The sequence below is a fragment of the Arachis hypogaea genome, chromosome 9 (genome assembly GCF_003086295.3).
Source record: "Arachis hypogaea cultivar Tifrunner chromosome 9, arahy.Tifrunner.gnm2.J5K5, whole genome shotgun sequence".
NCBI classification, from domain to species: Eukaryota; Viridiplantae; Streptophyta; class Magnoliopsida; order Fabales; family Fabaceae; genus Arachis; species Arachis hypogaea.
In genome coordinates, this window is record NC_092044.1 from 47,297,991 (window position 1) to 47,370,079 (window position 72,089).

Sequence of the window (72,089 nt, forward strand, 5' to 3'; positions counted from 1 at the left end):
CTTTGGATGCCATAAATGGTTATGGAAAAACAAAAAGCAATGCTTTTACCACACCAAACTTAAAAGGTTTGCTCGTCCTTGAGCAAAAGAAGAAAGAAGAGAGTAGAAGAAGAAGAAATGAAGGAGATGGAGATGGCTTTGTGGTTCGGCCAAAGGGTGAGAAGTAGTGTTTAGGTTGTGTGAAAATGTAGGAGTGAAGATGGGTTTATATAGGAGTGGATAGAGGGGTAGGTTCGGTTATGGAGGGGTGGGTTTGGGAGGGAAAGTGGTTTGAATTTGAATGGTGAGGTAGGTGGGGTTTTATGAAGGATGGATGTGAGTGGTGAAGAGAAAGATGGGATTTGATAGGTGAGGGGTTTTTGGGGAAGAGTGGTTGAGGTGATTGGTGAATGGGTGAAGAAGAAGAGAGAGGGTGGTGGGGTAGGTGGGGATCCTGTGGGGTCCACAGATCCTGAGGTGTCAAGGAAAATTCATCCCTACACCAAGTGGCGAGCAAAAATGCCCTCGGCTGTTAACTGACTGGTCGTAGGTTCGAATCCTACTTGGGGAGGTTTGGTTCATTCCGAATTCTTGAATTCGAAATGAAAGGGTTGGGTTCGCTTTGACCGTTAAAAGTAGGTAACCCGTTCCCCCTGTCTTTTGTTTGTCTCTATTGCATTCTATATCATCGTGTCCCGTTCGGTTCTGCGATATTTGAGAATCGCCGTCAATACCTCGGTGTAGGTTCGGGATACTCCCTTGTTCCACGGTCCGGGGCTATTTAAACTAACCAATTCAGAATTCTCCGATGTACTAGTATTAGCAATAGCAAGTGCATCTTTGATGCAGTCATCAATTCTCCCAAGAATCCCCTTTCTGGCGTTAAATGCCCAGAATGGTGCCAGACTGGGCGTTAAACGCCCATTTGCTACCCTTACTGGCGTTTAAACGCCAACAAGGTCTTCCTCCAGGGTGTGCTGTTTTTCTTTCTATTTTTCATTCTGTTTTTGCTTTTTCAATTGATTTTGTGACTTCTCATGATCATCAACCTACAGAAAACATAAAATAACAAAGGAAAATAGATAAAATATAACATTGGGTTGCCTCCCAACAAGCGCTTCTTTAATGTCAGTAGCTTGACAGTGGGCTCTCATGGAGCCTCACATATGCTCAGAGCAATGTTGGAACCTCCCAACACCAAAGTTAGAGTTTGAATGTGGGGGTTCAACACCAAACTTAGAAGTTGGTTGTGGCCTCCCAACACCAAACTTAGAGTTTGACTGTGGGGGCTCTGTTTGGCTCTGTTTTGAGAGAAGCTCTTCATGCTTCCTCTCCATGGTTACAGAGGGATATCCTTGAGCCTTAAACACAAGGGATTCTTCATTCACTTGAATGATCAATTCTCCTCTGTCCACATCAACCACAGCCTTTGCTGTGGCTAGGAAGGGTCTGCCAAGGATGATGGATTCATCCATGTACTTCCTAGTCTCTAGGACTATGAAGTCAGCAGGGATGTAATGGTCTTCAACTTGTACCAGAACATCCTCTACAAGTCCATAAGCTTGTTTTCTTGAATTGTCTGCCATCTCTAGTGAGATTTTTGCAGCTTGCACCTCAAAGATCCCTAGCTTCTCCATTACAGAGAGAGGCATGAGGTTTATGCTTGACCCTAGGTCACACAGAGCCTTCTTAAAGGTCATGGTGCCTATGACACAAGGTATTGAGAACTTCCCAGGATCTTGTCTCTTTTGAGGTAATTTCTGCCTAGACAAGTCATCCAGTTCCTTAGTGAGCAAAGGGGGTTCATCCTCCCAAGTCTCATTACCAAATAACTTGTCATTTAGCTTCATGATTGCTCCAAGGTATTTAGCAACTTGCTCTTCAGTGACATACTCATCCTCTTCAGAGGAAGAATACTCATCAGAGCTCATGAATGGCAGAAGTAAATCCAATGGAATCCTTATGGTCTCAGTGTGAGCCTTAGATTCCCATTGTTCCTCATTAGGGAACTCATTGGAGGCCAGTGAACGTCCATTGAGGTCTTCCTCAGTGGTGTTCACTGCCTCTCCCTCCTCTCCAAATTCGGCCATGTTGATGGCCTTGCACTCTCCTTTTGGATTTTCTTCTGTATTGCTTGGAAGAGTACTAGGGGGGAGTTCAGTAATTTTCTTGCTCAGCTGTCCCACTTGTGCCTCCAAATTCCTAATGGAGGAACTTGTTTCAGTCATGAAACTTTGAGTGGTTTTGATTAGATCAGAGACCATGGTTGCTAAGTCAGAGTGGCTCTGCTTAGAATTCTCTGTCTGTTGCTGAGAAGATGATGGAAAAGGCTTGCTATTGCTAAACCTGTTTCTTCCACCATTATTGTTGTTGAAACCTTGTTAAGGTCTCTGTTGATCCTCCCATGAGAGATTTGGGTGATTTCTCCATGAAGAATTATAGGTGTTTCCATAGGGTTCTCCCATGTAATTCTCCTCTTCCATTGAAGGGTTCTCAGGATCATAAGCTTCTTCTTCAGATGAAGCATCCTTAGTACTACCTGGTGCAGCTTGTATTCCAGACAGACTTTGAGAAATCATATTGACTTGCTGAGTCAATATTTTGTTCTGAGCCAATATGGCATTCAGAGTATCAATCTCAAGAACTACTTTCTTCTGATTCGTCCCATTGTTCTCAGGATTTCTTTCAGAAGTGTACATGAATTGGTTATTTGCAACCATTTCAATCAGCTCTTGAGCTTCTGCAGGCATCTTCTTCAGATGAAGAGAGACTCCAACAGAACTATCCAATGACATCTTGGATAGTTCAGACAGACCATCATAGAAGATACCTATGATGCTCCATTTAGAAAGCATGTCAGAGGGACACTTTCTGATTAATTGTTTGTATCTTTCCCAAGCTTCATAGAGGGATTCTCCATCCTTCTGTCTGAAGGTTTGGACTTCCACTCTAAGCTTACTCAATTTTTGAGGTGGAAAGAACTTTGCCAAGAAGGCATTAACTAGCTTTTCCCAAGAGTTCAGGCTTTCTTTAGGTTGTGAATCCAACTATATTCTAGCTCTGTCTCTTACAGCAAAAGGGAATAGCATAAGTCTGTAGACCTCAGGGTCAACCCCATTAGTCTTGACAGTGTCACAGATTTGCAAGAACTCAGCTAAAAACTAATGAGGATCTTCCAATGGAAGTCCATGAAACTTGCAATTCTATTGCATTAGAGAAACTAATTGAGGCTTAAGCTCATAGTTGTTTGCTCCAATGGCAGGGATAGAGATGCTTCTCCTATAGAAGTCGGGAGTAGGTGCAGTAAAGTCACCCAGCACCTTCTTTGCATTGTTGGCATTGTTGTTGTTTTCGGCTGCCATGGGTTCTTCTTCTTTGAAGATTTCTGTTAGGTCCTCTACAGAGAGTTGTGCCTTAGCTTCTCTTAGTTTTCGCTTCAAGGTCCTTTCAGGTTCAGGGTCAGCCTCAACAAGAATGCTTTTGTCTTTGCTCCTGCTCATATGAAAGAGAAGAGAACAAGAAAATATGGAATCCTCTATGTCACAGTATAGAGATTCCTTGAGGTGTCAAAGGAAAAGAAAAATAGAAGGAAGAGGTAGAAAATTCGAACTTATCAATGAAAGATGGAGTTTGAATTATGCATTGAGGATGAGTGTTAGTCCATAAATAGAAGGTTGTGAGAAGAGGGGAAAAAATTTTCGAAAATAAATGAAAAACATTTTGAAAAATACTAATTGATTTTCGAAAACCAAGGGTGGAAAAGAAATCAAGTGATTTTTGAAAAAGATTTTGAAATTAGAAAGTAAAAAGATATGATTGAAAACTATTTTGAAAAAGATGTGATTAAGAAGATATAATTGAAAAGTTATGGTTTTAAAAAGATGTGATTGAGAAGACATGATTTGAAAAACAATTTAAAAAAGATTTGATTTTGAAAATAAATGACTTGGCTAACAAGAAAAGATATGATTCAAACATTAAACCTTTCTCAACAGAAAAGGCAACATACATGAATTGTTGAATCAAATCATTAATTGATAGCAAGTATTTTTGAAAATGGAAAGAAATTGATTTTGAAAACATATGATTGAAAAGATATGATTTAAAAAAAGATTTGATTTTGAAAAATTTTGAAAACTTGAAAAAAATTTGAATTGAAAACAGAATCTTCCCTCTTGTGCCATCCCATTCTGGGCGTTTAACGCCCAAAGCACTACCCTTTTGGGCGTTAAACGCCCAGCCAGGCACCCTGGCTGGCGTTTAAACACCAGTTTTCCTTCCTCACTGGGCGTTTTGAGCATCCAGCTTTTTCTGTGTAATTCCTCTGCTGTATGTTCTGAATCTTCAATTCTCTGTATTATTGGCTTGAAAAGACACAAGTTAAAAATTTTTTGGATTTTTAACAATGAGGACTAATCAAAATGCAACTAAAATCAAATAAGCAATGCATGCAGGACACCAAACTTAGAAGTTTGTATAGTACTGACACTAACAAAATACTCAAGACAAGAGAATTTAAAGATCAAAACAGGGAAATCATCAAGAACAACTTGAAGATTAATGAAGACACATGCATGAATTCGAAAAATGCAAGAAGAATAGAAACATGCAATTGACACCAAACTTAAAATGAGACACTAGATTCAAACACGAAACATAAAAATATTTTTGATTTTTATGATTTTGTAATTTTTTTGTGGTTTTTTTTGAAAATTAAGTGGAAAAGAAAATAAAGATATCAAAATTCTTAATGAGAATTCCAGGAATCATGCAATGTTAGTCTAAAGCTTCAGTCTAAAGAAATTAGACATGGCTAAACAAGCTTCAGCAGGACATTGCATTCAAGAGCTAAATTGATGAAATCAATCAGCTTTGGTGATGATAAGAACATCACCTTGAAACACTAGAATTCATTCTTAAGAACTCTGAAGAAAAATACCTAATCTAAGCAACAAGATGAACCGTCAGTTGTCCAAACTCGAACAATCCCCGGCAACGGCGCAAAAAACTTGGTGCACGAAATTGTGATCATCAATGGCGCCATCAACATGGTACGCACAATTGTAATCTCAACTCTTTATCACAACTTCGCACAACTAACCAGCAAGTGTACTAGGTCGTCCAAGTAATAAACCTTACTCGATCCCACAGAGATTGTTGGTATGAAGCAAGCTATGGTTATCTTGTAACTCTTAGTCAGGCAAACTCAAATGGTTATGGATGATGAATAAAACATAAAGATAAAGATAGAGATACTTAGTAATTCATTGGTGAGAATTTCAGATAAGCGTATGGAGATGCTTTGTCCCTTCTATCTCTCTGCTTTCCTACTGTCTTCATCCAATCCATCTTACTCCTTTCCATGGCAAGCTGTATGTAGGGTTTCACCGTTGTCAGTGGCTACCTCCCATCCTCTCAGTAAAAATGTTCAACGCACCCTGTCACGGCATGGCTATTCAGCTGTCGGTTCTCGATTATGTCGGAATAGAATCCAGTGATTCTTTTGCGTCTGTCACTAACGCCCCACAATCGCGAGTTTGAAGCTCGTCACAGTCATTCAATCATTGAATCCTACTCAGAATACCACAGACAAGGTTTAGACCTTCCGGATTCTCTTGAATGCCGCCATCAATTCTAGCTTATACCACGAAGATTCCGATTAAGGGATCCAAGAGATAAACATTCAAGCCTTGTTTGCTTGTAGAACAGAAGTGGTTGTCAGGCACTCGTTCATAAGTGAGAATGATGATGAGTGTCACATAATCATCACATTCATCATGTTCTTGGATGCAAATGAATATCTTAGAACAAGAATAGGCTGAATTGAATAGAAGAACAATAGTAATTGCATTAATACTCGAGGTACAGCAGAGCTCCACACCTTAATCTATGGTGTGTAGAAACTCCACTGTTGAAAATACATAAGAACAAGGTCTAGGCATGGCCGAGAGGCCAGCCCCCAAACGTGATCAAAAGATCTAAAATGATCCAAAGATGAAAATACAATAGTAAAAGGTCCTATTTGTAGAGAACTAGTAGCCTAGGGTTTACAGAGATGAGTAAATTACATAAAAATCCACTTCCGGGCCCACTTGGTGTGTGCTTGGGCTGAGAATTGAAGCATTTTCGTGTAGAGACTCTTCTTGGAGTTAAACGCTAGCTTTTGTGCCAGTTTGGGCGTTTAACTCCCATTCTTGTGCCAGTTCCGGCGTTTAACGCCGGGTAGTTTTGAGCTGATTTGGAACGCCGGTTTGGGCCATCAAATCTCGGGCAAAGTATGGACTAATATATATTTCTGGAAAGCCCAGGATGTCTACTTTCCAACGCCGTTGAGATCGCGCCAATTGGGCTTCTGTAGCTCCAGAAAATCTACTTCGAGTGCAGGGAGGTCAGAATCTAACAGCATCTGCAGTCCTTTTCAGCCTCTGAATCAGATTTTTGCTCAAGTCCCTCAATTTCAGCCAAAAAATACCTGAAATCACAGAAAAACACACAAACTCATAGTAAAGTCCAGAAAAGTGAATTTTAACTAAAAACTAATAAAAATATACTAATAACTAACTAAAACATACTAAAAACATACTAAAAACAATGCCAAAAAGCGTATAAATTATCCGCTCATCAACAACCTAAGGCCAGTTTCTTGAGGTTGGTTGGAGTTTATTTAGTGCTCCTTCATCCCTACGAGTAATAGATCTGAGGTTACAGTGGACCGAGCAATGATGATTCATTGCATCATGCTCGGTAATGAGGTGGAGGTACACTGTGTGATCCCTCAAGAGCTGTACCGCATAGCCAAGAAGGTCTCCACCTCTGGGAGATTGGCCTTTCCTCACCTCTTCTTTCACCCGTGTGCTGAGGCCCGAGTCCGCATTGATGGCGATACCCCTATTGACATTGACCGATGCTGTGCGAAATTTGAACTTGCACAACTTCACCGGCAAGTGCGCCGGGTCGTCCAAGTAATACCTCAGGTGAGTGAGGGTCGATCCCACGAGGATTGTTGGATTTAGTAAGTAATAGTTATCTTGAAGAACTTAGTCAGGAAAATAGAAAAGAGTTGTTGTTTGCTGAATTTGCAAAAAATAATAATAAGTAAAGCAGTAAAGAAAACAACAATGAGAGAACAGTTAAGGTCTCAGAGATGTTTATCTTTCTGGATTAAAATGTCTTACCAACTATTTTACAATAAATGATTCACTCTATGGGAAATTGTAAGTGATTAAAACCCTCCGTTCAGTGAATTAATCTCCCCTACTCCTACTCAAAATGCCACAGACAAGGTCGAATCTTCCAGATCCGAGGGTGAAGTTCAGAAAACTAGTTTAACACCACAGAAACCTCAATTACCCATAACTAACCAGATTATATGCCACATATTCCAATTAGCCCAGATAACTTTTTGGTCTACGAGATGTATTCTCAAGCTGTAGTTCATTACTATTCTATCAAAGACTCGTAAGAACTCATGTAGAAAAGAGGGTCATACTTCCGTTCCACAACCAGATTCATTTAGATGAAAAATGAAAATACATCATAGAATAGAATCAAAGATATATTAAAATAGAAAAAGTATGATATTAATCCATGGAGATAAGCAGAGCTCCTAACCTTAACCAGGAGGTTTAGTTACTCATACTTTATAGAGAAAACAAAAATAATGTTTAGTGATCGAATGATTCCTCTTTAATCCTAAGTGATCTCCTCTTTAAATAGGAGATGCTAACCCTAAAAGATGTTAATTTAAATTTAAAAGTTACAAAGGTAAGACTAGGTAAACTAAGGATCGCTAAAATCCACTTTGGTGTTTGCTTCAGTCAAGGCTTGGCATCCAACTTGGGAAGTGGGCATTGAATGCCCACTAAGGATCGAATGATTCCAACTTGGCGTTCAACTTGGGAGGTTGGTCCTTCTTGGGCATTGAACTCCAGATGTGGACGTTCAACGCTAGTGTTGGTAATCCTTCTGGAAGAGAAGTATAGACTATTATATATTGCTAAATACTTCTGGAAGTTAACTTTCCAACACCATTGTGATCGCATCAATTGGACCTTTGTAGCTCAAAATATACTTGTTGGAGTCCATTGAGGTTAGGATTGACAACATCTGCTATCCTTTCTTCGTCTCTGAGCAAGACTTTGCCAATTTCGCCCAAAAATCCCCAAAAATTATAGAAAAAACACAAAAACTGAAGGTAGCATCCAAAAGATGAATTTTTCACTAAAACATACTAAAAATTAATAAAAGATAACTAAAAACAACTAGAAAATGAGGTGAAAATGGTATAAGATATTCACTTATCACAACACCAAACTTAAACTGTTGCTTGTCCTCAAGCAACCAAAAACAAGATAGGACTAACAAGAAGAGAAAAATACATTAGGTTTTAGAGTTGTCAACGAAGCCCAGTTCCAATTATTGAATGGGGCTATTAACACTTTATTTCTGAATAGCTTTGGCATCTCACTTTCCTTTGAAGCTCAGAAATATTGGCATCCCTTGGAACTAGAATCCGGATGATATTATTGATTCTCTTCTTTTGGTTTTTCTTGATTCTTGAACACAGCTTTTTCTTTTGGTGCTTTGCACCTTTGAGCCTAGCCATGACTCTAAACGTTTTGTTTTCAAGTATTACCACATGATACATAAACGTCACAAGCACTTAACTCGGGGAACCCTTTGGATTCGAATTTAGCTTTGCTTAAATTCTTAGAGAGTGGTGCTCAGAGTTCTTAAGCGTACTCTTTATTGCATTAGATCATAACTTTAAATGCTTAGTCTTAAGGTTTTCTTGACACCTTCACACCACAATCATATAGTTAGGGTTAGCAACTCATTTGAGCTTTTTAGGCCAATTTTGACCCTTCTAACCATTGATGCTCAAAGCCTTAGATCTTTTTCTTGATTTTATTTTTCATTTTCTTTTTATTTTTATTTTTTTTTGTTTGGATATTTCTTTTGCTTCAAGAATCAATCTTTTTTATTTTTCAGAGAATCAATAATACTTCTCTAAATTCACGGTTCTTCAAGAGCCAATATGCTTAACGTCAATATCAAATATGCACAGTTAATTCATACATTCAGAAAATAAAGATAAGGCCACCACATCAAAGCAATTGGAATAACTCATGCTATAACTCGAAACCTTGTGTAATTCACTGCTTCTCTTTTCAATAAATTTTTCTTTTAAGCTTGATAAGGGATACATAAGACATCTTAAACCGACACAAAGAAAAGAAAATAATGCTAAAAAGAGCAGAATACTGAATGTGATCATGCACTAGAAAAGAAAATAGACAATAAGATAAAGTACAATGAAAAAAGAAATAAAATAAGCAAAGAGATAATGAAACTAGACCACCACAGTAATGGCGGCTGTTGCTCCCTCCGAGGAATCCTTTGGAGCATTTGGCTCCTCAATGTCTCATCCCTGTCTCAGCTGTTCCTCCCTCATGATCCTATGATCCTCCCTTATCTAATAGAGGATGACATAATGATCTTGATGCTCTATCTTCAACTGATCCATAGATGAAGTTAGCTCTCCTAGAGATGTAGTCAATTGGTCCTAATAGTCTTGGGAAGGAAAGTAAATTTCTTGAGGCATCTCTGGGATCTCAGGTGGAGGTGGCTGAATAGGCTCATACTGTGGTCCGTGTGTAGGCTCCCTGACATGCTCCATCATCTTTTTTGTGATAGGTTTATCCATCTCAATGAGGGTATCTCCTCCTATGCAAATTCCAGTTAAATTTCATAGGCAATAAATAAGGTGAGGGAACACTAGCTTTGCTTTGGTGGAGGCCTTCTCAGCTACCTTGTAGATCTCTTGAGGAATCACCTCGTGCACCTCCACCTCATTCCCGAGCATGATAGAATGAATCATCACTAGCCTCTCTATTGTAACCTCAAATCGGTTACTTGTGGGGATGATAGAGCGTTGGATAAGCTCCAACCATCCTCTTACCACAGGCTTCAGGTCAAGCCTACTCAGTTGGTAGGCTTTTCCTTGTTCATCCCTCCTCCATTGAGCACCATCCACATATATATCTGCAAGCACTTACTCCAGCCTTTGGTCAGAGTTGACCCTTCATGTGTAAGAGTGTGGGTCACCTTGCATCCTTGACAATTGTAGTACCAATCTCACACTTTTGGGGCTAAAATGTACGATTTTCTCTCTAACCATGGTGCACTAGTTTTTAGGTACCGAGTTCATACTAGTGTCATGCTTCTTGGTGACCCAGGCATTGGCAAAGAACTTTTGCACCATTAATGTTCCAACTGCTGAAATGGGATTGGCCAGAATTTCCCAATCTATTCTCCAAATTTTTTGTTGGATCTCTGGATACTCATCTTCCTTGGGCCTCAAGGGGACCTCGAGAATCACCTTTTTATACCTTACCACATCATAGAGATTTTCCAATTTATGGTTCCATGGAGATTAGGACTAGAAAGCAAAAGTGGAGCTTTCTAACACCAAACTTCGTCCTCGAGCAAATAGTAACAAAAGAAAAGGAAAATAGTGGAAGAATAAAGAAAAAGATAGAAGGGAGAGAGTAAAGAGGCTTCGACCTTGTGGGGATGAAGATGGAAAAAGGGAAGTGTATGAAGGCTTTGGTGAAAGAGGGGAAGAGTATGGAATTTGTGTGTTTGAAGGATGGAATGAGGGGTATTTATAGTGGGTGGAGGGGTTATGGTTCGGTCATATGGGACGGAAAGACGTGGATCGGGGAAGTTTGAATTTGAAGTGGGTGGGGTTGATGGGAAAAGGAATTGATGGGATTTGAGATTTTGTATTGATGAGTGTGTATTAGGAAGAGGAAAAGTAGGGTGTGAAAATCAAGGATGAAAAAGTAGGAGAGAAAAAGAAATCAGTGAATGAAAGGTGGGGTAGGTGGAGATTCTGTGGGACCTACAAACTTATGAAACTTCAAATTCGAATAGTCCTGCCCCCCTGGACGTTCAACGCTAGGTTTGGGCGTTCAACGCCAGAGATGGACACCTTTTTTTTTGAGTTGGTGGGGTGTTCAATGCCAGGTTTTGGCATTTAACGCCCAATGGGGACCAAAAAAATGGTCCAGAGCTGCTCCTTAATGGGTGTTGAACTCCCAGCTCTCCTTCCCTTTCTGGCACTGTGTGCCAGTCCTGGCGTTCATCGCAAGTAAGGGGTACCTCTAAGGTGTTCTATTTTCACTCCTAAGCATTTCTGCTAATCTTCTAAGTGCTACAAATGATCACAAATGATAAAAGGCAAGGGAAAACTATAGAAATCAATAGAAAATAATATAATATGAAAGCAAACTAAAATGACCAAAAAGAAGGAAAATAGAAATACTATACATATGGTTGGGTTGTCTCCCTACAAGCGCTTCTTTACTGTCATTAGCTTGACGGATAGCTCTGTTACGGAGGTTGATAGGGGCTTAGATCTTCGCTCCTCATGGTGAACCTTCTTCCTGTGCTCTGATGGATTAATTCAACGTGCTCTAGAGATACAATCTTGATCACAATATGTGGAATGAAGAGCGGATATTTTATACGCTTTTTAGCATCATTTTCATATAATTTTAATTAATATTTTGTTTAGTTTTTATTAAGTTTTTATAGGTTTTAGTGTTAAATTCACATTTTTGGATTCTACTTTGAGTTTTTGTGTTTTTGTGCAATTTCAGGTATTTTCTGGCTGAAATTGAGGAGCTGGAGCAAAAGTCTCATCCAGAGATAGAGAAAGCACTGCAGATGTTTTCCGGATCTGACCTTCTTACACTCAGAAGAGCTTTTCTGGAGCTAAAAAAGTCCAAATGGAGCATTCTTAACGGCTACGGAAATCTGATTTTTAGAGCTTTCCAGCAATGTGTAATAGTCTATACTTTACTTCGGATTAGAAGGCCCAAAACTGGCGTCTAACGCTAGCTTCCTGCCCCTTCTAGGCGTCCAACGCCCATAGAGCAGAGCCCAGCATCCATACGCCTAGAGAGGACCCCCTAGCCAGCGTTTCATGCCCTAAAGACCTCATAACATGTGGATCTTATCAATGCTCAACCCAAACAGTCACCAAGTGGGCTCCAGAAGTGGATTTTAGTACTAAATAGACTGTTTTACCCTTACTAGTCATTAGTTTAATATTTAAGGGATAAGATGTATTTTATTGGTACATTACCTTCGTCCATCATTCAGCATATTTTCATTTACTTTGTATTTTCTTTTAGTATGAGTTTCTAAACCTCCTAGGTTGAGGGGAGGAGCCCTGCTGAGTCCTATGAATTAATAAAAGTATTACTGTTTCTCTTCGATCCATGTTTGATTTAATTCTATGACATGTTTTCGTTCTTCAACTTGGTGAATAGGATGATCAATGACAATCAGCTCTGTTCATCATACTAAGACAAACGTGCCTGATAAACACCCGCGTCTACTTGGGTTCGTGTGAATACGTGGCTGGAAAGCGTGAACCAACAGCTATGTTTATACATCTCTCAAACGGCTAATCGATGACTTTGTTGGGGACTTCTCGAAACACCAGTTCAGCCAATTTTCGAGGAAATTAGGGCCTCTGTGGTATAGGCTAGAATCCAAAGAAGCAGCATTCTCTGATCCAGAAGATTTGACCTTGTCTGTGGCATTTTGAGTAGGATCGCCAAGAGAATGACTTGCTAGAGCTTCACCTTCTGTCAGATTGGATGACCACGGGCAATGGCGTTTGATCTTGAGCAGAGAAGATCAATGACCACGGGCAATGGCGTTGATCACATACAACCTGCCATTGAAAAAATCACTCACAAGCAAAGAAGAGAGTAATACCAGAGTTAACTCAGAACGGCAAAGCAACTCCAATCCTCAACTATATTCTTATTACTGATTTTAATATATATATATATATATATATATATATATATATATATATATATATATATATATATATATATATAATATTCCTTTAATGCAATCAAGCCTTAATCCATCAACCATTTAATTTGCCTGACTAAGACCTGCAAGATAACCATAGCTTGCTTCAAACCACAATCCTCGTGGGATCGACCCTGACTCGCTCAGGTATTACTTGGACGACACAGTGCACTTGCTGGTACAGCTGTACGAAAGTGTGGGGATTCGTGCATCATGGAACGACTAGACTTCTAGTGAATATAACTCGCATGCCAGGTGAGAAGTCTTCAGTTGGGATTTTCTTGTTCCTCTAGCCCTTGGGTACCTTCTTCTTGGTGCCTCTTTTATCTAAGAGAGAGTGAGGGTTGGGAATCTTGAACAGGATATGATCTTCCCAAACCCTCAGAATCATCTCTCCCTTTTCCACATCAATCAAAGCCTTTGGAATAGCTAGGAAAGGCCTTCCAAGGATGATGGAGTTGTCCTTGTCCTCTCTAGTGTCAAGTATCATGAAGTCCGCAGGGAGGTAAAGGTCTTCAACCTTTACAAGAACGTTTTCTACCATGCCATATGCCAGTTTCAGGGACTTATCTACCATCTCTAGTGAGATCCTGGTGGAATGCACCCCTTGGTTGCCCAGCTTCTTCATTACAAAGAGAGGCTTAAGATTAGTGTTGGAGCCAAAGTCGCACAATGCCTTCTCAAACGTGATGGTCCATATAGTATAGGGAATAAGGAAGCTTCCGGGATCTGGCATCTTTGGAGGCACCTTCTTTTGGACTAAGGTACTACATTTCTTAGTCAGTACCACAGTCTCATCTCCTTTCAGAGCCGTCTTGTCAGAGATAGCAGTTTTCAGATAGGCCATATGGGGGGATTTCTTCTCCAACACCTCTGCAAAAGTGATATTGACTTGCAGCTTCCTGAGAACTGCCAAAAGTTGAGCAAGTTGCTCATCCTCAGGCTCCTCTTGTATGTTTGGAGCGGGTTGTGCTTCAAGCTCTTCCATCTTCATGGGAGCGTGCATGGTGATACTCTCAGTCTCCTCCTGAGCCTTGATCTTTTTCAGTTCCTCAGTAGCAGGCTCCTCCTTTGGTTCGGTTTCAGCTTCCATTGTGAGGACCTTGCACTCTTCCTTTAGGTTCACCTCAGTGTTACTTGGAAAAGTGTTGGAGGGAGTCTCTAGTATCCTCTTGCTCAGCTGACCTACTTATATCTTCAAATTCCGAATGGATAACCTAGATTCTATACCATAAATCTGTGAGTGGTCTTGGAGAGGTTAGAGACTATAGTAGCCAGGTCAAAGAGACTCTGTGTGGGCGTCTCCATTTGCTGCTGTAAAGGTTGGAATGGTCTATTATTGAACTTGCTTTGGTTTGTTCCACCTTGATTATTGTTGAATCCTTGATGAGCCCTCTACTAATCTCTCCACCCAATGTTTAGGTGGTTCCTCCATCCCTGATTAAAAGTATTCAAATAAAGATTATTATTGGAGTTTCTGGAGAGGTTTTCCATGTAGTTCAGCTCCTCCATGGTAGTCCAGGCAGTGTCATCAATGTCTCCCTCATACGCTGCCTCTTGATAGTTGGTAGCCGAGTTTTGCACCCTACTCAAGTGCTGGGAGATCATGTTGATCTGTTGGGACATGAGCTTGTTCTGAGCCAAGATGGCGTCCAGTGTGTCCACCTCCATGACTCCTCTCTTCTGAGCCACCCCATTGGTCACAGGGTTCCTCTTAGAAGTGTACATATATTGGTTATTGGCAACCATGTCTATTAGTTCCTATGCCTCCTCATGCGTCTTCTTTATGTGGAGTGAGCCACCAGCAGAGTGGTCCAATAACATCATGGACATTTCAGAGATGCCGTCATAGAAGATCTATAACATGGTCCACTCTGAGATCATGTCAGCAGGGCATCTTTTGATCAACTGCTTGTACCTCTCCCAAGCTTCATAGATGAACTCTCCCTCTTTCTGTCTAAAAGTTTGGACTTTCACCCTAAGCTTACTCAACTTCTGAGCTGGAAAGAACTTGGTCAAAAATCCATTGACCACCTTCTCCCATGTGTCCAAGCTCTCTTTTGGCTAAGAATCCAGCCACAACCTTGATCTATCCCTTATAGCAAAAGAGAAGAGCATGAGCTTGTAAACCTTTGGGTTTACTCCATTGGTCTTGACAGTATCACAGATTTGTGAGAAATCAGATATGAACTTATTGGGGTCTTCTTGTGGGAGTCCATGAAACTGGCAATTCTATTGCACTAGAGTGACCAATTGAGGCTTAAGCTTAAAGTTATTTGTACCAATGGCAGGAATGGAGATGCTGTGCTCATAGAAGTCATATATGAGTGTAGTATAAGAGCCAAGGATTTTTCTTGCGTCTCCTCCTGCGTATGGGTTGGCTGCCATAGTTGTACCTGCAGCTTCTTTCTTTAGAGAGTCTATGAGGTTCCTTATAGCTCTGCTAGCTTAAGCTTGTTGCAAACGCCGCCTTAAGGTTCTCTCAGGTTCAGGATAAGGATCAAGAAGGGCTTTTCTATCCCTGTTCTTGCTCATAAACAAGAAAAAATAAAACAAGAAAATAAGAAAAAAGAGTCTCTATGTCAGAGTAAAGAGGGCTCCCTATGAGAAACTCTAATAAAGAAATCAAATGAGATAAAGTAAAGAAACTTCAAAAACAAAGGTGTCTTCAGTTTAAAGAATTTTCGAAAATAAAGAAAGAGAAAGAAGTTAAAGATTTTTGAAAAAGAGAAAGAAGAGGCAAATAGACACCAAACTATTTAAAATTAAAACAAGATAAAACAAGATTCAAAATTTAAGATACAATTTTTGAAAAAGTCAATTAAAGATTTTGAAATTCAAAAAAACTAGAATGAAAGAATCAAGAGAAAAAAGCAAGATAAAGTTTAAAAAGATTTTGAAATTAAAATTTGAAAGAAAGAAAGACTATACAAAACTTAAAGACAAAATAAGATAACTCAAACAATTAATTAAAAAGATTTAAAAAATAAAGATAGAAAAGCTATTGAAGATTTTCGAAAAGATTAAAGAAAAATTTTGAAATTCACAATTAAAAGAAAGAAAGACTAAAGACAAACTAAAATTTTTAAATTTTGAATTTAAAATAAAGATAAGATAACAAGATTTTAAAAGATTAAAGAAAAAAATATGATAAAGATCAAAGAAAATAAGAAAATAAAATTTAAACAACAAGATTACTGACAGGACCCCAAACTTAAAATTTTAAACCAAGATAAGAAAAAGAAGCAATATTTTCAAAAATTTTAAAAAGAAAAGACAAACACTAGAAAAACATCAAACTTGAAAATTTTGAAATCAACTAACACTGAATTCAAAAAAAAATAGAAAGAGAAACACTAAAAGACAACAAACTTAAAAAATTTGAAATCAAAAAAGAGAAAATAACAAAGAAAATTCGAACAAGAAGAAAGAAAACAAGATCAATTTTCAAAAATCAAGAAGAAAAGAAAAATTAACCAAAACTAAAGGACACCAAACATAAAATTTGAAACAAAAACTGAAAAAGAGAAAAAGATGACTAAGATTAATTTTTAAAAAAAAAATAAGAAAAGAAAACAAAGAAGGTTTGAAAATATAGTAATAAACACAGTTAAAAGAAAAGACCAGTAAAAAGTACTTGATCTAAGCAACAAGACAACCGGTAGTTGGCAATCACGAACAATCCCCGGCAACGGCGCCAAAAACTTGGTGCGCGAAAATTGAACTCGCACAACTTCACCGGCAAGTACACCGGGTGATCCAAGTAATACCTCAGGTGAGTGAAGATCGATCCCACGAGGATTGTTGGATTGAGCAAGCAATAGTAATCTTGCTGGACCAGTCGGGCAAATAGAAAAGAGTGGTTGTTTGTTGAATTCGCATAAAATAATAACAAGTAAAGCAGTAAAGAAAACGGTAATGAGAGAACAGTTAAGGTCTCGGAGATGTTTACCTTTCCGGATTAACATGTCTTACCAACTATTTTAACAATGAATGGTTCATTCTATGGAAAACTATAAGTGATTAAAACCTATCCGTTCAATGAATTAATCTCCCCCAATCCTACTCAAAATGTCACAGACAAGGTCGAATCTTCTGGATTAGAGGGTGAAGTTCAGAAAACTAGTTTAGCACCACAGAAACCTCAATTGCCCATAACTAACCGGATTATATGTCACATATCCCAATTATCCTAGATAACTTGTTGGTCTAGGAGATGTATTCTCACGTTGTAGTTTAATACTATCCGGTCAAGGACTCAAAAGAACTCGTGTAGAAAAGAGGATTATACTTCCGTTCTACCCCAGATTCATTTAGATGAAGAACTTGAATAGATCATAGAATAGAATCAGACATATATTAAAATAGAGAAAGTAATGATATTAATCCATAGAGATAAGCAGAGCTCCTAACCTTAACCAGGAGGTTTAGTTACTCATAAATTACAGAGAAAACGAAAATAATGTTTAGTGATCGAATGATTCCTCTTTAAGCCTAAGTGATCTCCTCTTTAAATTGGAGATGCTAACCCTAAAAGATGTTAATTTAAATTTAAAAGTTACAAAGGTAAGACTAGTTAAATTAAGGAGTGCTAAAATCCACTTTGGGCCCACTTTGGTATTTTGCTTCAGCCAAGGCTTGGCGTCCATTTTGGGAAGTGGGTGTTGAACACCCACTAGGGGATGAGTTTATTGCCTTTTGATCCCTGGCTAGCGTTGAACGCTAGTTTTGGGCATTCAACTTGGGAGGTTGGTCCTTCTTGGACGTTCTAGATGTGGACGTTCAACGCCAGTGTTGGCAATCATTCTGGAAAAGAAGTATAGACTATTATATATTGCTGGAAAGCTCTGAAAGTTAGCTTTCCAATGCCATTAAGACCGCATCAATTGGATCTTTATAATTCAAAATATGTTCGTTGGAGTACACTGAGATTAGGATTGACAACATCTGCTATCCTTTCTTCGTCTCTGAGAAAGACTTTTCCAATTTTGCCTGAAAATCCCCTAAAATCATAGAAAAAATACAAAAAACTCAATGTAGCATCCAAAAGATGAATTTTGCACTAAAACATACTAAAACTTAATTGAGCTTGAAAAATCAAAAGAAAAAAGAAAAAAAATAGTAAAATGCATGAGACTTGAGTTATATATTATGATTTTTTCGAGTTAATTTGATGTGGTGGCACTATCTTTAATTCTGAATATATGAATAAACAGTACATATTTGATATTGAAGTTAAGAATATTGTTTCTTGAGCTACAGGAACCTAGAGAAATGTTATGGAGTCTTTAAAAGTGAGTGAGACATTGATCCTTGAAGTAAAACAAACAGTTTTTTTTTTAAAAGGGAATAAAAGAGCAAGGTTCAAGGCTCTGAACATCAATGGTTAGGAGAGTCAAAATTGATCTAAGGCTTAAAAGAGTTATTTTCGCTAACCATATGCTTGTGGTGTGAATGCGTCAAGTAATATTTGAGACAGAGCACTAAGAGTCATGACCAAGTGCAATTACAGAGTATGCCAAAGGCTCTGAGCATCACTGTTTAGGAAAAACGAAAAGAAAAATTAGAACTAAAAGAGTCCATGAGTTAAGTGCTTGTGGTGTTGTTGTATCAAGTTAACCTTGAGAACAAAACACTTAGAGTCACGGCTAGGCTCAAGGTGTAAAGCACCAAAGGAAAAGATAAGAAAAAGTTGTGTTTAGGGATCAATCAGAGCTTCAAGAGAAAGGGAGTCCATAATATCATCTGGGTTCTAGTGATGAGAGACATCAATAATTCTAAGCTACGAAGGATAGTGAGATGCCGAACCTATTCAGAGTTAAGAGTATTATTAGCCCCATTCGGTACTTAGATATGAGCTTAAATGAGCACTCAAGTCTTGAGCATTTTTCTCTTCTTTTCTCAATCCTATATTGTTTTAGTTGCTTGAGGACAAGCAACAGTTCAAGTTTACTGTTGTGATGCGTGAGCATCTTGTACCCTTTTCCCCTTGTTTTCTACTCATTTTTAGTTAGAATTTATTAAGTTTTATTATATTTAGTGTTAAAATCCTCTTTTAATGCTACTTTAAGCTGTTTTATGATTTTTATGATTTTTGGTAAAATTCAAAGCAATTTGGCAGAGTTTTGTAACAAATGGAAAAGATTGAAAGCTACCCCTCTGGGGGCTAAATGCCTAACTGGCATTTAGTGCCAGGAAGCCCACTAAAAACGAAACGTCTCTGCCCACTGGGGGCGCTGGCATTTAGCGCCAAGGATCCGAACTCAACCTCTTTGAATTAGCATCTCTTGTTGGATTTAGCTTCTATTAGTTATCTTATATTTTAATTTTATAATTTTTATTTACATACAATATCTTTTAGTTATAGGATTTTATTATTTTATTTTAATTTCAAAACAAATTAGGTTAGATATAAAAGGGAAAAGATTCACCCTTTTTAAAACCAAAAGATATTGTTCTTAAAATAAAAGAATTACAAATATAAAATAAAAGATAACTAATAAAAGCTAAGTCCAACTAGAGATGCTCCAAGAATAGGCCTTCAAATTTGGATCAGCTTGCCTGACGCTAAACGCCAATTGGGTGTTTAGTGCACTAGAGGGGACATAGCTCCTTGTTTCGTTCGTGTTGCTGGCGCTAAACGCCAGCTTGGCATTTAGTGTCCTAGGGGGATGCACCAACTACTTTGTTTCTGGTCAAAACTCTGCCAAATTGCTCTGAATTTCACCTAAAATTATAAAAATACTAAAACAACTCAAAGTAGCATCCAAAGATGTTTTTTGCACAAAATTAATATAAAACTTAATAAAACTTAACTGAAAATAACTAGAAAACAAAGGGAAAGAGGGTACAAGATGCGCACGCATCACAACACCAAATTTAAAATGTTGCTTGTCCTAAAGCAACTGAAACAAGATAGGACATGGAAAAGAAGGGAAAAATGCCCAAGGCTTAAGTTTTCCTTTAAGCTCATGTCTAAGTACTGAATGGGGCTAATGACACTTTAACCCTGAATAGATTCAACATCTCACTATCCTTTGAAATTCAGAAATATTGATGTCCTTTAACACTAGAACCCAGATGGTATTATGGACTCTTTCTCTTGAAGCTCTGATTGATCCTTGAACACAACCTTTCTTATCTTTATCTTTTGGTGCTTTGAACCTTGAGCCTAGCTGTGACTCTAAGTGTTTTGTTCTCAAGCTTAACTTGATACAAGAATACCATAAGCACTTCACTTGGGAGCGCTATTGAGTTTTATTTTTTTCTTTTTATTTCTCCCAGATAGTGCTGATCAGAGCCTTTGTCGTACTCTGTAATTGTACTTGGTCTCGATTCTTAGTGCTTTGTCTCAAGGGTTACTTGACACGTTCACACCACAAGCATATAGTTAAGAAAAATAGCTCATTTGAGCTTTAGATCAGTTCTGACCCTCCTAACCATTGATGCTCAAAGCCTTGGATCCAGAATGCCATACTGGCTCAGAACAAGATCTTGACCCAGTAGGTCAATATGATCTCTCAGCATTTGACTGGAATGCAAGCTACAGCTGGCAGCACTCAAGAAGCTTCTTCTGAAGTAGAAGCTTATGATTCTGACAAACCCGCTATGGAAGAGGTGAATTACATGGAAGAACCCTATGGAAATACCTACAATCCCTCATGGAGGAATCATTCTAACCTTTCATGGAAGGATCAATAGAAGCCTCAGCAAGGCTTCAACAACAGTCAAGGTGGAAGGAACCAAAACAGGTTCAACAACAGACCTCCATTTCCATCTTCTCAAGGGAATATGGAGACTCCTAAGCAAAGCCTTTCTGACTTAGTTACTATAGTCTCCAACCTCTCTAAGACCACTCATAGTTTTATAACTGAAACAAGGTCCTCCATCAGAAATTTGGAGGTACAAGTTGGTCAGCTGAGCAAGAGGATCCTTAAGACTCCTCCTGACACTCTTTCTAGTAACACTGAAGTAAACTCAAGAGAAGAGTGCAAGGCCATCACCACCGAGAATGAGGCCGAATCTGGAGAGAATGATATGGCATTGAACACCTGTGAGGAAGACCTGACTGGGCGTTCGACACCCAAACTGGCCAAGAGCTTGCACTGAACGCCAATGAGGAAGCCCTCACTAGGTGTTCAACGCTTAAAATGGGAGGAAACCTGGCATTGAACGCTAGCAAGGACAGCCCTGTTGGGTGTTCAACGCCCAACTTGGTGAAGGAACTGGCGTTGAACGCCAGTGAAGGGATACATGATGGGTGTTCAACGCCCAAAGAATCATCAGAACTAGCATTGAACACAAGTGATGGTATAGCTCCCAAATGTTCACTATCTACTAAAGTTATCCATATCCAAGAACTAAAGGAAGCCAAGGCTCATGTAGAGACCATATAGGTTCCTTTGAATGCACTCTTGCAATGCATGAGTTCTGATGAATACTCATCCTCTGATGAGGATGAGGACACTATGGAAGAGCAAGTTGCACGGTATCTAGGAGCTCTCATGATGCTGAATGCCAAGATATTTAGTACAAACCATTGGAGGAAGAACCTCCAGTGCTCACCAAAGAACTCAATGCTTTGGTTCAATAGAAGCTACCTCAGAAGCTTCCGGATCCCAAACGCTTCCTAATTCCTTGAAGACCTTTACATCCCTACAAACTTCATAATCTTAGATACTAAGGAAGATGAGGATGAATCCATCATCCTTGGTAGATCTTTCCTAGCCACTGCCAATGCTATTATTGATGTAGCTAAGGGTGAACTGATTCTACAACTAGGGGAGGATCATATCTTGTTCAAGATGCCTCACCCCAACTCTCCCTCTAAGAAAAGAGAGATAACTATGCAACACTTAGTGCTCCAACCATCTCTTTTAGTGCAGAGCTTTACTAAACCCCTAAACATCAATTCTAAGTTTGGTGTTGGGCAGCCATTAACAAGCACTGAGAACAAAGGTACTAAGAAGAAAGTACCTAAAGGCTGGAGGGACAAGAAAGTCCCCACTGAAGGCCTCTCACGTGGCATGAGAGTTGTCTTCACCAAGAAGCCAGTCATACCACAGACAGTGAGTCGTGTCCTGTCTTTAGAGCATGTGGAGCTCATTCATGAGAAGACAGGTAGAAAGTTCACTGTAAGGGGCAAAATTTTGAGTCCATATCCATCTCCGTAAGGAGCTAACCGTCAAGCTAATCATGTTAAAGAAGCACTTGTTGGGAGGCAACCCAACCCTAATTAGTTATTTTTATTTCTTTTAAATCATTAAGTTTGTTTTCTTTAAGTTATTTCTTTAGGTTCATGATCATGTGCAGCAGTCAGAACAGAGACAGAAAGGTTCAGCAATGAAAATAGAACACTCTGGATGGAGTGTCCTACTGGCATTGAATGCCAGCCACGGAGCACTGGCTGGGCGTTCAACGCCCAATTTGGAAGTCTTGCTGGCATTAAACACCAGCTAGGGAGCACTGGCTGGGCGTTCAACGCTCCAACTGGCAGACTTACTGGTTTTGAATGCCAACCAAGGAGCAGTGGTTGGGCATTAAACGCCCATAATGGCAGCATTATTGGCGTTGAATGCCAGCCATAGTCAAGTGTTGGGTGTTTAACACTCATGAAGATGGCAGGGAATCTGAATTTCCTAGCTTCTCAGGACCAGTGGGTCCTACAGCATCTTTACCTACCCCACTTCTTCACTATTCTTTTTCACACTTCCCCATACACTCTTCCCTATAAACCCTAGCCCAATCACTTCTATATTACTTCCCTAAAACCATCATAACTACCACCAACCCCTACCCACTTTAAAATCAAATTTCCCTCCCATTTACCCCACCCATGACCGAACCCAACCCTAGCCCCTCCTATAAATACCCCTCCTACTAGCCCTTCATACACACAACTTTCATACACATCAAAGCCCCCTTGGCCGAATTGCTTTTTTCCTCATTCTTCTTCTATTTTCTTCTTCTTCTACTCTATTATTCTCTTTTATTTATTTTTGCTCGAGGATGGGCAAAGCTCTTAATATTAGTATGGGAAAAGCATTGCTTTTTACTTTCATTACGAGTTATGGCACCCAAGGTTGGAGAATGCCCTAGAACAAGGAAAGGAAAGGCCATAGCCGCCACCTCCGATTCTTGGGAGATGGAGAGATTTATCACCAAAGCCCACCAAGACCACTTCTATGAAGTAGTGGCAGAGAAGAAGGTGATCTCTGAGGCCCCTTTTAGGCTTGAAAGGAATGAGTATCTGAAAATTCGAAGAGAGATCCGGAGTAGAGGTTGGGAAGTCCTAACCAATCTCATCCAAGAGGTTGGGATCTTAATGGTGTGAGAGTTATTTGCTAATACATAGGTCACGAAAAACCATGACATTAGTGAGAATCCAAATCCCAATTGGAGCACCATGGTCCGAGGGAGAATCTTAGATTTTAGCCTGGAAAGTGTGAGGTTGGCGTTCAACTTGCCTTTGATGCAAGGAGACCCACATCCTTATACTAGGAGAGTTAACCATGATCAGAGGCTGGATCAAGTACTCTCAGAAATCTATGTGGAAAGAGCACAGTAGAAAGGGGATTCTCAAGGCAATCCTATCCAACTGAGAAGGCTTGACCTCAAGCCCATAGCTAGAGGATGGTTGGAGTTTATCCAACGCTCTATCATCCCTACTAGCAACCGGTTCGAAATGACCATAGACCTAGCTATTTAGCCTGGAAAGTGTGAGGTTGGCATTCAACTTTCCTTTGATGCAAGGAGACCCACATCCTTATACTAGAATAGTTAACCATGATTAGAGGCTGGATCAAGTGCTCTCAGACATCTATGTGGAAGGAGCACAGTGGAAAAGGGATTCTCAAGGCAAGCCTATCCAACTGAGAAGGCCTGACCTCAAGCCCATAGCTAGAGGATGGTTGGAGTTTATCCAACGCTCTATCATCCCTACTAGCAACCGGTCCGAAATGACCATAGACCGAGCTATCATGATCCATTATTGCATCATGCTCGAAGAGGAGGTGGAAGTACATGAGGTGATACCTCAAGAGTTGAACAAGTGGCAGGCAAGCCCTCCACCAAGGCAAGGTTAGCTTTCCCTCGTCTTATATGTCACCTATGCAATTCAGCTGGGATTGTCATAGAAGGCGAAATTCTTATTGAGGAGGACAAGCCCATCACTAAAAGTAGGATGGAGCATACTAGAGAGCTAGCACATGAACCACAACAAGAGCATCTGGAGCTGCCTCAACATGAGATCCCTGAGATGCCTCAAGGAATATATTTTCCTCCTCAAAACTATTGGGATCAATGGCATACTTCTCTTCAAGAACTAAGCACTAACATGGATCAGTTGAGGATGGAACATCAGGATCATTCCACCACCCTCCATCAAATAAGAGAAGATCAAAGAGCCATAAAGGAAGAACAAAGAGTTATGAGGGAGGAACAACAGAGACAAGGGCGTGGCATTGAAGATATCAAGCGCACCATTGGGTTCTCCAGAGGAAGTGGCAGTCATCGTCACTAAGATGATCCCGTTCCCTTAATCACCTTGCTTTTATTTTTCGATTTTCTGTTATGTTTTATTGTCTGTTCTCTTGTTCTTGTTGCATAATCATCTATATCTTAAAGTTATAAAATATTCCATATATCTCTCACCCTACTCAAAAGAAAATTTTATTTGAAAAGAATTGAGATATACAAGAATTTTGAGTTTTATAATAAGAAAAGTCAATTATTTTGATGTGGTGGCATTGCTTTTATTTTCTGAATGTATGAATAAATAGTGCATATTTGAAGTTGGAATTAAGAATGTTGGTTCTTAAAAGAATGATGATAAAAGTGAAATATTATTGGTAATCTGAAAAATCTCAAAAATTGATTCTTAAAGAAAGAAAAAGTAGCAAAAAAAGCATGTTGCAAAAAAAGAAAAAAAATGTATACATGCATGCGAAAAAATGCCAATAATCCTTTAAACCAAAAGGCAAGGGAAAAGGGATCCAAGGCTTTGAGCATCAATGGTTAGGAGGGCCTAAAAGAAAGAACAAGTTCTTGGCCTAAGCGGGGTTCCTAGAGATCTGGGAAAAGATTTTGGGGAGGGGTTGGAAAGTTCTGACCAACCGCGTGACTAACGTGGGCATGCTTATGGTCAAGGATTTCTACGCCAATGCTTGGGTGAACTACAAGCATGCTGCTAGCGTTAATCTGGATCCGAAGAACTTGCATAGCATGGTCCGAGGGGCGATTATGGAGTTCAGTCCAGAGATGGTGAGGGAGATATTTCACCTGCCACCATCCTGAGATGACCCTCAATTTTACACGCAGAGGATCAACACTGATCAGAGGCTGGACCGTGTCTTTGCTGGTATTTGCCTCCCCGGAGCACAGTAGAGGAGGGATGCCAGAGGATAGCCATACCAGCTGGGCAAGCACAACTGGTGCACGAAATTGTGATCATCAATGGCGCCATCAACATGGTACGCACAATTGTAATCTCAACTCTTTATCACAACTTCGCACAACTAACCAGCAAGTGTACTGGGTCGTCCAAGTAATAAACCTTACGCGAGTAAGGGTCAATCCCACAGAGATTGTTGGTATGAAGCAAGCTATGGTTATCTTGTAACTCTTAGTCAGGCAAACTCAAATGGTTATGGATGATGAATAAAACATAAAGATAAAGATAGAGATACTTATGTAATTCATTGGTGAGAATTTCAGATAAGCGTATGGAGATGCTTTGTCCCTTCCGTCTCTCTGCTTTCCTACTGTCTTCATCCAATCCTTCTTACTCCTTTCCATGGCAAGCTGTATGTAGGGTTTCACCATTGTCAGTGGCTACCTCCTATCCTCTCAGTGAAAATGTTCAATGCACCCTGTCACGGCACGGCTATTCAGCTTTCGGTTCTCGATCATGTCGGAATAGAATCCAGTGATTCTTTTGCGTCTGTCACTAACGCCCCACAATCGCGAGTTTGAAGCTCGTCACAGTCATTCAATCATTGAATCCTACTCAGAATACCACAGACAAGGTTTAGACCTTCCGGATTCTCTTGAATGCCGCCATCAATTCTAGCTTATACCACGAAGATTCCGATTAAGGGATCCAAGAGATAAACATTCAAGCCTTGTTTGCTTGTAGAACAGAAGTGGTTGTCAGGCACTCGTTCATAAGTGAGAATGATGATGAGTGTCACATAATCATCACATTCATCATGTTCTTGGGTGCAAATGAATATCTTAGAACAAGAATAGGCTGAATTGAATAGAAGAACAATAGCAATTGCATTAATACTCGAGGTACAGCAGAGCTCCACACCTTAATCTATGGTGTGTAGAAACTCCACCGTTGAAAATACATAAGAACAAGGTCTAGGCATGGCTCAGAGGCCAGCCCCCAAACGTGATCAAAAGATCTAAAATGATCCAAAGATGAAAATACAATAGTAAAAGGTCCTATTTGTAGAGAACTAGTAGCCTAGGGTTTACAGAGATGAGTAAATTACATAAAAATCCACTTCCGGGCCCACTTGGTGTGTGCTTGGGCTGAGCATTGAAGCATTTTCGTGTAGAGACTCTTCTTGGAGTTAAACGCCAGCTTTTGTGCCAGTTTGGGCGTTTAACTCCCATTCTTGTGCCAGTTCCGGCGTTTAACGCCGGGCAGTTTTGAGCTGATTTGGAACGCCGGTTTGGGCCATCAAATCTCGGGCAAAGTATGGACTAATATATATTGCGGGAAAGCCCAGGATGTCTACTTTCCAACGCCGTTGAGAGCACGCCAATTGGGCGTCTGTAGCTCCAGAAAGTCCACTTCGAGTGCAGGGAGGTCAGAATCCAACAGCATCTGCAGTCCTTTTCAGCCTCTGAATCAGATTTTTGCTCAAGTCCCTCAATTTCAGCCAGAAAATACCTGAAATCACAGAAAAACACACAAACTCATAGTAAAGTCCAGAAAAGTGAATTTTAACTAAAAACTAATAAAAATATACTAAAAACTAACTAAAACATACTAAAAACATACTAAAAACAATGCCAAAAAGCGTATAAATTATCCGCTCATCACAACACCAAACTTAAATTGTTGCTTGTCTCCAAGCAACTAAAAGTCAAATAAGATAAAAAGAAGAGAATATGCAATGAACTCCAAAAACATCTGTGAAGATCAGTATTAATTAGATGAGCGGGGCTTTAGCTTTTTGCCTCTGAATAGTTTTGGCATCTCACTCTATCCTTTGAAATTCAGAATGATTGGCTTCTATAGGAACTAAGAATCCAGATAGTGTTATTGATTCTCCTAGTTAAGTATGATGATTCTTGAACACAGCTACTTTATGAGTCTTGGCCGTGGCCCAAAGCACTCTGTCTTCCAGTATTACCACCAGATACAAACATGCCACAGACACATAACTGGGTGAACCTTTTCAGATTGTGACTCAGCTTTGCTAGAGTCCCCAATTAGAGGTGTCCAGGGTTCTTAAGCACACTCTTTTTGCCATGGATCACAACTTTATTTCTTTCTTTTTCTCTTTTTTTTTTCCGTTTTCTTTTCTACTTTTTTTGTATTCACTGCTTTTTCTTGCTTCAAGAATCATTTTTATGATTTTTCAGATCCTCAGTAACATGTCTCCTTTTTCATCATTCTTTCATGAGCCAACCATTCATGAACAACAAATTCAAAAGACATATGCACTGTTTAAGCATACATTCAGAAAACAAAATTATTGCCACCACATCAAAATAATTAATCTGTTATAAAATTTAAAATTCATGCAATTCTTCTCTTTTTCAATTAAGAACATTTAGGAAAGGTGATGGATTCATAGGACATTCATAACTTTAAAGCATAGACACTAAGACACTAATGATCAAAAGACACAAACACAGATAAACATAAGCATGATTTTTCAAAAAACAGAAAAATAAAGAACAAGGAGATTAAAGAACGGGTCCACCTTAGTGATGGCGGCTTGTTCTTCCTCTTGAAGATCTTATGGAGTGCTTGAGCTCCTCAATGTCTCTTCCTTGCCTTTGTTGCTCCTCTCTCATGATTCTTTCATCTTCTCTAATTTCATGGAGGAGGATGGAATGTTCTTGGTGCTCCACCCTTAATTGTCCCATGTTGGAACTCAATTCTCCTAGGGAGGTATTGATTTGCTCCCAATAGTTTTGTGGAGGAAAGTGCATCCCTTGAGGCATCTCAGGGATTTCATGATGAGATGGGTCTCTTGTTTGCTCCATCCTTTTCTTAGTGATGGGCTTGTCCTCATCAATGAGGGTGTCTCCCTCTATGTCAACTCCAACTGAATAACAGAGGTGACAAATGAGATGAGGAAAGGCTAACCTTGCCAAGGTAGAGGACTTGTCCGCCACCTTATAAAGTTCTTAGGATATAACCTCATGAACTTCTACTTCCTCTCCAAACAAGATGCTATGAATCATGATAGCCTAGTCTATAGTAACTTCGGATCGGTTGCTAGTGGGAATGATTGAGCGTTGGATAAACTCCAACCATCCTCTAGCCACGGGCTTGAGGTCATGCCTTCTCAGTTGAACCGGCTTCCCTCTTGAATCTCTCTTCCATTGAGCGCCCTCTTCACAGATGTCTATGAGGACTTGGTCCAACCTTTGATCAAAGTTAACCCTTCTAGTGTAAGGGTGTTCATCTCCCTGCATCATGGGCAAGTTGAATGCCAACCTTACATTTTCCAGACTAAAATCCAAGTATTTCCCCCGAACCATTGTAAGCCAATTCTTTGGGTCCGGGTTCACACTTTGATCACGGTTCTTGGTGATCCATGCATTAGCATAGAACTCTTGAACCATTAAGATTCCGACTTGTTGAATGGGGTTGGTAAGAACTTCCCAACCTCTTCTTCGAATCTCATGTCAGATCTCCGGATATTCACTCTTTTTGAGTTTAAAAGGGACCTCGGGGATCACCTTCTTCAAGGCCACAACTTCATAGAAGTGGTCTTGATGCACCCTTGAGATGAATCTCTCCATCTCCCATGACTCGGAGGTGGAAGCTTTTGCATTCCCTTTCCTCTTTCTAGAGGTTTCTCCGGCCTTGGATGCCATAAATGGTTATGGAAAAACAAAAAGCAATGCTTTTACCACACCAAACTTAAAAGGTTTGCTCGTCCTTGAGCAAAAGAAGAAAGAAGAGAGTAGAAGAAGAAGAAATGAAGGAGATGGAGATGGCTTTGTGGTTCGGCCAAAGGGTGAGAAGTAGTGTTTAGGTTGTGTGAAAATGAAGGAGTGAAGATGGGTTTATATACGAGTGGAGAGAGGGGTAGGGTTCGGTTATGGAGGGGTGGGTTTGGGAGGGAAAGTGGTTTGAATTTGAATCGTGAGGTAGGTGGGGTTTTATGAAGGATGGATGAGTGGTGAAGAGAAAGATGGGATTTGATAGGTGAGGGGTTTTTGGGGAAGAGTGGTTGAGGTGATTGGTGAATGGGTGAAGAAGAAGAGAGAGGGTGGTGGGGTAGGTGGGGATCTTGTGGGGTCCACAGATCCTGAGGTGTCAAGGAAAATTCATCCCTGCACCAAGTGGCGAGCAAAAATGCCCTTTGTGCAAATTCTGGCGTTAAACACCGGGCTGGTGCCCATTTCTGGCGTTTAACGCCAACTTCTTGCCCTTTCCTGGCGTTTAACGCCAGTCTGGTGCCCCTTTCTGGCGTTAAACGCCCAGAATGGTGCCAGACTGGGCGTTAAACGCCCATTTGCTACCCTTACTGGCGTTTAAACGCCAGCAAGGTCTTCCTCCAGGGTGTGCTATTTTTCTTTCTGTTTTTCATTCTATTTTTGCTTTTTCAATTGATTTTGTGACTTCTCATGATCATCAACCTACAGAAAACATAAAATAACAAAGGAAAATAGATAAAATTTAACATTGGGTTGCCTCCCAACAAGCGCTTCTTTAATGTCAGTAGCTTGACAGTAGGCTCTCATGGAGCCTCACATATGCTCAGAGCAATGTTGGAACCTCCCAACACCAAACTTAGAGTTTGAATGTGGGGGTTCAACACCAAACTTAGAAGTTGGTTGTGGCCTCCCAACACCAAACTTAGAGTTTGACTGTGGGGGCTCTGTTTGGCTCTGTTTTGAGAGAAGCTCTTCATGCTTCCTCTCCATGGTTACAGAGGGATATCCTTGAGCCTTAAACACAAGGGATTCTTCATTCACTTGAGTGATAAATTCTCCTTTGTCCACATCAATCACAGCCTTTGCTGTGGCTAGGAAGGGTCTACCAAGGATGATGGATTCATCCATGTACTTCCCAGTCTCTAGGACTATGAAGTCAGCAGGGATGTAATGGTCTTCAACTTGTACCAGAACATCCTCTACAAGTCCATAAGCTTGTTTTCTTGAATTGTCTGCCATCTCTAGTGAGATTTTTGCAGCTTGCACCTCAAAGATCCTAGCTTCTCCATTACAGAGAGAGGCATGAGGTTTATGCTTGACCCTAGGTCACACAGAGCCTTCTTAAAGGTCATGGTGCCTATGACACAAGGTATTGAGAACTTCCCAGGATCTTGTCTCTTTTGAGGTAATTTCTGCCTAGACAAGTCATCCAGTTCCTTGGTGAGCAAAGGGGGTTCATCCTCCCAAGTCTCATTACCAAATAACTTGTTATTTAGCTTCATGATTGCTCCAAGGTATTTAGCAACTTGCTCTTCAGTGACATACTCATCCTCTTCAGAGGAAGAATACTCATCAGAGTTCATGAATGGCAGAAGTAAATCCAATGGAATCTCTATGGTCTCAGTGTGAGCCTCAGATTCCCATTGTTCCTCATTAGGGAACTCATTGGAGGCTAGTGAACGTCCATTGAGGTCTTCCTCAGTGGTGTTCACTGCCTCTCCCTCCTCTCCAAATTCGGCCATGTTGATGGCCTTGCACTCTCCTTTTGGATTTTCTTCTGTATTGCTTGGAAGAGTACTAGGAGGGAGTTCGGTAATTTTCTTGCTCAGCTGTCCCACTTGTGCCTCCAAATTCCTAATGGAGGACCTTGTTTCAGTCATGAAACTTTGAGTGGTTTTGATTAGATCAGAGACCATGGTTGCTAAGTCAGAGTGGCTCTGCTTAGAATTCTCTGTCTGTTGCTGAGAAGATGATGGAAAAGGCTTGCTATTGCTAAACTTGTTTCTTCCACCATTATTGTTGTTGAAACCTTGTTGAGGTCTCTGTTGATCCTTCCATGAGAGATTTGGGTGATTTCTCCATGAAGAATTATAGGTGTTTCCATAGGGTTCTCCCATGTAATTCACCTCTTCCATTGAAGGGTTCTCAGGATCATAAGCTTCTTCTTCAGATGAAGCATCCTTAGTACTACCTGGTGCAGCTTGTATTCCAGACAGACTTTGAGAAATCATATTGACTTGCTGAGTCAATATTTTGTTCTGAGCCAATATGGCATTCAGAGTATCAATCTCAAGAACTCCTTTCTTCTGATTCGTCCCATTGTTCTCAGGATTCCTTTCAGAAGTGTACATGAATTGGTTATTTGCAACCATTTCAATCAGCTCTTGAGCTTCTGCAGGCGTCTTCTTCAAATGAAGAGAGCCTCCAACAGAACTATCCAATGACATCTTGGATAGTTCAGACAGACCATCATAGAAGATACCTATGATGCTCCATTCAGAAAGCATGTCAGAGGGACACTTTCTGATTAATTGTTTGTATCTTTCCCAAGCTTCATAGAGGGATTCTCCATCCTTCTGTCTGAAGGTTTGGACTTCCACTCTAAGCTTACTCAATTTTTGAGGTGGAAAGAACTCTGCCAAGAAGGCATTAACTAGCTTTTCCCAAGAGTTCAGGCTTTCTTTAGGTTGTGAATCCAACCATATTCTAGCTCTGTCTCTTACAGCAAAAGGGAATAGCATAAGTCTGTAGACCTCAGGGTCAACCCCATTAGTCTTGACAGTGTCACAGATTTGCAAGAACTCAGCTAAAAACTGATGAGGATCTTCCAATGGAAGTCCGTGAAACTTGCAATTCTATTGCATTAGAGAAACTAATTGAGGCTTAAGCTCATAGTTGTTTGCTCCAATGGCAGGGATAGAGATGCTTCTCCTATAGAAGTCGGGAGTAGGTGCAGTAAAGTCACCCAGCACCTTCCTTGCATTGTTGGCATTGTTGTTGTTTTCGGCTGCCATGGGTTCTTCTTCTTTGAAGATTTCTGTTAGGTCCTCTACAGAGAGTTGTGCCTTAGCTTCTCTTAGTTTTCGCTTCAAGGTCCTTTCAGGTTCAGGGTCAGCCTCAACAAGAATGCTTTTGTCTTTGCTCCTGCTCATATGAAAGAGAAGAGAACAAGAAAATATGGAATCCTCTATGTCACAGTATAGAGATTCCTTGAGGTGTCAGAGGAAAAGAAAAATGGAAGGAAGAGGTAGAAAATTCGAACTTATCAATGAAAGATGGAGTTCGAATTATGCATTGAGGATGAGTGTTAGTCCATAAATAGAAGGATATGAGAAGAGAGGAAGAAATTTTCGAAAATAAATGAAAAACATTTTGAAAAATACTAATTGATTTTCGAAAACCAAGGGTGGAAAAGAAATCAAGTGATTTTTGAAAAAGATTTTGAAATTAGAAAGTAAAAAGATATGATTGAAAACTATTTTGAAAAAGATGTGATTAAGAAGATATGATTGAAAAGTTATGGTTTTAAAAAGATGTGATTGAGAAGATATGATTTGAAAAACAATTTAAAAAAGATTTGATTTTGAAAATAAATGACTTGGCTAACAAGAAAAGATATGATTCAAACATTAAACCTTTCTCAACAGAAAAGGCAACATACTTGAATTGTTGAATCAAATCATTAATTGATAGCAAGTATTTTTGAAAATGGAAAGAAATTGATTTTGAAAACATATGATTGAAAAGATATGATTTAAAAAAAGATTTGATTTTGAAAAATTTTGAAAACTTGAAAAAAATTTGAATTGAAAACAGAATCTTCCCTCTTATGCCATCCTGGCGTTAAACGCCAGAATGGTGCACATTCTGGCGTTTAACGCCCAAAGCACTACCCTTTTGGGCGTTAAACGCCCAGCCAGGCACCCTGGCTGGCGTTTAAACACCAGTTTTCCTTCCTCACTGGGCGTTTTGAGCGTCCAGCTTTTTCTGTGTAATTCCTCTGCTGTATGTTCTGAATTTTCAATTCTCTGTATTATTGGCTTGAAAAGACACAAGTTAAAAATTTTTTAGATTTTTAACAATGAGGACTAATTAAAATGCAACTAAAATCAAATAAGCAATGCATGCAGGACACCAAACTTAGAAGTTTGTATAGTACTGACACTAACAAAATACTCAAGACAAGAGAATTTAAAGATCAAAACAGGGAAATCATGAAGAACAACTTGACGAATAATGAAGACACATGCATGAATTCGAAAAATGCAAGAAGAATAGAAACATGCAATTGACACCAAACTTAAAATGAGACACTAGATTCAAACACGAAACATAGAAATATTTTTGGTTTTTATGATTTTGTAATTTTTTTGTGGTTTTTTTCGAAAATTAAGTGGAAAAGAAAATAAAGATATCAAAATTCTTAATGAGAATTCCAGGAATCATGCAATGTTAGTCTAAAGCTTCAGTCTAAAGAAATTAGACATGGCTAAACAAGCTTCAGCAGGACATTGCATTCAAGAGCTAAATTGATGAAAATAAATTAGCTTTGGTGATGATAAGAACATCACCTTGAAACACTAGAATTCATTCTTAAGAACTCTGAAGAAAAATACCTAATCTAAGCAACAAGATGAACCGTCAGTTGTCCAAACTCGAACAATCCCCGGCAACGGCGCCAAAAACTTGGTGCACGAAATTGTGATCATCAATGGCGCCATCAACATGGTACGCACAATTGTAATCTCAACTCTTTATCACAACTTCGCACAACTAACCAGCAAGTGTACTGGGTCGTCCAAGTAATAAACCTTACTCGATCCCACAGAGATTGTTGGTATGAAGCAAGCTATGGTTATCTTGTAACTCTTAGTCAGGCAAACTCAAATGGTTATGGATGATGAATAAAACATAAAGATAAAGATAGAGATACTTATGTAATTCATTGGTGAGAATTTCAGATAAGCGTATGGAGATGCTTTGTCCCTTCCGTCTCTCTACTTTCCTACTGTCTTCATCCAATCCTTCTTACTCCTTTCCATGGCAAGCTGTATGTAGGGTTTCACCGTTGTCAGTGGCTACTTCCCATCCTCTCAGTGAAAATGTTCAACGCACCCTGTCACGGCACGGCTATTCAGCTGTCGGTTCTCGATCATGTCGGAATAGAATCCAGTGATTCTTTTGCGTCTGTCACTAACGCCCCACAATCGCGAGTTTGAAGCTCGTCACATGCATTCAATCATTGAATCCTACTCAAAATACCACAGACAAGGTTTAGACCTTCCGGATTCTCTTGAATGCCGCCATCAATTCTAGCTTATACCACGAAGATTCCGATTAAGGGATCCAAGAGATAAACATTCAAGCCTTGTTTGCTTGTAGAACATAAGTGGTTGTCAGGCACTCGTTCATAAGTGAGAATGATGATGAGTGTCACATAATCATCGCATTCATCATGTTCTTGGGTGCAAATGAATATCTTAGAACAAGAATAGGCTGAATTGAATAGAAGAACAATAGTAATTGCATTAATACTCGAGGTACAGCAGAGCTCCACACCTTAATCTATGGTGTGTAGAAACTCCACCGTTGAAAATACATAAGAACAAGGTCTAGGCATGGCTGAGAGGCCAGCCCCCAAACGTGATCAAAAGATCTAAAATGATCCAAAGATGAAAATACAATAGTAAAAGGTCCTATTTGTAGAGAACTAGTAGCCTAGGGTTTACAGAGATGAGTAAATTACATAAAAATCCACTTCCGGGCCCACTTGGTGTGTGCTTGGGCTGAGAATTGAAGCATTTTCGTGTAGAGACTCTTCTTGGAGTTAAACGCCAGCTTTTGTGCCAGTTTGGGCGTTTAACTCCCATTCTTGTGCCAGTTCCGGCGTTTAACTCCGGGCAGTTTTGAGCTGATTTGGAACGCCGGTTTGGGCCATCAAATCTCGGGCAAAGTATGGACTATAATATATTGCTGGAAAGCCCAGGATGTCTACTTTCCAACGCCGTTGAGAGCGCGCCAATTGGGCTTCTGTAGCTCCATAAAATCCACTTCGAGTGCAGGGAGGTCAGAATCCAACAACATTTGCAGTCCTTTTCAGCCTCTGAATCAGATTTTTGCTCAAGTCCCTCAATTTCAGCCAGAAAATACCTGAAATCACAGAAAAATACACAAACTCATAGTAAAGTCTAGAAAAGTGAAGTTTAACTTAAAACTAATAAAAATATACTAATAACTAACTAAAACATACTAAAAACATACTAAAAACAATGCCAAAAAGCGTATAAATTATCCGCTCATCAACAACCTAAGGCCAGTTGCTTGAGGTTGGTTGGAGTTTATTCAGTGCTCCATCATCCCTACGAGTAATAGATCTGAGGTTACAGTGGACCGAGCAATGATGATTCATTGCATCATGCTCGGTAATGAGGTGGAGGTACACTGTGTGATCCCTCAAGAGCTGTACCGCATAGCCAAGAAGGTCTTCACCTCTGTGAGATTGGCCTTTCCTCACCTCTTCTTTCACCCGTGTGCTGAGGCCCGAGTCCGCATTGATGGCGATACCCCTATTGACATTGACCGATGCTGTGCGAAATTTGAACTTGCACAACTTTACCGGCAAGTGCGCCGGGTCGTCCAAGTAATACCTCAGGTGAGTGAGGGTCGATCCCACGAGGATTGTTGGATTTAGTAAGTAATAGTTATCTTGAAGGACTTAGTCAGGAAAATAGAAAAGAGTTGTTGTTTGTTGAATTTGCAAAAAATAATAATAAGTAAAGCAGTAAAGAAAACAACAATGAGAGAACAGTTAAGGTCTCAGAGATGTTTATCTTTCTGGATTAAAATGTCTTACCAACTATTTTACAATAAATGATTCACTCTATGGGAAATTGTAAGTGATTAAAACCCTCCGTTCAGTGAATTAATCTCCCCCACTCCTACTCAAAATGCCACAGACAAGGTCGAATCTTCCAGATCCGAGGGTGAAGTTCAGAAAACTAGTTTAACACCACAGAAGCCTCAATTACCCATAACTAACCAGATTATATGCCACATATTCCAATTAGCCCAGATAACTTTTTGGTCTACGAGATGTATTCTCAAGCTGTAGTTCATAACTATTCTATCAAAGACTCGTAAGAACTCATGTAGAAAAGAGGGTCAGACTTCCGTTCCACAACCAGATTCATTTAGATGAAAAATGAAAATACATCATAGAATAGAATCAAAGATATATTAATCCATGGAGATAAGCAGAGCTCCTAACCTTAACCAGGAGGTTTAGTTACTCATACTTTATAGAGAAAACAAAAATAATGTTTAGTGATCGAATGATTCCTCTTTAATCCTAAGTGATCTCCTCTTTAAATAGGAGATGCTAACCCTAAAAGATGTTAATTTAAATTTAAAAGTTACAAAGGTAAGACTAGGTAAACTAAGGATCGCTAAAATCCACTTTGGTGTTTGCTTCAGTCAAGGCTTGGCATCCAACTTGGGAAGTGGGCATTGAATGCCCACTAAGGATCGAATGATTCCAACTTGGCGTTCAACTTGGGAGGTTGGTCCTTCTTGGGCATTGAACTCCAGATGTGGACGTTCAACGCCAGTGTTGGCAATCCTTCTGGAAGAGAAGTATAGACTATTATATATTGCTGAAAACTTCTGGAAGTTAGCTTTCCAACACCATTGTGATCGCATCAATTGGACCTTTGTAGCTCAAAATATACTTGTTCGAGTCCACTGAGGTTAGGATTGACAACATATGCTATCCTTTCTTCGTCTCTCAGCAAGACTTTGCCAATTTCGCCCAAAAATCCCCAAAAATTATAGAAAAAACACAAAAACTGAAGGTAGCATCCAAAAGATGAATTTTTCACTAAAACGTACTAAAAATTAATAAAAGATAACTAAAAACAACTAGAAAATGAGGTGAAAATGGTATAAGATATTCACTTATCACAACACCAAACTTAAACTGTTGCTTGTCCTCAAGCAACCAAAAACAAGATAGGACTAACAAGAAGAGAAAAATACATTAGGTTTTAGAGTTGTCAACGAAGCCCAGTTCCAATTATTGAATGGGGCTATTAACACTTTATTTCTGAACAGCTTTGGCATCTCACTTTCCTTTGAAGCTCAGAAATATTGGCATCCCTTGGAACTAGAATCCGGATGATATTATTGATTCTCTTCTTTTGGTTTTTCTTGATTCTTGAACACAGCTTTTTCTTTTGGTTCTTTGCACCTTTGAGCCTAGCCATGACTCTAAACGTTTTGTTTTCAAGTATTACCACATGATACATAAACGTCACAAGCACTTAACTCGGGGAACCCTTTGGATTCGAATTTAGCTTTTTTTTAAATTCTTAGACAGTGGTGCTCAGAGTTCTTAAGCGTACTCTTTATTACATTAAATCATAACTTTAAATGCTTAGTCTTAAGGTTTTCTTGACACCTTCACACCACAAGCATATAGTTAGTGTTAGCAACTCATTTGAGCTTTTTAGGCCAATTTTGACCCTTCTAACCATTGATGCTCAAAGCCTTAGATCTTTTTCTTGATTTTATTTTTCATTTTCTTTTTATTTTTATTTTTTTTTTGTTTCGATATTTCTTTTGCTTCAAGAATCAATCTTTTTTATTTTTCAGAGAATCAATAATACTTCTCTAAATTCACGGTTCTTCAAGAGCCAATATGCTTAACGTCAATATCAAATATGCACAGTTAATTCATACATTCAGAAAATAAAGATAAGGCCACCACATCAAAGCAATTGGAATAACTCATGCTATAACTCGAAACCTTGTGTAATTCACCACTTATCTTTTCAATAAATTTTTCTTTTAAGCTTGATAAGGGATACATAAGACATCTTAAACCGACACAAAGAAAAGAAAATAAAAAGAACAGAATACTGAATGTGATCATGCACTAGAAAAGAAAATAGACAATAAGATAAAGTACAATGAAAAAAGAAATAAAATAAGCAAAGAGATAATGAAACTAAACCACCACAGTAATGGCGGCTATTGCTCCCTCCGGGGAATCCTTTGGAGCATTTGGCTCCTCAATGTCTCATCCCTGTCTCAGCTGTTCCTCCCTCATGATCCTATGATCCTCCCTTATCTGATAGAGGCTGACATAATGATCTTGATGCTCTATCTTCAACTGATCCACAGATGAAGTTAGCTCTCCTAGAGATGTAGTCAATTGGTCCTAATAGTCTTGGGAAGGAAAGTAAATTTCCAGAGGCATCTCTGGGATCTCAGGTGGAGGTGGCTGAATAGGCTCATACTGTGGTCCGTGTGCAGGCTCCCTGACATGCTTCATCATCTTTTTTGTGACAGGTTTATCCATCTCAATGAGGGTATCTCCTCCTATGCAAATTCCAGTTAAATTTCATAGACAATAAATAAGGTGAGGGAACACTAGCTTTGCTTGGGTGGAGGCCTTCTCAGCTACCTTGTAGATCTCTTGAGGAATCACCTCGTGCACCTCCACCTCATTCCCGAGCATGATACAATGAATCATCACTAGCCTCTCTATTGTAACCTCAAATCGGTTACTTGTGGGGATGATAGAGTGTTGGATAAGCTCCAACCATCCTCTTACCACAGGCTTCAGGTCAAGCCTACTCAGTTGGTAGGCTTTTCCTTGTTCATCCCTCCTCCATTGAGCACCATCCACATAGATATCTGCAAGCACTTACTCTAGCCTTTGGTCAGAGTTGACCCTTCATGTGTAAGAGTGTGGGTCACCTTGCATCCTTGACAATTGTAGTACCAATCTCACACTTTTGGGGCGAAAATGTACAATTTTCTCTCTGACCATGGTGCACTAGTTTTTAGGTACCGGGTTCATACTAGTGTCGTGCTTCTTGGTGACCCAGGCATTGGCAAAGAACTCTTGCACCATTAATGTTCCAACTGCTGAAATGGGATTGGCCAGAATTTCCCAATCTATTCTCCAAATTTTTTGTTGGATCTCTGGATACTCATCTTCCTTGGGCCTCAAGGGGACCTCGAGAATCACCTTTTTATACCTTACCACATCATAGAGATTTTCCAATTTATGGTTCCATGGAGATTAGGACTAGAAAGCAAAAGTGGAGCTTTCTAACACCAAACTTCGTCCTCGAGCAAATAGTAACAAAAGAAAAGGAAAATAGTAGAAGAATAAAGAAAAAGATAGAGGGGAGAGAGTATAGAGGCTTCGACCTTGTGGGGATGAAGATGGAAAAAGGGAAGTGTATGAAGGCTTTGGTGAAAGAGGGGAAGAGTATGGAATTTGTGTGTTTGAAGGATGGAATGAGGGGGTATTTATAGTGGGTGGAGGGGTTATGGTTCGGTCATATGGGACGGAAAGACGTGGATCGGGGAAGTTTGAATTTGAAGTGGGTGGGGTTGATGGGAAAAGGAATTGATAGGATTTGAGATTTTGTATTGATGAGTGTGTATTAGGAAGAGGAAAAGTAGGGGTGTGAAAATCAAGGATGAAAAAGTAGGAGAGAAAAAGAAATCAGTGAATGAAAGGTGGGGTAGGTGGAGATTCTGTGGGACCTACAAACTTATGAAACTTCAAATTCGAATAGTCCTGCCCCCCTGGGCGTTCAACGCCAGGTTTGGGCGTTCAACGCCAGAGATGGACACCTTTTTTTTTGAGTTGGTGGGGTGTTCAATGCCAGGTTTTGGCATTTAACGCCCAATGGGGACCAAGAAAATGGTCCAGAGCTGCTCCTTAATGGGTGTTGAACTCCCAGCTCTCCTTCCCTTTCTGGCACTGAGTGCCAGTCTTGGCGTTCAACGCAAGTAAGGGGTACCTCTAAGGTGTTCTATTTTCACCCCTAAGCATTTCTGCTAATCTTCTAAGTGCTACAAATGATCACAAACGTTAAAAGGCAAGAGAAAACTATAGAAATCAATAGAAAATAATATAATATGAAAGCAAACTAAAATGACCAAAAAGAAGGAAAATAGAAATACTATACATATGGTTGGATTGTCTCCCTACAAGCGCTTCTTTACCGTCATTAGCTTGACGGACAGCTCTGTTACGGAGGTTGATAGGGGCTTAGATCTTCGCTCCTCATGGTGAACCTTCTTCCTGTGCTCTGATGGATTAATTCAACGTGCTCTAGAGATACAATCTTGATCACAATATGTGGAATGAAGAGCGGATATTTTATACGCTTTTTAGCATCATTTTCATATAATTTTAATTAATATTTTGTTTAGTTTTTATTAAGTTTTTATAGGTTTTAGTGTTAAATTCACATTTTTGGATTCTACTTTGAGTTTTTGTGTTTTTGTGCAATTTCAGGTATTTTCTGGCTGAAATTGAGGAGCTGGAGCAAAAGTCTCATCCAGAGATAGAGAAAGCACTGCAGATGTTTTCCAGATCTGACCTTCTTACACTCAGAAGAGCTTTTCTGGAGCTAAAAAAGTCCAAATGGAGCATTCTTAACGGCTACGGAAATCTGATTTTTAGAGCTTTCCAGCAATGTGTAATAGTCTATACTTTACTTCGGATTAGAAGGCCCAAAACTGGCGTCTAACGCTAGCTTCCTGCCCCTTCTAGGCGTCCAGCGCCCATAGAGTAGAGCCCAGCATCCATACACCCAGAGAGGACCCCCTAGCCAGCGTTTCATGCCCTAAAGACCTCATAACATGTGGATCTCATCAATGCTCAACCCAAACAGTCATCAAGTGGGCTCCAGAAGTGGATTTTAGTACTAAATAGACTGTTTTACCCTTACTAGTCATTAGTTTAATATTTAAGGGATAAGATGTATTTTATTGGTACATTACCTTCGTCCATCATTCAGCATATTTTCATTTACTTTGTATTTTCTTTTAGTATGAGTTTCTAAACCTCCTAGGTTGAGGGGAGGAGCCCTGCTGAGTCCTATGAATTAATAAAAGTATTACTGTTTCTCTTCGATCCATGTTTGATTTAATTCTATGACATGTTTTCGTTCTTCAACTTGGTGAATAGGATGATCAATGACAATCAGCTCTGTTCATCATACTAAGACAAACGTGCCTGATAAACACCCGCGTCTACTTGGGTTCGTGTGAATACGTGGCTGGAAAGCGTGAACCAACAGCTATGTTTATACATCTCTCAAATGGCTAATCGACGACTTTGTTGGGGACTTCTCAAAACACCAGTTCAGCCAATTTTCGAGGAAATTAGGGCCTCTGTGGTATAGGCTAGAATCCAAAGAAGCAGCATTCTCTGATCCAGAAGATTTGACCTTGTCTGTGGCATTTTGAGTAGGATTGCCAAGAGAATGACTTGCTAGAGCTTCACCTTCTGTCAGATTGGATGACCACGGGCAATGGCGTTTGATCTTGAACAGAGAAGATCAATGACCACGGGCAATGGCGTTGATCACATACAACCTGCCATTGAAGAAATCACTCACAAGCAAAGAAGAGAGTAATATCAGAGTTAACTCAGAACGGCAAAGCAACTCCAATCCTCAACTATATTCTTATTACTAATTTTAATATATATATATATATATATATATATATATAATATTCCTTTAATGCAATCAAGCCTTAATCCATCAACCTTTTAATTTGCCTGACTAAGATCTGCAAGATAACCATAGCTTGCTTCAAACCACAATCCTCGTGGGATCGATCCTGACTCGCTCAGGTATTACTTGGACGACACAATACACTTGCTGGTACAGCTGTACGAAAGTGTGGGGATTCGTGCATCATGGAACGACTAGACTTCTAGTGAAGATAACTCGCATGCCAGGTGAGAAGTCTTCAGTTGGGATTTTCTTGTTCCTCTAGCCCTTGGGTACCTTTTTCTTGGTGCCTCTTTTATCTAAGAGAGAGTGAGGGTTGGGAATCTTGAACAGGATATGATCTTCCCAAACCCTCAGAATCATCTCTCCCTTTTCCACATCAATCAAAGCCTTTGGAATAGCTAGGAAAGGCCTTCCAAGGATGATGGAGTTGTCCTTGTCCTCTCTAGTGTCAAGTATCATAAAGTCCGCAGGGAGGTAAAGGTCTTCAACCTTTACAAGAACGTTTTCCACCATGCCATATGCCAGTTTCAGGGACTTATCTACCATCTCTAGTGAGATCCTGGTGGAATGCACCCCTTGGTTGCCCAGCTTCTTCATTACAAAGAGAGGCTTAAGATTAGTGTTGGAGCCAATGTCACACAATGCCTTCTCAAATGTGATGGTCCATATAGTACAGGGAATAAGGAAGCTTCCGGGATCTGGCATCTTTGGAGGCACCTTCTTTTGGACTAAGGTACTACATTTCTTAGTCAGTATCACAGTCTCATCTCCTTTCAGAGCCATCTTGTCAGAGATAGCAGTTTTCAGATAGGCCATATGGGGGGATTTCTTCTCCAACACCTCTGCAAAAGTGATATTGACTTGCAGCTTCCTGAGAACTGCCAAAAGTTGAGCAAGTTGCTCATCCTCAAGCTCCTCTTGTATGTTTGGAGCGGGTTATGCTTCAGGCTCTTCCATCTTCATGGGAGCGTGCATGGTGATACTCTCAGTCTCCTCCTGAGCCTTGATCTTCTTTAGTTCCTCAGTAGCAAGCTCCTCCTTTGGTTCGGTTTCAGCTTCCATTGTGAGGACCTTGCACTCTTCCTTTAGGTTCACCTCAGTGTTACTTGGAAAAGTGTTGGAGGGAGTCTCTGGTATCCTCTTGCTCAGCTGACCTACTTATATCTTCAAATTCTGAATGGATAACCTAGATTCTATACCATAAATCTGTGAGTGGTCTTGGAGAGGTTAGAGACTATAGTAGCCAGGTCAGAGAGACTCTGTGTGGGCATCTCTATTTGCTGCTGTAAAGGTTGGAATGGTCTATTATTGAACTTGCTTTGGTTTGTTCCACCTTGATTATTGTTGAATCCTTGATGAGCCCTCTACTAATCTCTCCACCCAATGTTTGGGTGGTTCCTCCATCCCTGATTAAAAGTATTCAAATAGGGATTATTATTGGAGTTTCTGGAGAGGTTTTCCATGTAGTTCAGCTCCTCCAAGGTAGTCCAGGCAGTGTCATCAATGTCTCCTTCATACGCTGCCTCTTGATAGTTGGTAGCCGAGTTTTGCACCCTACTCAAGTGCTGGGAGATCATGTTGATCTGTTGGGACATGAGCTTGTTCTGAGACAAGATGGCGTCCAGTGTGTCCACCTCCATGACTCTTCTTTTCTGAGCCACCCCATTGGTCACAGGGTTCCTCTTAGAAGTGTACATATATTGGTTATTGGCAACCATGTCTATTAGTTCCTGTGCCTCCTCATGCGTCTTCTTTATATGGAGTGAGCCACCAGCAGAGTGGTCTAATGACATCTTAGACATTTCAGAGAAGCCGTCATAGAAGATCTTTAAGTTGGTCCACTCTGAGATCATGTCAGCAGGGCATCTTTTGATCAACTGCTTGTACCTCTCCCAAGCTTCATAGATGAACTCTCCCTCTTTTTGTCTAAAAGTTTGGACTTTCACCCTAAGCTTACTCAACTTCTGAGGTGGAAAGAACTTGGTCAATAATCCATTGGCCACCTTCTCCCATGTGTCCAAGCTCTCTTTTGGCTAAGAATCCAGCCACAGCCTTGATCTATCCCTTATAGCAAAAGAGAAGAGCATGAGCTTGTAAACCTCTGGGTTTACTCCATTGGTCTTGACAGTATCACAGATTTGCGAGAAATCAGATATGAACTTATTGGGGTCTTCTTGTGGGAGTCCATGAAACTGGCAATTCTATTGCACTAGAGTGACCAATTGAGGCTTAAGCTTAAAGTTGTTTGCACCAATGGCAGGAATGGAGATGTTGTGCTCATAGAAGTCATATATGAGTGTAGTATAAGAGCCAAGGATTTTTCTTGTGTCTCCTCCTGCGTATGGGTTGGCTGCCATAGTTGTACCTGCAGCTTCTTACTTTAGAGAGTCTATGAGGTTCCTTACAGCTCTGCTAGCTTAAGCTTGTTGCAAATGCCGCCTTAAGGTTCTCTCAGGTTCAGGATAAGGATTAAGAAGGGCTTTTCTATCCCTGTTCTTGCTCATAAACAAGAACAAATAAAACAAGAAAAGAAGAAAAAAGAGTCTCTATGTCAGAGTAAAGAGGGCTCCCTATGAGAAAGTCTAATAAAGAAATCAAATGAGATAAAGTAAAGAAACTTCAAAAACAAAGGTGTCTTCAGTTTAAAGAATTTTTGAAAATAAAGAAAGAGAAAGAAGTTAAAGATTTTTGAAAAAGAGAAAGAATAGGCAAATAGACACCAAACTATTTAAAATTAAAACAAGATAAAACAAGATTCAAAATTTAAGATACAATTTTTGAAAAAGTCAATTAAAGATTTTGAAATTCAAAAAAACTAGAATGAAAGAATCAAGAGAAAAAAGCAAGATAAAGTTTAAAAAGATTTTGAAATTAAAATTTGAAAGAAAGAAAGACTATACAAAACTTAAAGACAAAATAAGATAACTCAAACAATTAATTAAAAAGATTTAAAAAATAAAGATAGAAAAACTATTGAAGATTTTCGAAAAGATTAAAGAAAAATTTTGAAATTCACAATTAAAAGAAAGAAAGACTAAAGACAAACCAAAATTTTTAAATTTTGAATTTAAAATAAAGATAAGATAACAAGATTTTAAAAAATTAAAGAAAAAGATATGATAAAGATCAAAGAAAATAAGAAAATTAAATTTAAACAACAAGATTACTGACAGGACCCAAACTTAAAATTTTAAACCAAGATAAGAAAAAGAAGCAATATTTTCAAAAATTTTAAAAAGAAAAGACAAACACTAGAAAAACATCAAACTTGAAAATTTTGAAATCAACTAACACTGAATTCAAAAAAAAAAATAGAAAGAGAAATACTAAAAGACAACAAACTTAAAAAATTTGAAATCAAACAAGAGAAAATAACAAAGAAAATTCGAACAAGAAGAAAGAAAACAAGATCAATTTTCAAAAATCAAGAAGAAAAGAAAAATTAACCAAAACTAAAGGACACCAAACATAAAATCTGAAACGAAAACTGAAAAAGAGAAAAAGATGACTAAGATGAATTTTAAAAAAAAATTAAGAAAAGAAAACAAAGAAGGTTTGAAAATATAATAATAAACACAGTTAAAAGAAAAGACCAGTAAAAAGTACTTGATCTAAGCAACAAGACAACCGGGAGTTGGCAATCACGAACAATCCCCGGCAACGGCGCCAAAAACTTGGTGCGCGAAAATTGAATTCGCACAACTTCACCGGCAAGTACACCGGGTGATCCAAGTAATACCTCAGGTGAGTGAAGATCGATCCCACGAGGATTGTTGGATTGAGCAAGCAATAGTAATCTTGCTGGACCAGTCGGGCAAATAGAAAAGAGTGGTTGTTTGTTGAATTCGCATAAAATAATAACAAGTAAAGCAGTAAAGAAAACGGTAATGAGAGAACAGTTAAGGTCTCGGAGATGTTTACCTTTCCGGATTAAAATGTCTTACCAACTATTTTAACAATGAATGATTCATTCTATGGAAAACTATAAGTGATTAAAAGCTATCCGTTCAATGAATTAATCTCCCCCAATCCTACTAAAAATGTCACAGACAAGGTCGAATCTTCTAGATTAGAGGGTGAAGTTCAGAAAACTAGTTTAGCACCACAGAAACCTCAATTGCCCATAACTAACCGGATTATATGTCACATATCCCAATTATCCTAGATAACTTGTTGGTCTAGGAGATGTATTCTCACGTTGTAGTTTAATACTATCCGGTCAAGGACTCAAAAGAACTCGTGTAGAAAAGAGGATTATACTTCCGTTCTACCCCAGATTCATTTAGATGAAGAACTTGAATAGATCATAGAATAGAATCAGACATATATTAAAATAGAGAAAGTAATGATATTAATCCATAGAGATAAGCAGAGCTCCTAACCTTAACCAGGAGGTTTAGTTACTCATAAATTACAGAGAAAATGGAAATAATGTTTAGTGATCGAATGATTCCTCTTTAAGCCTAAGTGATCTCCTCTTTAAATTGGAGATGCTAACCCTAAAAGATGTTAATTTAAATTTAAAAGTTACAAAGGTAAGACTAGTTAAATTAAGGAGTGCTAAAATCCACTTTAGACCCACTTTGGTATTTTGCTTCAACCAAGGCTTGGCGTCCATTTTGGGAAGTGGGTGTTGAACACCCACTAGGGGATGAGTTTACTGCCTTTTGATCCCTGGCTGGCGTTGAACGCTAGTTTTGGGCATTCAACTTGGGAGGTTGGTCCTTCTTGGACGTTCTAGATGTGGACGTTCAACGCCAGTGTTGGCAATCATTCTGGAAAAGAAGTATAGACTATTATATATTGCTGGAAAGCTCTGAAAGTTAGCTTTCCAATGCCATTAAGACCGCATCAATTGGATCTTTATAATTCAAAATATGTTTGTTGGAGTACACTGAGATTAGGATTGACAACATCTGCTATCCTTTCTTCGTCTCTGAGAAAGACTTTGCCAATTTTGCCTGAAAATCCCCTAAAATCATAGAAAAAATACAAAAACCTCAATGTAGCATCCAAAAGATGAATTTTGCACTAAAACATACTAAAACTTAATTGAGCTTGAAAAATCAAAAGAAAAAGAAAAAAAATAGTAAAATGCATGAGACTTGAGTTATATATTATGATTTTTTCGAGTTAATTTGATGTGGTGGCACTATCTTTAATTCTGAATATATGAATAAACAGTGCATATTTGATATTGAAGTTAAGAATATTGTTTCTTGAGCTACAGGAACCTAGAGAAATGTTATGGAGTCTTTAAAAGTGAGTGAGACATTGATCCTTGAAGTAAAACAAACAGTTTTTTTTTTAAAAGGGAATAAAAGAGCAAGGTTCAAGGCTCTGAACATCAATGGTTAGGAGAGTCAAAATTGATCTAAGGCTTAAAAAAGTTATTTTCGCTAACCATATGCTTGTGGTGTGAATGCGTCAAGTAATATTTGAGACAGAGCACTAAGAGTCGTGACCAAGTGCAATTACAGAGTATGCTAAAGGCTATGAGCATCACTGTTTAGGAAAAATGAAAAGAAAATTTAGAACTGAAAGAGTCCATGAGTTAAGTGCTTGTGGTGTTGTTGTATCAAGTTAACCTTGAGAACAAAACACTTAGAGTCACGGCTAGGCTCAAGGTGTAAAGCACCAAAGGAAAAGATAAGAAAAAGTTGTGTTTAGGGATCAATCAGAGCTTCAAGAGAAAGGGAGTCCATAATATCATCTGGGTTCTAGTGATGAGAGACATCAATAATTCTGAGCTTCGAAGGATAGTGAGATGCCGAACCTATTCAGAGTTAAGAGTATTATTAGCCCCATTCGGTACTTAGATATGAGCTTAAATGAGCACTCAAGTCTTGAACGTTTTTCTCTTCTTTTCTCAATCCTATATTGTTTTAGTTGCTTGAGGACAAGCAACAGTTCAAGTTTACTGTTGTGATGCGTGAGCATCTTGTACCCTTTTCCCCTTGTTTTCTACTCATTTTTAGTTAGAATTTATTAAGTTTTATTATATTTAGTGTTAAAATCCTCTTTTAATGCTACTTTGAGTTGTCTTAGCATTTTTATGATTTTTGGTGAAATTCAGAGCAATTTGGCAAAGTTTTGTAACAAATGGAAAAGATTGAAAGCTACCCCTCTGGGGGCTAAATGCCTAACTGGCATTTAGTGCCAGGAAGCCCACTAAGAGCGAAACGTCTCTGCCCACTGGGGGCGCTGGCATTTAGCGCCAAGGATCCGAACTCATCCTCTTTGAATTAGCATCTCTTGTTGGATTTAGCTTTTATTAGTCATCTTATATTTTAATTTTATAATTTTTATTTACATACAATATCTTTTAGTTATAGGATTTTATTATTTTATTTTAATTTCAAACCAAATTAGGTTAGATATAAAAGAGAAAAGATTCACCCTTTTTAAAACCAAAAGATATTGTTCTTAAAATAAAAGAATTACAAATATAAAATAAAAGATAACTAATAAAAGCTAAGTCCAACTAGAGATGCTCCAAGAATAGGCCTTCAAATTTGGATCAGCTTGCCTGACGCTAAACGCCAATGGGGTGTTTAGTGCCCTAGAGGGGACATAGCTCCTTGTTTCGTTCGTGTTGCTGGCGCTAAATGCCAGCTTGGCATTTAGTGTCCTAGGGGGATGCACCAACTACTTTTTTTCTGGTCAAAACTCTGCCAAATTGCTCTGAATTTCACCTAAAATTATAAAAATACTAAAACAACACAAAGTAGCATCCAAAGATGTTTTTTGCAAAAAATTAATATAAAACTTAATAAAACTTAACTGAAAATAACTAGAAAACAAAGGGAAAAAGGGTACAAGATGTGCACGCATCACAACACCAAATTTAAAATGTTGCTTGTCCTAAAGCAACTAAAACAAGATAGGACATAGAAAAGAAGGGAAAAATGCCCAAGGCTTGAGTTTTCCTTTAATCTCATGTCTAAGTACTGAATGGGGCTAATGACACTTTAACTTGAATAGATTCAACATCTCACTATCCTTTGAAATTCAGAAATATTAATGTCCTTCAACACTAGAACCCAGATGGTATTATGGACTCTTTCTCTTGAAGCTCTGATTGATCCTTGAACACAACCTTTCTTATCTTTTTCTTTTGGTGCTTTGAACCTTGAGCCTAGCTGTGACTCTAAGTGTTTTGTTCTCAAGCTTAACTTGATACAAGAATACCACAAGCACTTCACTTGGGAGCGCTATTGAGTTTTATTTTTTTCTTTTTATTTCTCCCAGATAGTGCTGATCAAAGCCTTTGTCATACTCTGTAATTGTACTTGGTCTCGACTCTTAGTGCTTTGTCTCAAGGGTTACTTGACACATTCACACCACAAGCATATAGTTAAGAAAAATAGCTCATTTGAGCTTTAGATCAGTTCTGACCCTCCTAACCATTGATGCTCAAAGCCTTGGACCCAGAATGCCATACTGGCTCAGAACAAGATCTTGACCCAGTAGGTCAATATGATCTCTCAGCATTTGACTGGAATGCATGCTACAGCTGGCAGCACTCAAGAAGCTTCTTCTGAAGTAGAAGCTTATGATTCTGACAAACCCGCCATGGAAGAGGTGAATTACATGGAAGAACCCTATGGAAACACCTACAATCCCTCATGGAGGAATCATTCTAACCTTTCATGGAAGGATCAATAGAAGCCTCAGCAAGGCTTCAACAACAGTCAAGGTGGAAGGAACCAAAACAGGTTCAACAACAGACCTCCATTTCCATCTTCTCAAGGGAATATGGAGACTCCTAAGCAGAGCCTTTCTGACTTAGTTACTATAGTCTCCAATCTCTCTAAGACCACTCATAGTTTTATAACTGAAACAAGGTCCTCCATCAGAAATTTGGAGGTACAAGTTAGTCAGCTGAGCAAGAGGATCCTTAAGACTCCTCCTGACACTCTTTCTAGTAACACTGAAGTAAACTCAAGAGAAGAGTGCAAGGCCATCACCACCGAGAATGAGGCCGAATCTGGAGAGAATGATATGGCATTGAACGCCTGTGAGGAAGACCTGACTGGGCATTCGACACCCAAACTGGCTAAGAGCTTGCACTGAACGCCAATGAGGAAGCCCTCACTAGGTGTTCAACGCTTAAAATGGGAGGAAACCTGGCATTGAACGCTAGCAAGGACAGCCCTGTTGGGCATTCAACGCCCAACTTGGTGAAGGAACTGGCGTTGAACGCCAGTGAAGGGATACATGATGGGTGTTCAACGCCCAAAGAATCATCAGAACTAGCATTGAACACAAGTGATGGTATAGCTCCCAAATGTTCACTATCTACTAAAGTTATCCATATCCAAGAACTAAAGGAAGCCAAGGCACATGTAGAGACCATATAGGTTCCTTTGAATGCACTCTTGCAATGCATGAGTTCTGATGAATACTCATCCTCTGATGAGGATGAGGACACTATGGAAGAGCAAGTTGCACGGTATCTAGGAGCTCTCATGATGCTGAATGCCAAGATATTTAGTACAAACCATTAGAGGAAGAACCTCCAGTGCTCACCAAAGAACTCAATGCTTTGGTTCAACAGAAGCTACCTCAGAAGCTTCCGGATCCCAAACGCTTCCTAATTCCTTGAAGACCTTTACATCCCTACAAACTTCATAATCTTAGATACTAAGGAAGATGAGGATGAATCCATCATCCTTGGTAGATCTTTCCTAGCCACTGCCAATGCTATCATTGATGTAGCTAAGCGTGAACTGATTCTACAACTAGGGGAGGATCATATCTTTTTCAAGATGCCTCACCCCAACTCTCCCTCTAAGAAAAGAGAGATAATTGTGCAACACTTAGTGTTCCAACCATCTCTTTCAGTGCAGAGCTTTACTAAACCCCCAAACATCAATTCTAAGTTTGGTGTTGGGTAGCCATTAACAAGCACTGAGAACAAAGGTACTAAGAAGAAAGTACCTAAAGGTTGGAGGGACAAGAAAGTCCCCACTGAAGGCCTCTCACCTGGCATGAGAGTTGTCTTCACCAAGAAGCCATTCATACCACAGACAGTGAGTCGTGTCCTGTCTTTAGAGCATGTGGAGCTCATTCATGAGAAGACAGGTAGAAAGTTCACTGTAAGGGACAAAATTTTGAGTCCATATCCATCTCCGTAAGGAGCTAACCATCAAGCTAATTATGTTAAAGAAGCACTTGTTGGGAGGCAACCCAACCCTAATTAGTTATTTTTATTTCTTTTAAATCATTAAGTTTATTTTCTTTAAGTTATTTCTTTAGGTTCATGATCATGTGCAGCAGTCAGAACAGAGACAGAAAGGTTCAGCAATGAAAATAGAACACTCTGGATGGAGTGTCCTACTGGCATTGAATGCCAGCCACGGAGCACTGGCTGGGCGTTCAACACCCAATTTGGAAGTCTTGCTGGCGTTAAACACCAGCTAGGGAGCACTGGCTGGGCGTTCAACGCTCCAACTGGCAGACTTACTGGTGTTGAACGCCAACCAAGGAGCAGTGGTTGGGCATTAAACGCCCATAATGGCAGCATTATTGGCGTTGAATGCCAGCCATAGTCAAGTGCTGGGTGTTTAACACTCATGAAGATGGCAGAGAATCTGAATTTCCTAGCTTCTCAGGACCAGTGGGTCCTACAGCATCTTTACCTACCCCACTTCTTCACTATTCTTTTTCACACTTCCCCATACACTCTTCCCTATAAACCCTAGCCCAATCACTTCTATATTACTTCCCTAAAACCATCATAACTACCACCAACCCCTACCCACTTTAAAATCAAATTTCCCTCCCATTTACCCCACCCATGACCGATCCCAACCCTAGCCCACTCCTATAAATACCCCTCATTCTAGCCCTTCATACACACAACTTTCATACACATCAAAGCCCCCTTGCCCGAATTGCTTTTTCCTCATTCTTCTTCTATTTTCTTCTTCTTCTACTCTATTATTCTCTTTTATTTATTTTTGCTCGAGGATGGGCAAAGCTCTTAATATTAGTATGGGAAAAGCATTGCTTTTTACTTTCATTGCGAGTTATGGCACCCAAGGTTGGAGAATGCCCTAGAACAAGGAAAGGAAAGGCCATAGCCGCCACTCTCTGAGGCCCCTTTTAGGCTTGAAAGGAATGAGTATCTGAAAATTCGAAGAGAGATCCGGAGTAGAGGTTGGGAAGTCCTAACCAATCTCATCTAAGATGTTGGGATCTTAATGGTGTAAGAGTTATTTGCTAATACATAGGTCACGAAAAACCATGACATTAGTGAGAATCCAAATCCCAATTGGAGCACCATGGTCTGAGGGAGAATCTTAGATTTTAGCCTGGAAAGTGTGAGGTTGGCGTTCAACTTGCCTTTGATGCAAGGAGACCCACATCCTTATACTAGGAGAGTTAACCATGATCAGAGGCTGGATCAAGTACTCTCAGAAATCTATGTGGAAGGAGCACAGTAGAAAGGGGATTCTCAAGCCAATCCTATCCAACTGAGAAGGCTTGACCTCAAGCCCATAGCTAGAGGATGGTTGGAGTTTATCCAACGCTCTATCATCCCTACTAGCAACCGGTCCGAAATGACCATAGACCGAGCTATTTAGCCTGGAAAGTGTGAGGTTGGCATTCAACTTTCCTTTGATGCAAGGAGATCCACATCCTTATACTAGAATAGTTAACCATGATTAGAGGCTGGATCAAGTGCTCTCAGACATCTATGTGGAAGGAGCACAGTAGAAAAGGGATTCTCAAGGCAAGCCTATCCAACTGAGAAGGCTTGACCTCAAGCCCATAGCTAGAGGATGGTTGGAGTTTATCCAACGCTCTATCATCCCTACTAGCAACCCGTCCGAAATGACCATAGACCGAGCTATCATGATCCATTATTGCATCATGCTCGGAGAGGAGGTGGAAGTACATGAGGTGATACCTCAAGAGTTGAACAAGTGGCAGGCAAGCCCTCCACCAAGGCAAGGTTAGCTTTCCCTCGTCTTATATGTCACCTATGCAATTCAGCTGGGATTGTCATAGAAGGCAAAATTCTTATTGAAGAGGACAAGCCCATCACTAAAAGTAGGATGGAGCATACTAGAGAGCTAGCACATGAACCACAACAAGAGCATCTGGAGCTGCCTCAACATGAGATCCCTGAGATGCCTCAAGGAATATATTTTCCTCCTCAAAACTATTGGGATCAATGGCATACTTCTCTTCAAGAACTAAGCACTAACATGGATCAGTTGAGGATGGAACATCAGGATCATTCCACCACCCTCCATCAAATAAGAGAAGATCAAAGAGCCATAAAGGAAGAACAAAGAGTTATGAGGGAGGAACAACAGAGACAAGGGCGTGGCATTGAAGATATCAAGCGCACCATTGGGTTCTCTAGAGGAAGTGGCAGTCATCGTCACTAAGATGATCCCGTTCCCTTAATCACCTTGCTTTTATTTTTCGATTTTCTGTTATGTTTTATTGTCTGTTCTCTTGTTCTTGTTGCATAATCATCTATGTCTTAAAGTTATAAAATATTCCATATATCTCTCACCCTACTCAAAAGAAAATTTTATTTGAAAAGAATTGAGAGATACAAGAATTTTGAGCTTTATAATAAGAAAAGTCAATTATTTTGATGTGGTGGCATTGCTTTTATTTTCTGAATGTATGAATAAATAGTGCATATTTGAAGTTGGAATTAAGAATGTTGGTTCTTAAAAGAATGATGATAAAAGAGAAATATTATTGGTAATTTGAAAAATCTCAAAAATTGATTCTTAAAGAAAGAAAAAGTAGCAAAAAAAAAGCATGTTGCAAAAAAAGAAAAAAAATGTATACATGCATGCGAAAAAATGCCAATAATCCTTTAAACCAAAAGGCAAGGGAAAAGGGATCCAAGGCTTTGAGCATCAATGGTTAGGAGGGCCTAAAAGAAAGAAAAAGTTCTTGGCCTAAGCGGCTCAACGAACCTGTCCCTAACCATGTGCTTATGGTGTGAAGGTGTCAAGTGAAAAGCTTGAGACTGAGCAGTTAAAGTCGTGATCTAAAAAAAAGTGTGCTTAAGAACTCTGGACACCTCTATCTGGGGATTCTAGCAAAGCTAAATCTCAATTCGAAAGGGTTCACCCAGTTAAGTGTCTGTGGCATTTATGTATCCGGTAGTAATACTGGAAAACAAAGTGCTTAGGGCCACGCCAAGACTCTAAAAAGCTGCGTTCAAGAATAAAAAATAAATAAACTAGGAGAATCAATAATATCATCTGGATTCTAAGTTCCTAAAGATGCTGACACTTCTGAGTTTCAATGGATAGTGAGATGCCAAAACTATACAGAAGCAAAAAGCTACTAAGTCCGGCTCATCTAATTGAAACTGAGATTCATTGAAAATTCACATTTTTGGATTCTACTTTGAGTTTGTGTGTCTTCATGCAATTTCAGGTATTTTCTAGCTGAAATTGAGGAGCATGAGCAAAAGTCTGATTCAGAGGCAGAGAAAGCACTGCAGATGTTGTCCGGATCTGACCTCCTTGCACCCAAAAGAGCTTTTCTGGAGCTACACACATCTAAATAGAGTGTTGGTGCACGAAATTGTGATATCTAACAATGGCATTCAACTTGGTATGCGCATCTACTAACTCAGCACTTTCTTCACAACTTCGCACAACTAACCAACAAGTGCACTGGGTCATCCAAGTAAGAAACCTTACGTGAGTAAGGGTCGATCCCACGAAGATTGTTGGTATGAAGCAAGCTATGGTCATCTTGTACATCTCAGTTAGGCTGATTCAAATGGTTATGGAGTTTTTGAATATAAAGATAAATAAAACATAAAATAAAGATAGAAATACTTATGTAAATCATTAGTGAGAATTTCAGATAAGTGTGTAGAGATGCTTTATCCCTGTTGAATCACTACAACATACTGCTTTCTTACTTTCAATCTTTTATACTCCCTTCCATGGCAAGCTGTATGTAGGGCATCACCGTTGTCAATGGCTACTTCCAATCCTCTCAGTGAAAAAGGTCCAAATGCTCTTGGCACAGCACGGCTAATCATCTGTCGGTTCTCGATCACAGTCATTTAATCCCTGAATCCTACTCGAAATACCACAGACAAGGTTTAGACTTTCCGGATTCTCAAGAATGACCGCCAAAGGGTTCTAGCTTATACCACAAAGATTCTGATTAAGGAATCCAAGAGACACACGCTCGGTCTAAGGTAGAATGGAAATAGTTGTCAGTCACGCGTTCATAAGGATGGATGATGATGAGTGTCACGGATCATCACATCCATCAGGATGAAGTGCAACGGATATCTTAGAACAAGAATAAGCTGAATTGAAGAGAAAATAGTAGCAATTGCATTAAAACTCGAGGTACAGCAGAGCTCCACACCCTTAGTCTATGGTGTGTAGAAACTCCACCGTTGAAAATACATAAGTGATCAAGGTTCAGGCATGGCCGAATGGCCAGCCCCCATAAATGTGATCAAAGGATCATAAAGTAATCCAAAAATAATCCAAAGATGTTTAATATAATAGTCAAATGTCCTATTTATACTAGACTAGCTACTAGGGTTTACAGAAATAAGTAATTAATGCAGAAATCCACTTTCGGGGCCCACTTTGGTGTGTGCTTGGGCTGAGCTTGAGCTTTACACGTGCAGAGGCTTCTTTTGGAGTTAAACGCCAAGTTGTAATGTGTTTTTGGCGTTTAACTCTGGTTTGTGACGTGTTTCTAGCGTTTGACTCCAGAATGCAGCATGGAACTGGCGTTGAATGCCAGTTTACATCGGCTAATCTCGAATAAAGTATGGACTATTATATATTGATGGAACGTTCTGGATGTCTACTTTCCAACGCCATTGAGAACGCGCCATTTGGAGTTTTGTAGCTCCAGAAAATCCATTTCGAGTGCAGGGAGGTCAGAATCCAACAGCATCAGCAGTCCTTTGTCTGCCTTCTATCAGACTTTTGCTCAGGTCCCTCAATTTCAGCCAGAAAATACCTAAAATCACAGAAAAACACACAAACTCATAGTAAAGTCCAGAAATATGAATTTTACATAAAAACTAATAGAAACATCCCTACTAAAAACTACCTAAAAACAATGCCAAAAAGCGTATAGAATATACTATACATCCCAAAATATACTATATCACAACACCAAACTTAGAATATACTATACATCCCAAAATATCAATGAATATTAGTTCTAATTAGATGAGCGGGACTTGTAGCTTTTTTCTTCTGAACAATTTTGGCATCTCACTTTATCCCTTAAAGTTTAGAATGATTGGCATCTATAGGAACTCAGAGTTCAGATAGTGTTGATTGATTCTCCTAGTTAAGTATGTTGATTCTTGAACACAGCTACTTTTATGAGTCTTGGCCGTGGCCCTAAGCACTTTGTTTTTCAGTATTACCACCGGATACATAAATACCACAGACACATGACTGGGTGAACCTTTTCAGATTGTGACTCAGCTTTGCTAAAGTCCCCAGTTAGAGGTGTCCAGAGCTCTTAAGGACACTCTTTTTTCTTTGGATCACGACTTTAACCACTCAGTCTCAAGCTTTTCACTTGGACCTGCATGCCACAATCACATGGTTAGGGACAGCTTGATTTAGCCGCTTAGGCATGGATGTATTTCCTTGGGCCCTCCTATCCATTGATGCTCAAAGCCTTGGATCCTTTTTACCCTTGCCTTTTGGTTTTAAGGGCTATTGGCTTTTTCTACTTGCTTTTTCTTTTTCATTCTATTTTTTTTGCAAGCTTTGTTCTTCACTACTTTTTCTTGCTTCAAGAATCAATTTTATGATTTTTCATATCATCAATAACATTTTTCTTGTTCATCATTCTTTCAAGAGCCAACAATTTTAACATTCATAAACAACAAGCTCAAAAATATACACTGTTCAAGCATTCATTCTGAAAACAAAAAGTATTGTCACCATATCAATATAATTAAACTAATTTCAAGGGTGAATTCGAAATTCATGTACTTCTTGTTCTTTTGAATTAGAAACATTTTTCATTTAAGAGAGGTGAAGGATTTATGGAATTATTCATAGCCTTAAGACATATTTACTAAATACTAATGATCATGTAGGAAAGACACAAACATAGAAAAACATTAAGCATAAAAACTGAAAAACAGAGAAATAAGAACAAGGAATGAGTCCACTTTAGTGATGGTGGCGTCTTCTTCTTGAAGGACCAATGATGTCCTTGAGGTCTTCTATGTCTCTTCCTTGCCTTTGTTGCTCCTCCCTCATTGCTCTTTGATCTTCTCTAATCTCATGGAGAATGATGGAGTGCTCTTGATGTTCCACCCTTAGTTGGTCTATGTTATAACTCAAGTCTTCTAGAGAAGTGTTGAGTTGTTCCCAATAGTTATTTGGAGAAAAATGCATCCCTTAAGGCAGGGTTTCTTGATGATGAGCCTCCTCATGTGTCTCTTGAGATTTGTGAATTGGCTCTCTTGTTTGCTCCATCCTTTTCTTAGTGATGGGCTTATCCTCTTCAATGAGGATGTCTCCTTCTATGATAACTCCAGTTGAGTAGCATAGATGGCAAATAAGATGAGGAAAAGCTAGCCTTGCCATGGTGGAGGACTTTTCGGCTATTTTGTAGAATTCAAGAGAGATGACTTCATGAACTTCTACTTCCTCTCCAATCATGATGATATGGATCATGATGGCTCGATCCACAGTAACTTCGGATCGGTTGCTAGTGGGGATGATGGAGCGTTGGATGAACTCCAACCATCCTCTAGCCACAGGCTTAAGGTCCAGTCTTCTTAATTGAACCGACTTGCCTTTTGAGTCTTTTTTCCATTGAGCTCCTTCCACACATATGTCCATAAGAACTTGGTCCAACCTTTGATCAAAGTTGACCCTTCTAGTGTAGGGACGTGCATCTTCTTGCATCATAGGGAAGTTGAATGCCAACGTCACATTTTCTGGACTGAAATCTAAGTATTTCCCCCGAACCTTTGTAAGGTAATTCTTTGGATTCAAGTTCACACTTTGATCATGGTTCCTATTGATCCATTCATTGGCATAGAACTCTTGAACCATTAAGATTCTGACTTGTTGAATGGGGTTGGTCAGAACTTTCCAACCTCTTCTTTGGATCTCATGTCGGATCTCTGGATACTCATTTTTCTTGAGCTTGAAAGGAACCTCAGGGATCACCTTCTTCTTGGCCACAACTTTATAGAAGTGGTCTTGATGGACCTTTGAGATGAATCTCTCCATCTCCCATGACTCGGAGGTGGAAGCTTTTGTCTTTCCTTTCCCTTTTCTAGAGGTTTCTCTGGCCTTAAGTGCCATAGGTGGTTATGGAAAAACAACAAAAGAAGTAAAGAATAGAAGAAGAAGAAGAAAATAAGGAGGAGAGGGACAGAGATGTGTATTCGGCAAAGAGGGAGAAGAGAAGGTTGTGTTGTGTGAAAATGAAGAAGGATGGATGGCTTTATATAGTGAAGGGAGAGGGAGTTGGTTCGGCCATTCAGGGTGGGTTTGGGTGGGAAAGAGATTTTGAATTTTGAAGGTAGGTGGGGTTTATGGGGAAGAGTGGATGGATGTGAGTGGTGAAGAGGTGACGGGGAAGACAGATTGAGGTGATTGGTGAGGGGTTTTTTTTTTGGGAAGAGTGTTATTGGGTTGTGTGAAGATGAGAGAAGGTAAGTTGAGGTAGGTGGGGATCCTGTGGGGTTCACAAATTCTGAGGTATCAAGGATTTACATCCCTGCACCAATGAGGCATGTAAAATGCCCTCTGCATGCAATCCTGGCATTTAACACCAGATTGATGCTTGTTTCTGGCGTTAAACGCCAGTTCTATGCTTGTTTTGGGCATTCAACGCCAGTCTGTAGCATGTTTCTGGCGTTGAACGCCAGTTTTCCTCAGTGTCCGATCCTGGCGTTTAAATGCCAGATTGCTGCATGTTTCTGGTGTTCAACGCCAGATCCATGCTCTGTTCTAGCGTTGAATGCCAGCCAGATGCTCCTTACTGGCGTTTAAACGCCAATAAGCCCTTCCTCCAGGGTGTGCTGTTTCTTCTGCTATTTTTGATTCTGTTTTTAATTTTAGTATTTATTTTGTGACTCCACATGATCATGAACCTAATAAAACATAAAAGAACAATAAAAAATAAAAATAGAATTAGATAAATAAAAATTGGGTTGCCTCCAAATAAGCACTCCTTTAATGTCACTAACTTGACAGTGGGCTCTCATGGAACCTCACAGGTGATTGGGTCAATGTTGTAGACTCCCAACACCAAACTTAGAGTTTGAATGTGGGGATTCAACACCAAACTTAGAATTTGGTTGTGGCCTCCCAACATCAAACTTAGAGTTTGATTGTGGGGGCTTTGTTTGACTCTGTATTGAGAGAAGCTTTTCATGCTTCCTCTCCATGGTTGCAGAGGAGTATTCTTGCGCTTTAAATGCAAGGTAGTCCCCATTCAATTGAAGGACTAATTCTCCTCTGTTAACATCTATCACAGCTCCTGCTGTGGCTAGGAAAGGTCTTCCAAGGATGATGCATTCATTCTTCTCCTTCCTAGTGTCTAAGATTATGAAATCAGCAGGGATGTAAAGGCCTTCAACCTTCACTAACACGTCCTCTACCAATTCATAAGCTTGTCTTACTGACTTGTCTGCCATCTGTAATGAGAATATGGCAGGTTGTACCTCAATGATCCCACCTTCTCCATTACAGAGAGTGGCATAAGATTTATCCCTGACCCCAAGTCACACAGAGACTTCTCAAAGGTCATGGTGCCTATGGTGCAGGGTATTGAGAATTTACCAGGATCTTATCTCTTTTGAGGTAATGTTTGCTGAACCCATGTATCTAGTTCACTAATGAGCAAGGGAGGTTCACCTTCCCAAGTCTCATTACCAAATAACTTGGCATTCAACTTCATGATAGCTCCTAGATATTGAGCAACTTGCTCTCCAGTTACATCTTCATCCTCTTTAGAGGAAGAATAGTCTTCAGAGCTCATGAATGGCAGAAGGAGGTTTAATGGGATCTCTGTGGTGTCTATATGACCTTCAGATTCCTTTAGGTCCTCAATAGGGAACTTTTTCTTATCTGGGAGACGTTCCATGAGGTCTTCCTCATTGGGATTCACGTCCTCTCCTACCTTTCTAGGTTCGGCCATGTTGATTATGTCAATGGCCTTGCACTCTCTTTTTGGATTCTCTTCGGTATTGCTTGGGAGAGTACTAGGAGGAGTTTCAGTGATTTTCTTACTCAGCTGGCCCACTTGTGCCTCCAGATTTCTAATGGAGGACCTTGTTTCACTCATGAAACTTAAAGTGGCCTTAGACTTATCAGAGACTATGTTTGCTAAGCTAGAGGTGCTCTGCTCAGAATTTTCTGTCTGTTACTGAGAAGATAATGGAAAAGGCTTGCTATTGCTGAGCCTATTTCTTCCACCATTATTAAAGCCTTGTTGAGGCTTTTGTTGATTCTTCCATAAGAAATTTGGATGATTTCTCCATGATGAATTATAGGTGTTTCCATAAGGTTTACCTATGTAATTTACCTCTGCCATTGCAGGGTTCTTAGGATCATAGGCTTCTTCTTCAGAAGATGCCTCTTTAGTACTGTTGGATGCATTTTGTCATCCATTCAGACTTTGAGAAATCATGTTGACTTGCTGAGTCAACATTTTATTCTGAGCCAATATGGCATCCAGAGCATCAATTTCAAGAACTCTCTTCCTCTGAGGTGTCCCATTACTCACAGAATTCCTCTCAGAAGTGTACATGAACTGGTTATTTACAACCATGTCAATGAGTTCTTGAGCTTCTACAGGCATTTTCTTTAGGTGAATGGATTCATCTGCAGAATGGTCCAGTGACATCTTAGAAAACTCAGATAGACCATAATAGAATATATCCAAAATGGTCCATTCTGAAAGCATGTCAGAAGGACACCTTTTGGTCATCTACTTGTATCTTTCCCAAGCTTCGTAGAGGGATTCACCATCTTTTTGTTTCAAGGTCTGAACATCCACTCTAAGCTTGCTCAGCTTTTGAGGAGGAAAGAACTTAGCCAAGAAGGCCGCGACCAGCTTATCCCATGAGTCTAGGCTATCTTTAGGTTGTGAATCCAACCATGTTCTAGCTCTGTCTCTTACAGCAAAAGGGAAAAGCATGAGCCTGTAGACTTCAGGATCTACTCCATTAGTCTTAACAGTCTCACAGATCTGGAAGAACTCAGTTAAAAACTGGTAGGGATCTTCTGATGGAAGTCCATGGAACTTGCAGTTCTGTTGCATTAGAGCAACTAGTTGAGGTTTCAGCTCAAAATTGTTTGCTCCAATGGCAGGGATTAAGATGTTTCATCCATCAAACTTGGAAGTAGGTGTAGTATAGTCACCAAGCATCCTCCTTGCATTATTGTTGTTGGGTTCGACTGCCATATCCTTTTCTTGTTCGAAAATTTCAGTAAGGTTGTCTCTGAATTGTTGTATTTTAGCTTTTCTCAGTTTTCTCTTCAGAGTCCTTTCAAGTTCAGGATCAGCTTCAACAAGAATGCATTTTTCCTTGTTCCTGCTCATATGAAAAAGAAGAGAACAGAAAAGGAAGAGGAATCCTCTATGTCACAGTATAGAGATTCCTTTATGTTAGCAGAAGAAGAAAGAAATAGAAGAAGGAAAATAGTTAAGAATCCAAACACAAAGGGGAAGATAGGTTCGCATTCTTGAGATGAAGAAAAGTCTTAGTAAATAATAAATAAATAGAAGAAGATGAGAGGGAGAGAATTTCGAAAATTAATTTTGAAAAATAAGTTAGTGATTTTCGAAAATTAAAGGAAGAAATAAAATTAAAATTAAAATTTGAAACAATTAATTAATTAAAAAGAATTTTGAAAAGGAGGGAGGTAATTTTCGAAAATTAGAGAGAGGAAAGTAGTTAGGTGGTTTTGAAGAAGATAAGAAACAAATAAAAAGTCAATTAGTTAGTTGAAAAAGATTTGAAAATCAATTTTGAAAAGATAAGAAGTTAGAAAAGATATTTTAAAAAGATATGATTGAAAAAAATATTTTGAAAAAGATTTAATTTTTTAAATTAAAATTGATTACTTGACTAACAAGAAACTAAAAAATATGATTCTAGAATTTAAAGATTGAACATTTCTTAACAAGAAAGTAACAAACTTCAAATTTTTTAATCAATCACATTAATTATTAGTAAAGTTTTCAAAATTTTGAAATAAAGATAAGAAAAAGATTTTGAAAATAAATTTTAAAAATTTTCGAAAATAATAGAAAAAATAAAAAAGATTTGATTTTTGAAAAAGATTTTGAAAAGATAAGATTTTTAAAATTGAAAATTTGACTTGACTTATAAGAAATAGCTAAGTTTTAAAAAAATTTTGACTAAGTCAACTCAAATTTTCAAAATTTTGAGAAAAATAAGGAAAGGATATTTTTTGATTTTTTGAATTTTTAATGATGAGAGAGAAAAACACAAAAATGACTTATAACATGAAAATTATGAATCAAAACACATGATGCATGCAAGAACACCATGAATGTCAAGATGAACACTAAGAACACTTTGAATGTCAAGATGAACATCAAGACTTATTTTGAAAAATTTTCAAGAAAAGAAAAATATGCAAGACACCAAACTTAGAAATCCTTAATGCTTAGACACTATGAATGCAAGAATGCATATGAAAAATAACAAAAGACACAAAACAAGAAAACATAAAGATCAAACAAGAGGACTTGTCAAGAACAACTTGAAGATCATGAAGAACACCATGCATGAAATTTTCGAAAAATGCATAAATTTTAAAAACATGCAATTGACACCAAAATTAAAATTTAACTCTAGACTCAAACAAGAAACACAAAATATTTTTTTGATTTTATGATTTTGCAAAATTTTTTTTTTTCGAAATTTTATAGGAAAAACAAAATAAGAAATTCAAAATTTTTAATAAGAATTCCAGGAATCTTTCAATGTTAGCCTAAGGCTCCGATCCAGGAGTTGGACATGGCTTAATAGCCAGCCAGCTTTAGGATATAAATTAGGCATGCAACAGTTGATACTTCATCCAACTCCATATACTGATAAGGGGAAGCCTCAATCCAATTGAGTTAGATATGGCTTTTCAGCCAGCCAAGCTTCAACATGTTTCATGAAACACTAGAACTCATTCTTAAAAATTTTTAGAATAATTTTTCAAAAACAGAAGTAAAAAGTTTTTTGAAAGATTTTTGAAAATTTTTTTAAACAAAAAGAAAATTACCTAATCTGAGCAACAAGATGAACCGTCAATTGTCAAAACTCGAACAATCCCCGACAACGGCGCCAAAAACTTGGTGCACGAAATTGTGATCTCTAACAATGGCATTCAACTTGGTATGCGCATCTACTAACTCAGCACTTTCTTCACAACTTCGCACAACTAACCAGCAAGTGCACTGGGTCGTCCAAGTAATAAACCTTACGTAAGTAAGGGTCGATCCCACGGAGATTGTTGGTATGAAGCAAGCTATGGTCATCTTGTAGATCTCAGTTAGGCTAATTCAAATGGTTATGGAGTTTTCGAATATAAAGATAAATAAAACATAAAATAAAGATAAAAATACTTATGTAAATCATTGGTGGAAATTTCAGATAAGTGTACGGAGATGCTTTATCCCTGTTGAATCTCTGCAACATACTGCTTTCTTACTTTCAATCCTTCATACTCCTTTCCATGGCAAGCTGTATGTAGGGCATCACCATTGTCAATGGCTACTTTCCATCCTTTCAGTGAAAAAGGTCCAATTGCTCTTGTCATAGCACGGCTAATCATCTGTCGATTCTCGATTATGTCGGAATAGTATCTATTGATTCTTTTGCGTTTGTCATCACGCCCAACAATCGCGAGTTTGAAGCTCGTCACGGTCATTCAATCCCTGAATCCTACTCGGAATATCACAGATAAGGTTTACACCTTCCGAATTCTCAAGAATGACCGCCAAAGGGTTCTAGCTTATACCACGAAGATTCTGATTAAGGAATCCAAGAGACACACGCTCGGTCTAAGGTAGAACGGAAGTAGTTATCAGTCACGCGTTCATAAGGATGGATGATGATGAGTGTCACGGATCATCACATCCATCAGGTTGAAGTGCAACAGATATCTTAGAACAAGAATAAGCTGAATTAAAGAGAAAATAGTAGTAATTGCATTAAAACTCAAGTATAGCAGAGCTCCACACCCTTAGTCTATGGTGTGTAGAAACTCCACCGTTGAAAATACATAAGTGATCAAGGTTCAGGCATGACCGAATGGCCAGCCCCCATAAACGTGATCAAAGGATCATAAGGTAATCCAAAAATAATCCAAAGATGTCTAATACAATAGTCAAATGTCCTATTTATACTAGACTAGCTACTAGGGTTTACATAAATAAGTAATTAATGCCGAAATCCACTTCCGGGGCACACTTTGGTGTGTGCTTGGGCTGAGCTTGAGCTTTACATGTGCAGAGGCTTCTTTTGGAGTTAAACGCCAAGTTGTAACGTGTTTTTGGTGTTTAACTCTGGTTCGTGACGTGTTTCTGGCGTTTGACTCCAAAATGCAGCATGGAACTGGCGTTGAACGCCAGTTTACGTCATCTAATCTCGAATAAAGTATGGACTATTATATATTTCAGGAAAGCTCTGGATGTCTACTTTCCAACATTCTCTGATTCAGAAGATTCGACCTTATCTGTGGCATTTTGAGTAGCATCACTAAGGAGAATGAACTGCAAGAGCTTCACCCTCAATCAGAATGGATCCGCATTAACCCTGGGGTTCAGATATGGAGGAGCATTAGTGATCTCTCAACCGGCATTGATCACATACAGCCTGCCATAGAAGAAATCACTCACAATTGAAGAAGACAGTAAGACCGGATTAATCCAGAAAAACAAAGCATATCCAAGCCTTAACCATCTTCTTATCACTAGTTATAATCAACATAGTAATTCCATTTTGTTCCAATTTTATGTGTTTAAAAAAATCCAACAACTCTATTATCTGTTTGACTAAAATCTACAAGATAACCGTAGCTTGCTTTAAATCACAATCCTCGTAGGATCGATTCTGACAAAGGTAAGTGTCACTAATGCTCTCGAAGCTTAGGCATGCCCACATTAAGGGTCACGTTAGTTATACTAATGTGAACTCTAACGTAGGGAAAAGAGGCAAATAACGTTATTGGAAAAGGTGAATGCTAATGACGTTTGCGAAAGACCAAGAGGCAACGTTACTGGTCATGTTAGTGCCACTAACGTTGAAGTTAACATGGATCATTTTTGGGTTGGAACGTTAGTGAAAAAGGTGATCGTCACTAACGTTCTCGAACCCACATTTTTATTTAACGTTAACACCACTAACGTCCTAACTAACGTCCACCCATGCCTAACTCACACTTTCTCTGCAAGCAAAGCTGAGCCCACTGAAGACTGTAACTGCTTCAACTCAAGATCAAAGGCCCATATCCAAGACTTGAAGAATTGACTAGAAGATCAAGAAGAGTAGTATATATAGGAGTAGTTGAACTAGAAATGGGCTTGGCATTTTTGGAGAACTACACTCTGTATATTTACTTTTCTGCACTTTCTAGTTTGTTGAGGATGTACTCTTCTCTACCATTTTCCATTTCCAGAGCTATGAACAATTAAACCCCCTTTCATTGGGTTAGGGAGCTCTGTTGTAATTTGATGGATCAATTGTAGTTTTCATTCTTCTTCTTTTTTCTTTTCTCTTGATTTACTAGAAAGCTTTCTATCTTAATTCAATTGGTTAGTTATCTTGGAAAAGAAACTCTCCATAATTGGATCTCCTCTGAGCCTTGGAAAAGGGATGAGGAGATCATGCTAGAAATGCTTTCTCATGTTGGACCAAATTGGGGTTTGGACGGATATAGTGACATGTAATCCTCCCAACACTTTGATTTGGAAATACATGTGGTATAATCAGTGACCATACTTCATCTCTTCCCATGAGCAATTAAATCAAGGAATTGGGCTATTGTTCAAGCTAATAGAGATTGGGTTGCCAAGGAATTGGGATCCAATCACCTAAGATTGCCAAAGAGATCAATGAATGCATTGATTGAGGAAGAGATGAGAATGAACTTGAACCGGAGAATGAAACATCTCCTAAGCCCAATCAATCCCCCATTTCTGATCTTACCCATTCTCTTTACTTTATGCCGTTTATCTTCATGCTCATTTCCCCAAATTCCCATTTAAGATTCTGCAATTTACTTTCTGCACTTTACTTTTCTGCCATTTAATTTTTTGCAATTTTCAACTCAATTTCTGTTTAGCTCAACTAGCACATCTTTCCAACTAAAGTTGCTTGATCAATCAATCCCTGTGGGATTTTACCTCACTCTATTGTGAGTTTTTACTTGACGACAATTCGATATACTTGCCGAAGGAAAATTTGTTGAGAGACAAGTTTTCATGCATCAAGTTTATGGCGCCGTTGTCGGCGATTGATTTTGTATTGACAATGGTTAAGTTGGAAGATCACTAGCTTGAGCATTTTTCTTTTGCTTGTTTATTTTACCTAGTTATTTACTTTCAGTTTCAGTTACTTTCCTCCCTCATCCTATCTCCCCTCTTTGTTTTCTTTTTCTTTGTTGTTATTTACAATTCTGTCCACTAACCCACTAACTATTTGATAATTTGCACCACTTATACTAACAACCACTCTAAAAAGAATAATCTCTTCATTTTATTTCTTGTTGTGTGCTCTGTTAGTTGTATGATAGGGAGAAGAACCGGAGCTTCAACTTCCTTTGATTCTGAACCTGAGAGGACCTTCCTTAGATTAAGGAGGGAAGCAAGACGGAAAAGAGCTATTGGTGCTGAGGAAGAGGAAGAGTACTTTGAAACAAACATAGAGGAGAACATGGAAAACAACCATGGAGAAGAAGCTCACAACCATGCCAGAGAAGGCCCTGAGAATCATGCTTGGCAAGAGAGAAGAGTTCTAGGCTCTTACATCAATCCAAACCCAGGAAATTATGGAAGTAGTATACAAAAGCCAACCATACATGCCAATAACTTTGAATTAAAACCCCAGCTCATCACCCTTGTTCAGAACAACTGTTCATTCGGAGGAAGTGCCCAAGAAGACCCCAATCAACGTCTAACCAACTTTCTAAGAATATGTGACACTGTGAAGTCTAATGGTGTTCATCCGGATGTCTATAGACTGCTTTTGTTCCCTTTTTCACTCAGAGACAAAGCATCTAAATGGTTGGAATCTTTTCCGAAGGAGAGTTTGACAAATTGGGAAGATGTGTTGAACAAATTTTTGGCAAGATTCTACTCTCCTCAAAGAATCAACAGGTTGAGAGCTGAGGTACAAACCTTCAGGCAACAAGATGATGAAACTCTCTATGAGGCTTGGAAGAGGTTTAAGGACTTAACAAGAATGTGCCCACCAGACATGTTCAATGAATGGGTTCAACTACACATTTTCTATGAAGGTCTTTCCTACGAATCAAAGAAGGTCGTAGACCATTCATCAGGGGGTTCTCTAAACAAGAAGAAGACCATTGAAGAAGCCATAGATGTCATTGAGACTGTAGTTGAGAATGACTACTTCTATGCTTCTGAAATGAGCAACACTCGAAGAGTGATAGAGCTGAACCACATGGATGCACTGCTGGCTCAAAATAAGATAATCACCAAGCAGTTAGCCGATCTTAACAAGAAGGTGGAAGAGAACCAAGTTATAGCAGTCATCACTTCATCACCAGCTCAAGAAGGAGTGAATACAGGAGAAGAAGGTGACTGGGAGCAAGCCAACTATGTTGGAAACTCACCTAGACAGACCCATGATCCATACTCTAAAACTTACAATTCTGGTTGGAGAAACCACCCTAATTTTGGGAGGGGGAACCAACAAGACCAAGGCTAAGACCAAAGACGCCACAACCACAATCCCAACAACAATGTAACTCACCAACATCCCTCACATAGATCATATCAACACCCACCTAATCACCCTTCCCAACATCCATACCAAAACCAACATGACCACACTCAACCTCCTAACCGCAATCCACCATCACCCACCGAAGATAGACTCTCCAGAATTGAGGCCCTACTTAAAGGCATATGAAAGGAAGTTCAAGACAGTAAAGCTTTCCAGGAAGAAGTGCAATCCAATATATACAGAATCAAAATGCTGCCATCAAGAAACTTGAAACATAAATTGGCTACTTATTCAAACAAGCCCCTGGCCACAACATTCACAGCAACACTAATTCAACTCCAAGGGAGGAGTGTCAAGCTATCACCCTCAGAAATGGGAAGGAATTGAAGGAGACCTATAAGAAACCACAAGAGAAGAACTCGGATGAAAAAGAAAAGGGACAAGAGGAAATTAAAGTCTCCACTCCCAAGTCACATCAAGAGGGAGAAGTGCTGAAACCATACTTTCCAAAAGCCCCATACCCTCAGCAATTGAAGAAGAAGGGAGAGGACAACCAATTCTCAAGATTTTTGGAAATTGTCAAGAAACTACAGATTAACATACCCTTTGCTGAAGCAATAGAGCAAATGCTGCTCTATACCAAGTTCTTGAAGGAGTTGATGACCAAGAAGAGATGTTGGAAGAATAACGAGACTGTGGTACTCACCGAAGAATACAATGCCATCATCCAGCACAAATTGCCCCAGAAATTGAAGGATCTTGGGAGCTTCCAAATTCCTTGTATCATAGGGGAAATCACAGTGGAAAAGGCTTTATGTGATTTAGGAGGTAGCATAAATCCGATGTCCTTAGCAATGATGAGAAAAATGAGGATTGAGGAGGCCAAACCAACAAGAATGGCCCTGCAACTAGCAAACCGATCATTCAAGTTTCCTCACGGAATAGTAGAAGACTTATTGGTGAAGGTGGCAGACTTTATCTTTCCAGCAGACTTTGTAGTGTTGGATATGGAGGAAGGAGCCAAGACCTCTATCATCTTAGGAAGGCCATTCTTAGCCACTGCTGGAGCCATCATTGATGTCCAAAAGGGTGAACTTGTCCTTAGACTACATGAGGAGAAAATGATATTCAATGTGTTCAAGGCCATGAGTTACCCACAAGACTCATTGGGAGAATGTATGAGGTTGGACTCAGTGGATGCTGTAGTGCAAGAGACTCTTGAAGAAGAAGAACTTGAGGGGTTAACAGAAGAAGAGGAATCAGCATCAAGCGAAGAGGTTGCAACAGCTGAAATTCATGTTCAGGGCATACTAGAGGGGAAGGATGAAAGAAAAGAAGTACCAAACTTGAACTAAAGGCACTACCGCCCACTCTCAAGTATGCATACTTAGGAGAGAATGAAAGCTATTCAATGATCATAAATTCAGCCCTCAGCCAAGAACAAGAGGAAGAGTTACTTCAAGTCTTACAAAAGCATAAGGATGCCATTGGATGGACACTTGCTAACTTGAAGGAAATCAGTTTGGCCATATGCATGTATAAGATACTATTGGAAGATTATGCCAAACCGTCCATTCAACCCCAAAGGAGGCTGAATCCAGTTATGAAGGAAGTGGTACAGAAGGAAGTCATGAAGCTATGGCAGGGAGGAGTAATCTACCCAATTTCGAATAGCCCATGGGTCAGTCCTGTCCAAGTGGTCCCCAAGAAAGGAGGAATCACTATGGTACCCAATGAAAGGAATGAGCTAATCCCTACAAGAACTGTCACAGGATGGAGGATGTGTATTGATTACAGAAAACTCAATGAAGCCACAAGAAAAGATCACTTCCCACTTCCCTTCATGGACCAGATGCTGGAAAGACTTACAGGGCACGAATATTATTGTTTTCTAGATGGTTATTCAGGATATAACCAAATAGTGGTTGATCCAAGAGACCAGGAGAAAATATCATTTACTTGCCCATATGGAGTGTTTGCCTACAGGCGCATGCCATTTGGGCTATGTAATGCACCTGCAACTTTTCAATGCTGCATGCTTTCCATCTTCTTGGCTATGATAGAAAAGTTCATTGAAGTTTTCATGGATGACTTTTTAGTATTCAGAGATTCCTTTCCTAATTGCCTAAATCATCTTGCCTTGGTATTAAAAAGATGTCAAGAGACCAATCTGGTCTTGAATTGGGAAAAATGCCACTTTATAGTGACAGACGGAATAGTCCTTGGCCATAAAGTTTCTAACCAAGGTATTGAGGTAGACAGAGCTAAGGTGGAGCTAATTGAAAAATTACCTCCACCGAGTGATGTCAAGGCAATTAGGAGCTTTTTGGGGCATGCTGGCTTCTACAAAAGGTTTATTAAAGATTTTTCAAAGATAGCCAAGCCCTTAAGCAATCTCCTTATGTCTGATACACCATTTATCTTTGATGAGAAATGCATGCTCGCATTTGAAAACGTGAAAAAGAAGCTGTCCTCAGCTCCTATCATCACCCCACCTGATTGGGATTTTCCATTCGAACTGATGTGTGAAGCATCTAATTTTGAAGTTGGGGCAGTGTTAGGACAGAGAAAAGAAAATTTGGTGCATGTCATATACTATGCTAGCAAGGTCCTCAATGACACTCAACAAAATTATACCGCTACCGAAAAGGAGTTACTGGCAATAGTTTTTGCATTTGACAAATTTAGATCATACCTCATTAGTTCTAAAGCGATTGTTTTCATTGATTACACAACACTTAAATATCTATTTGCCAAACAGGAATCAAAACCAAGACTAATCAGATGGATCTTATTGTTGCAGGAATTCAATATTGAGATTAGATATAAAAAGGGCGTGGAGAACAAGGTAGCAGATCATCTATCCAGAATCCCTTGTGAGAAAGATGCTACACATGATATAAGTGTAAATGAGTTCTTTCCAGATGAGCAGTTAATGTTGGTTCACAAGGCACCCTGGTTTGCAGATATTGCCAATTTTAAGGCAGTGGTGACTTACCTCCTGGAATCAACAAACATCAAAGAAGAAAACTCATTAATGATGCTAAATATTTCATTTAGGATAAGTCATATCTCTTCAAGAAGTGCTCAGATGGAATCCTCAAAAGATGCATTTCAGAAGAAGAGGGACGACAGGTCCTGTGGAGTTGCTATAGTTCTAGCTATGGAGGTCATTTTGGAGGAGAAAGAACCGCAGCAAAGGTGCTGCAATGTGGGTTCTTCTGACCCACTATCTTCAAGGATGCTAAGAAACTTGTAAGGAGCTGCGACGAGTGCCAGAGGGCTGGAAACCTGCCCAAGAGAAATGATATGTCACAGCAATTCATCTTAGAACTCGAACTGTTCGATGTATGGGGGATCGACTTCATGGGACCGTTCCCAACCTCATATTCGAACAAATATATTTTGGTGGCAGTGGACTATGTATCTAAGTGGGTGGAGGTCGTGGCAACCCCAACAAATGACAACAAGGTGGTCATAAACATTCTTAGAAATAATATCTTCAGCAGATTTGGAGTTCCACGAGCCCTCATCAGTGACGGAGGGAGTCATTTCTACAACAGACCATTGGAAACCCTACTCCTCAGGTATGGGGTGAAGCATAAGGTTGCCACACCTTATCACCCCCAAACAAGTGGGCAAACCGAGATATCCAATAGAGAGTTAAAAAGGCTCTTGGAAAAGACTGTGGGGGCATCAAGAAAGGACTGGGAGAAAAAGCTGCATGATGCTCTTTGGGCGTACAGGACAGCCTTCAAAACACCAATTGGGATGTTCCCATATCAACTGGTGTATGGAAAGGCCTGTCACTTACCATTAGAGTTGGAGCACAAAGCCTTTTGGGCTCTCAAGATACTAAACCTCGACAGCACTACTGCAGGTGAAAAGAGGGTCTTGCAGCTGCAAGAACTGGAAGAGTTTAGGTCTCAAGCCTATGAAAACACCAAGATCTATAAGGAAAAAGCAAAAAGAAGACATGATCTCAACCTGGCACCAAGAAGTTTCGAAGAAGGACAACATATACTCTTCTACAACTCCAAACTGAGACTCTTCCCTGGAAAACTCAAATCAAGGTGGTCCGGACCCTTTTTGGTCACAAAAGTCTCACCTTATGGACACATAGAAATCATGGAAGAAAGCTCAAGGAGGACATTCACTGTGAATGGACAAAGACTCAAATACTACTTGGGCAGCATGGGGGAAGACCCCAAACAGAAGTATAATCTCAACTAGAGAAGCCACTGTCGAGCTAGCGACGCTAAAAAAGCGCTTTGTTAGGAGGCAACCCAACCTGAGGTAGTTTCTTTTCATTATTGTCTCAATAAAGGATTCAAGTAGAATTCTCCATATTGTGATGAGCTAAGTTTGGTGTTGCACACCAAAACCTTCAAAAGGTAAATGTGAAACTCTAAGTTTGGTATTCCACTAAAGACTCCACCTAAAGAGTGCATTGCAACCCTTCATTGATAAAGCATCTGCTCTAACAAACAGAGAAACTACTTGACAAATGTTTAATCTCTAATGCATAGTTTGCTTTTCCAATTCATAATTGATTCTTA

At 39.3% G+C, this 72,089-nt stretch overlaps 4 non-coding genes across 4 annotated transcripts; all 4 read left to right on the forward strand.

Annotated features, from left to right (window-relative positions):
* Positions 1–2,828: 2,828 nt before the first annotated feature.
* Positions 2,829–2,936, forward strand: LOC112713501 (small nucleolar RNA R71). Its single transcript, XR_003158474.1, has one exon. It is a non-coding gene; the product is annotated as a small nucleolar RNA R71 (small nucleolar RNA).
* An 11,825-nt stretch (positions 2,937–14,761) lies between these two features.
* Positions 14,762–14,865, forward strand: LOC112713231 (small nucleolar RNA R71). Its single transcript, XR_003158206.1, has one exon. It is a non-coding gene; the product is annotated as a small nucleolar RNA R71 (small nucleolar RNA).
* A 16,652-nt stretch (positions 14,866–31,517) lies between these two features.
* On the forward strand, positions 31,518–31,625 carry LOC112713500 (small nucleolar RNA R71). The gene has a single exon (XR_003158473.1). It is a non-coding gene; the product is annotated as a small nucleolar RNA R71 (small nucleolar RNA).
* Positions 31,626–43,418: 11,793 nt separating this feature from the next.
* Positions 43,419–43,522, forward strand: LOC112713637 (small nucleolar RNA R71). Its single transcript, XR_003158607.1, has one exon. It is a non-coding gene; the product is annotated as a small nucleolar RNA R71 (small nucleolar RNA).
* Positions 43,523–72,089: the final 28,567 nt, after the last annotated feature.